The sequence below is a fragment of the Centrocercus urophasianus genome, unplaced genomic scaffold, assembly GCF_019232065.1.
Source record: "Centrocercus urophasianus isolate 14NV4802_14NV808 unplaced genomic scaffold, USGS_Curo_1.0 seq_29, whole genome shotgun sequence".
In the NCBI taxonomy this organism is placed as follows: Eukaryota; Metazoa; Chordata; class Aves; order Galliformes; family Phasianidae; genus Centrocercus; species Centrocercus urophasianus.
Window position 1 is genome coordinate 6,183,721 of NW_024884855.1, and position 69,791 is coordinate 6,253,511.

At 44.2% G+C, this 69,791-nt stretch overlaps 4 protein-coding genes across 11 annotated transcripts; 1 reads left to right on the forward strand and 3 right to left on the reverse strand.

Moving 5' to 3' along the window:
• Positions 1 to 4,382: 4,382 nt before the first annotated feature.
• IL21R (interleukin 21 receptor) lies at positions 4,383 to 16,556 on the reverse strand. Of its 5 annotated transcripts, none has more exons than XM_042828211.1 (9): positions 16,355 to 16,556; positions 13,443 to 13,517; positions 11,237 to 11,383; positions 10,916 to 11,112; positions 10,226 to 10,335; positions 9,655 to 9,832; positions 9,120 to 9,216; positions 8,605 to 8,686; positions 4,383 to 5,768 (listed from the first exon to the last, which is right to left on the reverse strand). In XM_042828211.1, exons 2-9 carry the CDS (start codon positions 13,481 to 13,483, stop codon positions 4,863 to 4,865), a joined length of 1,758 nt encoding a protein of 585 aa, XP_042684145.1. In that variant the 5' UTR covers positions 13,484 to 13,517; positions 16,355 to 16,556; the 3' UTR covers positions 4,383 to 4,862. The 5 variants fall into 5 exon arrangements, with proteins under 5 accessions (XP_042684145.1, XP_042684144.1, XP_042684143.1 ...); XM_042828210.1 differs by having other exon boundaries at positions 10,226 to 10,377; positions 11,237 to 11,342; positions 16,355 to 16,555; XM_042828209.1 differs by having other exon boundaries at positions 10,226 to 10,377; positions 16,355 to 16,555.
• A 6,309-nt stretch (positions 16,557 to 22,865) lies between these two features.
• Positions 22,866 to 37,369, reverse strand: IL4R (interleukin 4 receptor). 3 transcript variants are annotated; one of them, XM_042828134.1, is made up of 10 exons: positions 37,198 to 37,369; positions 33,310 to 33,417; positions 30,215 to 30,344; positions 28,956 to 29,107; positions 27,803 to 27,957; positions 27,067 to 27,223; positions 26,502 to 26,601; positions 25,836 to 25,905; positions 25,648 to 25,724; positions 22,866 to 25,549 (listed from the first exon to the last, which is right to left on the reverse strand). In XM_042828134.1, exons 2-10 carry the CDS (start codon positions 33,374 to 33,376, stop codon positions 23,557 to 23,559), a joined length of 2,901 nt encoding a protein of 966 aa, XP_042684068.1. In that variant the 5' UTR covers positions 33,377 to 33,417; positions 37,198 to 37,369; the 3' UTR covers positions 22,866 to 23,556. The 3 variants fall into 3 exon arrangements, with proteins under 3 accessions (XP_042684068.1, XP_042684069.1, XP_042684067.1); XM_042828135.1 differs by lacking the exon at positions 37,198 to 37,369 and adding an exon at positions 36,517 to 36,991; XM_042828133.1 differs by lacking the exon at positions 37,198 to 37,369 and adding an exon at positions 32,697 to 32,950 and having other exon boundaries at positions 33,310 to 33,376.
• A 317-nt stretch (positions 37,370 to 37,686) lies between these two features.
• On the forward strand, positions 37,687 to 45,561 carry NSMCE1 (NSE1 homolog, SMC5-SMC6 complex component). Of its 2 annotated transcripts, none has more exons than XM_042827936.1 (8): positions 37,687 to 37,768; positions 38,742 to 38,885; positions 40,173 to 40,294; positions 40,816 to 40,893; positions 41,467 to 41,613; positions 42,559 to 42,675; positions 43,347 to 43,467; positions 43,910 to 45,561. In XM_042827936.1, exons 2-8 carry the CDS (start codon positions 38,768 to 38,770, stop codon positions 43,975 to 43,977), a joined length of 771 nt encoding a protein of 256 aa, XP_042683870.1. In that variant the 5' UTR covers positions 37,687 to 37,768; positions 38,742 to 38,767; the 3' UTR covers positions 43,978 to 45,561. The 2 variants fall into 2 exon arrangements, with proteins under 2 accessions (XP_042683870.1, XP_042683869.1); XM_042827935.1 differs by having other exon boundaries at positions 37,698 to 37,768; positions 38,726 to 38,885.
• On the reverse strand, positions 45,067 to 50,396 carry KDM8 (lysine demethylase 8). The gene is made up of 7 exons (XM_042827934.1): positions 49,941 to 50,396; positions 49,673 to 49,839; positions 48,131 to 48,263; positions 47,304 to 47,345; positions 46,354 to 46,503; positions 45,472 to 45,564; positions 45,067 to 45,383 (listed from the first exon to the last, which is right to left on the reverse strand). Exons 1-7 carry the CDS (start codon positions 50,394 to 50,396, stop codon positions 45,219 to 45,221), a joined length of 1,206 nt encoding a protein of 401 aa, XP_042683868.1. The 3' UTR covers positions 45,067 to 45,218.
• Between the last annotated feature and the right edge of the window lie 19,395 nt (positions 50,397 to 69,791).

The window sequence follows — 69,791 nt, forward strand, 5'->3', positions numbered from 1 at the left end:
GAATTAATACAAGATGGTGATAGCACACTCTCAGCATACAGGCAGCCTAGATGTTCTCTGGTTCGAAGCAACTCAACAGAGCTGTCAGGAGAAACTAAAAAAATGAAGCTGAGGTAGCTCAGAAGAGAATTATAGGCACCAGCGTGTAAGCAACAGCATGGCAGAAATTAGTGTAGGGCTGATTTGATGAACTAATTGGAGCTGGAGGCTAATATCATGGAGTTGACTTCTTGATACGGAAATGAGAGTTTACAAGAGGAAAAGGAGAAGCTGTCAGGGACTGTGAAGATGTAGACAAGAAGGTTATTCCTGATGTGACAGAGACAGGGAGAAAAGTAATAGAGTAAAAGTGACAGAAAAGTCCTGTAAGAAACCCCTTAAGAAAAAATAATGTTATCTACCCACAGAATAGCTAGATCTCTGAACGTGTCCAACAGAAACATGTAAAGCACATGTAGCTCACTCACATGATCAGCCTGTGAGTGTGTGAACTGGTAGAGAATAAGAAAGTAGAAGGATTTCCCTGTCCAACCTCAAATAACCAATCTTTTGCTGCCTTCATCTTTGGAGAGCCATTTTTCCATAACTTGGTGCACAGGAACAGCTATGAACTACTGGCTTTGACAGATTTGCACCCTGTCAGCTGAGAGAAGTTTCTACATAGGAAGGCTACTGTAATAGAGTGGTACTGGTGTGTGTGTATTTTTATGTATGTACACACATATATATGCATACATGAAAAGAATTTATTTTTGCCCGCATAGTTCCAAACACTGAGGGGGGCTATTCTGGCTGAATTTGTTTACATTCATCTTTTTCACTCAGAGAGAAGGGCCTATTTCTTTATTATTTTTTTTTTTTAACCAAGATGATGCCTCTTTTCAGCACAATCTAAGTCTGAATCAATGTGACAGAGTGTGGTTTTGTACTCAGCAATCTAGCAGAACAAAAGTGCAAAGACCCTTCTGGTGGTTTGGTTGTTCCAGCCTCGTAGTGCAAGAAACAATATACAATTCCGCATTAACATGAATCAATTATTTTTTATATCTTATATTTTATCTTAGTAGATGTATCCTATCATTATCTACTGGCTTGCATAACATAGAAGTAAGTTAAACCATCTTACCAGCTCAAAGGAAACTTCACTTTTCACTCTGCCTCTGTCCCTCAATAGTGCAGGGTGTGTGGTTTGATGATCAGGCAGTAGCAGCAGTGGTGTAATAAAGTAGAGCTTACTGTGCCCGATTCTAAAGATATTCTCAAGAACCAATGAAAAACTGCTCAGATTATCAGATTGAGTTGAAGTAGCTGCATCTGCAATTACTCATTAGTGATGGATAATCTGAGGAATTTCTGTTAAGAGGTTAACTTTTAAAAGGCCAAATAATTTGCTGAATATGAAAGTATCTTCTTGGAACACTTCTATAAAAAGTACCAACAAGAGAGCTCTCTGTAGGTGACCTAAATCCAGTTCCTTGCCTCGTGTGAATGTTTAGATGCATCCATTGGCCTCTGTGCAGCAGGGCTATCAGTACTGCCCAGCATCACAAGCACCCTGAGCTGCCCTGTCCTCCACTTCTTCCCCAGTCTTTCCCTGCAATGAGCTCAGAGGGGCAACACTGGAGGCAGCAGAGACTAATGAGAGTTCCCTGTCTGCATCCCTGAAAACACAGGGAACAGATATTTCTAATACTCACTGAAACACTGCAGTGTTACAGTCAAGATCTACCAAGCTGGTCACGTACATGGGTATGGTGCCAAAGAAGGGGAAGAGAAGATGGGTTGAATAACAGTGTCTCATTGTGAGCTTCACGGACCAAGAGACAGGGCAATGTGGAACTGGAGACACATATTTCCAAACTGGTAATGCAGTTAGGGTGATGGTGATTCTCCAAGTAGTTGCTCTCAGGTCTTCCCCACCTGGTATAACTTCTACCAGTCCCATGGTTACCCATCCAAATATGTGTTACACTTCTTATCATTACAACAACCCTAAATGTGAGCAGAAAAAGAAAAAACCTTAAAATGCAAGCAACCTTTTGGAAGAGCAAATAGCACCTGCTGCCTCAGAGCTGTCGGGACAGGCGTAGATTGCCTGCTACAACAGACAACATTTTGTCTCTGATAGAGACACATTGTAACCCTGCATCTTCCAGCCTGTTGCTTTAGGACAGGGTAAGGATGCTCCAGCTGCACAGTTTTGACTTGTTTGCCTTCAGAGCTGGCAGAAAAGTCAGTACAGGAGTTCAGCATGTATTGGAATAGACGGTCAGTGCAATAGCCTGGTACCATTTCTGTACCCTGGTCATTCTGTGGCTCAAGACCACTTTCCTCTGCTCATCCATAGTGAGAGGGCTCAGTTATGTCCCCCAGGCTAAGCACACAAGTCAGCAATATCTTAAGTGCACTTTCATGTCCCTGATCATTTTGAATACTGTCGAGGGTGGAATTGAACCTTTTACAGATGTTTGAATTTGGAAGAAGCCTCCCAGAAAATCAACAAAATGTGGGCTTGCAACCAGTGTGGCCAAAGGAATCCTTGGGAAAAATGTCTTTTTCAAATTAAACACTGTTAGGTCAGGGACATTTGTAAAGTTTGCTGCTAGAAGCCTCACAAAAGCAAACAATCCACACCAACCCATCAAATACCTCCACATCCACAGTGCTGTGTCAACAACTCTTTGGACAACAACTCTTTGGCCAAGCTTCTCTCTTACAGCTTGCTTTAATGGGGACTGTACCTCCTGTTTTCAATCCTTGTGCCACGTGCCATACAATCTCCTCTCTGCCTCTTTGAGTGACCAGAGGCAGCTTCAGTCCAACAGAGCTGTGAAACACCACCTTGTACCAGATGTGTGGCTTCAGATTGTGTAGCAATGATAGAAACCTCTCCTCCAGCAGTTTTGGGGTCAGTGATGTTATCAGAAGCATGGAACATATAGAACTGAGATGAGAAAGGGCCCAGAAAGATGGGTGAAATCCCCCTCCCCCCCTCAGCAGCCTTGGCCAATTGCCACGAGGTCATTTTAGAAGAGCAAACAGCTGTATGATGTGTCTGTAGGAGGCAGTTACAGACAGACCATCAGCGGTGCTTCTGCCCAGTGCGCATTTGCACAGACACAGCAGAGCTTGCAGGACACTGCGAGGAACGCATCTCCCCAACGAGGAAGCAGAGCTGACTCGCTCCTCTGCTGCCTCGTTGAGGACATGAAGGGTACTTGCAGCACAGCCGCAGAAGACGGCAAAAACAGAAAAAAAAAAGGAGAGAAGGAACCTAACTCACTGATATCAATCACTCTGTACGCAGGAAGGCCAGAGCTATGGGATATCTCGAGGCAGTAAAAACAGTACAGGCAAACAAGCAAACCCATGTAGGCTCAACATGAGCACGACTGGCAGCACAGCTGCTGTAAGTAATCAAATAAGGGCTGTGGATGCGTAGAAGAATCTCCCACAGCACCCACCTGTAAAAGAAACAGCTTCTCTTCATTGCAAAGCTCCCTCTTGTTAAGGGAGTGTGCTGTCTGTGACAGCAATTGGAGAGCGATTTCTCTGTCCTTATTTCATCCTGTTTTCTACTCCTGATCCTTTGAGGAGGGGGAGTGAGAGAGAAGCGTGGAGCTCAGCTGGCCATCAGAGTGAAACCACTACAGGGAGCTGTGGGGTTGCTGAAAGTCTGGAGTAAAAGCTTGGGGAGAAGGAAGGGTGTTTATTGGTATTACAGGAACACACTGCTAATGACACAGGTTCTCTCACTGTACAATCAGCAGCCAAGTGCTTCTTGGGTTAGTAGCACTGTGCCTAGATAAGATGTGAGGTGTTCACATTCAGTATCAGTATCACATTAACTTTTTAAGACAGTTATCCTAAACAAAACAGGCAGAGATATGTGGAGAAAACAATCACAGATGCAGTGTAAATGCCACTTTCGTTGTAGGCTGTATGAGCTAGCAGAGATTGGTGAAGCTCTGTGCTGCTGATCTGTGAGCTGCAGCAAAGCCCAAGACAGGAGACAGAGCTGCAGGCACATCCAGGTGGTACAACATTCCTGAAACTTCTGCATAATTCTAATAGCTACTCAGCACTATAGTTAATATGCTTGGAAAACGTGTGGAGAGGTGCAGGATCAGTAGGAAGCCCAAGCAGAAGGAGTTTCTCTGGAATTACGTTTTGAAGATTTTTAATTTATAGACTCTATCTGCAAAGGCAAGCCTCATCCAAAACCTGAGGTATGATTTGTCTCTTGGATACGCCATTCCCTGATGATGAGGAATGTTTTTGATTATACCCCATGGACGGGGATGGATGTAATTAATACTTAATACAAACTTTACAGGTGTGTGTACAGAGGGGAGTGGTTGGAAAAGTAACAACACCTGTTGTTAGAATAGGGTAAGGGAACTTTAATGTAACAAACATACTTGCCATTAGATACGCTTATAAGATTCCATGTACATCCAACTCGAGTCATAAGAGAATGCCAGGGAAAAACCCTTTAAAGTTCTCTACTATTTACAAGCTTACTTTAAAAAAAAAGAAAAAAAAAAATCTATGTAAGCTAAAGAGCAATTTTAAAGGTACAGTTGCTTTTTCTTGTTGTGAAAAATTAAAGTCTGTAGTCATTATATAAGGATTTGACAAAGAATGCTGAAAGAAAATTAATCATGCCGGGTTTGATACAATGTGGACAGAATGAGTGGCAGTAGAAATAGACCTGTATCTCTCTGGATGTAACTGTTCTCCATTGTATGTAGTACAGCTTACACAGAGTAAACTCTGCTTTTTCTTCTGAATTTGGCCAACACTTTGCTTCTGGCACAGGATGGGAAAGGCTCTCTACTCTGCAGAACAAAATCAACTGCTCAGTTTGTCTGAGTCCCGCTGGCAGGGCTGTCAGCATGGCAGGAGATCCACTGCTTGACATAGCTCCGCGGAAAGTCCTCTCCCTCCTGCTCAAGAGAAACGGACCCACAGTTGGTCTGGCTATTTTGCTCAAAGTCACAGTCAACTGGACTCCCGCAGTCCGAGTCCACAAAGCCGCTGTCAATAGTGTCCAAATCTAGGCAGATCATGGGGTAACTGTCACCAGGCCTTGCACTGCGCGGGAAAAAGTCACAGGATCCTTCACTGTAGGACACACTTTCACCATCAGGAGAAGGTAGAGAAGCTGGATTTTCCAAATCCCACTGATTAGGATGCAAGCAGAGGGCTTCTAGGATGCTCCCCATCCCTCCTTCCACAGCCTCTTCAACTTTCTGGTGGCCTGGGGCACCTGCAGTCCTCAGGTGACCTGTGGACATAGTGCCTGAGGCCAGAATTTTGTCCTGTGAGCTCACGTCAGACAGATGCAAGGCACTGGATGGCATTCTGTCTTCGTCATCAATGTTAACCTTGGGGTAACCATTTTCTCCAGCACTATCTTCATCACCATTATGCTTTTGTTCCCTGTACATGCGGTTACAGTTGCACTGGCAGTTACAAGGTGTAAATTCATCAGCCACTGTCACAGTGTCAATGGACAAATGTCCATATGAGCGGTCCTGAGTCACACTGCTGCTGTTCACACCTGACAGGAGGCTGTCTTGGACTGGGGCGGTCAGGCAGGACACACAAGGCTTGCAAGGCAGATCATTTTTCAACTCCTTTATCTCCTCCTGTGAGGTGCAGTTGGAAGGACGCATGCTGAAAACTTCTAGGACTTCTGAAGGGACTATTTCCCATTCAAATAAATCAATGGTCATTTTCATATGGGATGTACCAACCCACTTCTGCATGAAAACACAAACAGAGAGAGAGAGGTTAGTATTGTCAAGTGTGAGTTTCTACAGAGGCGACTGAAGATTTTTGGTTTTCAGAGGCACCACTGATCCGTAATATCACCGACTCCCCTAAAGTGGTAGGGTATGAGATGCAGTTATTACAAGGAACAGGCAGTGCAGAAAAAATAGCTCACATAAACAAAATTAATCACCTCTAAGAGATTTGCATGGCTTTGCAGTTTTCCTCATGCTGAAACAGACAAAAAACAACATAAACCAACCAAAGAAGCTGCCACTGCCCATAGCAGCATTCCCAGTTCATCAGCCAGAGGTATCCCCCCTAAGCCACCATGTCTGCCCTGCACCCTTCTCTGGGACACAGTTTCTCTCTGGAAGCAAAGTCAGCTTCTCTACATGCAACATCTGCAGCCAGCACACACATAGCCCTGTTCTGTCACTTCCCTCATCTTAGCTGCTCATGGCAAGGCTTGACCTGATCTTTTGTGAAGATCATCTTTACCATGCCCAAAACTAGTCCTGTCTCTCACAGCGACAAGAAAGATGGACAGGGCAGGGGCTGCAGGCATCAAAGAGCTGTAGCTATTGCTTGGTGCAGATAACACTGGGATGACTGGGAGGTGTCTCACGTTGGATCTTGTCCTTGCATACCACCACTAGCATTACAGCACACACACTCTGCTGCCATCTGTCACACAGCAACAACGTGTAACAGGATTTTGGTGGGAAGGTTCAACCTCTGCCATCATGGGTCTACATATTAAACAGCAGGCATTTGTTTCAGAGCAGCCCTTGCTTTTGGGAAGAGATCATCTTGTGACACACTGACACCAAGTGTAGAAACTTCACTACTGCAGGAAGTACCTAATTATTCCAAATTATTCTTAACCTAAGCTGCAAAGAGCTTAGTGTTAAAGCTGTGCATGCAACAGGCTATTTGAGGGAACAGCAGGAAACTCCCTCCTCAGAACTGAGCAAGCAGAATATTTCCTATGCCCTCTTGACACGCGTTTGCACGTTCCCACCCAACATAAACATAAGAACCCACATACACTAAGTGGTAAACAATGTTCCTCTGCTTTCCCTTCTCCTTTTCTGTCTTAACAGTTCTCTGATGTTTTCACTGCTTCCTGTCCAACCCAGGTCTGCTCTGTGCAAGCATTGCTACTGTCATTATTTACAGACGTTTCCTGAGCACTTGCTTTGGTGCAGGCAAGATGCAGTTGAACAAGCCTTAATTGATTGTTTTTCTGCCTGCTGATAATGATGATGATAAAGATGACTGTTCACATATTAGTGAGGTCACCACATCCTCTTGACGCTGTCAGTTTCTGAATCTCGTGTGCTGCTTTATTCTGCAAATTCATTAACTTTCTCAGAACTGAGCTTTAGCAACACTGTAACTGACACTCATTCCTTCCCAGAAGCACTGACCAAGCAGATTAGAAACCAGCAGTAGCATCAGTCCCATCGAGCAGGGTGAAGCCACAAGATTCTCTGACAAGAGCACGGCTCTGCGCATGACAGGCTGGTTTCACTTCCACTATGAGTGCCATCCCTTAACTTTTAGGAATTCCCACACTGGGCTCACCTAGTCCTGGCTCCTTTCCTGAGAACAACCATGTGCACCAAAAGGAGATGCGAGTACCCCTGGCATGCAGATAAGGGAAGCTGTGATAGGACTGAAAGGGGAAGGCAGGAAAGAAAAGAAACAACTGCTGTAGTCTTTAGCTTAAGTGGTGCCCATGCAAAATTTGCCATTTAACCCAACTGCACACATCATCCACACAGCACCAGGAAAGGACACGATGATCGTCAGGGCCCCGCTGGCAACTCTCTTGCAGAGGGTCTAAGAAAAGCAGAAACAAAAAGCAGACACTGAAGTGCCTATGAGCAGTGCTACCAGCCAGCAGGAACAAAAGGAACTCATTCAGAAAGAGGCAGTGATCTCTGCAGTTCAGTGCCAGCACTTTCGCAGTTTTACAATGGCATTGGGGGTTCTCTTCAGCTTAATGCAAAGTCTATGGATACTCAATGTTCTTTACTTTTTAATCTTGACAAATCCTGAAAACCCTGTGAGTTTTGCAAGACACTTTGTCAGGTGAGCAAGTCTGACTGATGTTAAAAGAGAAGGTAATTAATGAGGGCTAGGCAAAGTTGCTCACTTTACAAAGATACTTCCTCATGGAGGAGGCAGCTGCACATACAGTGCTGTGACACAGCAGCTATTTCTCCCCAGAATTCTAGCCATCTTTCCAGGGTGATATATCTATATGTTGTCTGCACAAGTGACTCTCCAGCGAGAACTGCAAAGATTAATGTTGAGCCTGTGTTACTGCAGAGGCTGGACTGGGAGATGTGGCCTACAGCAAAACCTACAGTCCAAATCCTTGATGGCAGCATGAGATTGCAGCATGAGATTGCAGTCCTGATATTGCTTTGTCCATTCCCTTCACAACTAGAAACTTCACAGTTCAAATATGAGCTCAGCTCATCACTAAGACAGCATTTACAAGACATGAGCAGCACAGGCATAAAGACCATCACAGTACAGAAAACATACTGGAGGGCTCTGATCCCATGCAGCATTCCCTTGAGATGTTCTTTCACTTACTGTACTAATGAGAATCCCTTGCCCAGGAAATAATGTGGGGCCTTTTAGTTTACTTTTGTCAGGCTGCAGGTGATTCTGGGCAGCCTGGTCTAGTGGTTGGTGACCCTGCACATAGCAGGGGGTTGGAATGAGATCATCGTTGTGGTCCTTTTCAATCCAGGTTATTTTATGAATCTGTCATAAGCTTCACTTGCTTATGTAGTTCATTTATACCTTGAAATCTCCATTATACATCAGGTAAAGTGGTTTGAAAAAGGCAGATGGATCTGGGATGCAAGCGATCTTCTTCCACAAGCTGGAAAAGAAAAAAAGAAAGGTCTTGGGTTAAGCACACTGTCTCTCTGCAAGAGGGGAGAGGCCCCAGGCTTGCACTGAGTGACTTGCACCACCTTGAAAAGGGGCAGCAAGCCATGCCTGCTCCCATTTGGGCATCTCCAGACCATGGACAGGACCAGGAAAAACAGTTCAGGAGCCTGGAGGCCTCTGCTCAGTCCCTGTGCACAGTGTTCTCTTCCACCCAGCCTATTGAGAGGCATCAGAGCTGACAAAGAAAAGCAAGGCACTCTTGACATTACACCAGCTGGAGACTATACTTTGCTGGCCCTCACAAGGCCACAGCTGTATCTATGCCTGAAGGCACAATATGCAAAGAAGGCTGCATGTGAACACCCTATTTTTAGCAGAACAAATAAGGGGCATTTAAGTCCAGCTTCCCTATGGGCTCTTACCTCTGCTGCTTGGCCAGAAAGGTTGTGATTGAGGCAGTGATCACCATGGCAACAATAAAGAACAGCATCCACTCCATGCCTGCTCTCTGTGTCACGGCTGGAGAAAGAGACAAGGTCATTCAGACTCACCTTGCACTTTGACCGTGGTCAATAAGCAGCAGAAAGAAGACCCTGAGATTTTACCCCAGACTTTCTCTTAGAGACTCTGAGGCTGTTATGTGGGGACCAGCCCCTGTCCATGAGGTCAGGTATGGGTGAAGTTGGTCAGAGAGGATTCAGCAATGAAAGGAGCTGTGCATCACTGCTGCAGCAATGCCACAGGGCAGCTGGCAGCCGATGTGCTTGAGGCAGGTCAGCTCCCTGCGCCTGGGCTCAGTTCTCCTGCCTAGAGTTCATGGACCCATAAGCAAGCCAAATGCCTGCCTTTACCAGACTATCTAGCTTTTGTTCTAATTAATTAGATTTCAGTAGATTTCTGGTAGCATTCTCTGACACTGAGCAAACTGGAAGGACAGGGAGAGCTAACAGAACGTACCAGCAGGGCTGGTTTTCAGTGTCAGCCGGGAGCTCCACTCACTCCAAAATCCATAGTAGCCAGTGTCTTCTCGGGGTCTGGCTCTCACTTGGAATTCATACTCAGTGTTCCCCTGGAGTTCCCATGGCAGGATCACCAGTGTCCGTTTGTCTTCATGGACAGACTTAATCTTCTGAGTCTGTAAATAATTACACATCAAGTAGTCAGTGAGGAGAGAGTGCTCTCACCTTACCCTCACTTGGAGCCCTGCAAAGGAATCCCCTCATGCTGTCATGTTGTTTCTGTGGGCTATACTCTGGCTGCTCAGCAGCTGCCTGAGGCCCTGGGGGATTCTTCAAAGCAGAACAGGAGAAGCAAATGATCTACCTCTCTTCCCCACAGAACCTTGTACTTTTCTAACAGCTTCTGCTTCTCAATTCTTTTTATAGTTTTGCTTGTTCTTAGTCCAGGCAAGCAAAATAGAATCTTTTTCAAAACCTCAAGAACCCTTCTTCCACACCAGTGCTCCTGTTCTGCTAGGGCTGGTCCCCTCTTTGCTGGTACTTTGATGGTAAGCCAATATCTCACTTACCTCCCAGGTGTCAGCCCCTCTCTTATAACGCAGCTGATATTCCAGCTCCTCATTCAGAAAGTAGAAAAGAGGGTTCTGGTAGATGGTTTCCCAAGAAATATTGTAACCTTCTGTGAACACAGCAGTCAGATTGAATGGAGGCTGTGGTCTGACTGGGGGTGAAGACACAACAGTGTTACTCTTCACAACATCAGTGCAGATGCAAGAGAGCGCAGTATGAGGAAGGCAGAACACAGAGGGGCCAGAAGTGCCCTGGGGGGTGCAGCACTGCACAGCACAAACTCCTGCGCAGGCAGCACTGTGACATCTGGTGCTCTGAATGCCTTCTGTCCCTGACTCTGTTGCCCATCTCTGCAATTCCTTATCATCTCAGGAACCAGGGAAAATAGCACGAGGGCAGCTAGCTCCTGGGAGATGAGGAAAGCGGAGTTCTTTGTTCTGTTCATCACACAGGTCTCCTTTAGTCATAGTCACTTGCACAGTTGGGTGACTTTCAGCTCAGGCACAGTCATGAGGTGTTCTGCAGTTTATAATGGCAACAATAGGATCCCACTGTCCTGCCCAGAGGAGTGCACACTGAACACAGCTCCCCACCCTTGGTTGTCTTGCTCATTCCCTGCCCAGACTCCATCCTGGCAAATCGAGACAAGCTTAAACAACATACATCGAGCCCATCATTTTTGTACTTACTGTTTTCTCTCATATAAAAACTTCTGGAAATCACATGCTGCCTGTCAGCTATCTCTGTGACATCCACCTGGACTTTGATGTCTGCCAGCAGCTCAGTCATGTCCACAGTACAAATGTATTCTGTGTGGTTGGTGCTCCTGGACAATTCCAGGAGACTGCAGGCTGCCACAGTGTTTTCTGGATCGTCCTCATCAACCCTGAAACCATTAAAAAAAAAAACACCAAAGAAAGTAGTCCACTTCTATCACATAAACTAGTTGGACTGATCTGTCACTGCAGCAAAGCAGATTGCAATAAAAACTGTGTTCTATTAAGACGTACCATGTAGCAGTGATATTGTATGAACTGGCACCCAGGTCATTCCTCAGGAGGCAGGACAGGGTCTGCACATAGTCCACAAAACAAGTGAGGTTTTCACGACATGTGGCTGCAGGTTTGGAGAGAGAAAACACAATACCAGCTTCCATGCTGCAACAAGCAGAACTTGGTATCAACACACAGCCCTTGGGAGTCCTGATACATCCAAAGAGAACAGACTGCCCTGCACCAGGCTCAGAAAGCCTCCAGTCCTAGAGCACAGGAATGTTCCACCTCCAAAGGGAGGTGAACCCCTGGCAGCCATCAGTGATAAAGAAATACCTACTGGGAATGCTGCAGCAGCAGATGATGTACAGAAATACCAGAATGTGCCCAAACCGGGGCTGAATTTTCAAACGTCTCTCTGCCCTCTCTCACACGATCACAACCTAAGATTCGTGGCTCTTGGCACATTAAAAATTGGTAATTTAGTAATTCTTTCTTTACCATTCTCTCAGCTTAAAATTTTCTACAGTTTGGTATCTGCAGCATCAATGATTTTCATATCCAGCTCCAGAGACTTGGAATAGACTTCATCAAATGTTGGCAAAAAGGTATTGCAATTTTCCCACTATTATTTCCATAAGTAATTCTGATGCTGAAGTGACTGGCAGAATTTATTGATCACTTAAACTGAAACAGACTTCTGATGAGAACCTGAGAGGCAATTATGGAGATCATAGTGTTGTCATTGGGAAAATGAGCACACTTACAAGTGGCCACAAAACAGCATTTACTCTTTTAACAGTTCTCAGAGGCTGAGAAGTAAAAAGAGCTTCTGCAGATGTGCCATACAACACCCTATCACTCTGAGCATGGCACTGTCTATTTCAGCACTCAGATCCCTGTGCAAGACCTCCAGTGAAGCAGGAAGGTGGCAGAAAAAGAAGTGTGGGGATTCTTGCAGCAGCCTCTGTCTCCAAATTGTGTCCATGTGCTTTACTACACATTGCATTATTCAAATTACGTGGCTGTTATTTTGTTTCATTTTGACTTTTTCCTCTCACTCTGACTTCAGAATTCTGTTCTGAAATTTTCATTAATTTCATTTTGTTTCATTTCAATCTTAGCTCTTCATTCTGTGTCCTCAGCAGGCTGCCCTGAGCCCCCAGGGCATGCATTTCTTGCTTTGGTCCCAAACAAGATACTTTTTCTTCATTAGAATAACTTTGTTCTTCTAGAAGAAAGACAGCTGTTACCCCTGCTTTCTTTTAGAAAGGGCAGCAACTATTTATAAATTAATAAGCACTGCTAATTATCATTCTTCTATGCTATTATGATATTGGTCAAAAAGTCTACTACTCCTTGGCTGTCTGCACAATTATCTCTGCAAGAATTTGTTAACGAATTGAAGAAGAGGTCAAATTTTTACTGGTAAGGGAGTAATAAAAGGTTAGATGAACCCAATCGACTTCAGGATGAATTCCATCCCTGGCAGCTTCAGAAAAAAAGATCAAAGGATTTTACTTCTAACAGTAAGATCCAGCCTGGTCGACCTGCTAAACTAACTATTAAAGAAGTTAGTACAGTTAATTCCTCATGTTACTCAAAATTCGCAATACTGACATCACAGTATGGCAGAAGATACAACTCTGAATTCACCTCTTTCACTAATTCCAGGGCTCTGCCTAGATCAGCGTGTGAAATGCTGAGCTCACGCCCGTTCTGTGCAGATGCTCTTGTTGCCACCTTTTTCTGTCCAGCAGCAGCAGATAAGAACCAGCAAGGGAAGTGGCAGTGGTCATCTGCACAGTGCAGACCTGAGCAAAGGGGTTCAGACTGGGAGAGATCACTCCAGCGTCCGGTTGGCTTCCAACTGCGATGTATGCTGTATATCCAGCTATCAGCCACCAGAACGTTCCCGATAGCAAAAGTTTTGGGGAGGAATCCTACCCCTATGTCACCAGGAGCCATTTCAGTGCAAGGCAATAACTGTCTCTGCAGCATCCCATCCCTGTTGATGCCACTCTGCAATTTGGTTGAGATCTGCCCAGCTCTGCTCCCTCTCTTGCCTGTTCTTCACCTCCCCTCCCCGTGGAACCCTCTCCACTACCATCTGTCTTGTGCTTATTGCCCTGTGGCACTCTTGTGTACAGCCCTGCAGAGCCTGTGCCCATGACCAGGAAGGCAAGCCTTGTGTACAGCCAGGAATATGTGTCTGTGAACTTACTGTACTGGAATAAAAGGAAGAAGGAAATACTCTGGAGCCATAGTTTGTTCCTCATTTTGGTTCTGACTGGATGCCCTGAAAAAAAGCAAAAATCTGTACAATGAGGGGTTCAGCTCAGCCATCTGCTCATGTGCGTTGGAGGTTAAAGTGGAATTAATCAAGCCTTCATTTACATGTCTAAAAGTGAACTGCTTAATTTGGGCAAGGCATCTCAGCTTTCCTTCATACATCCCTCCCATGAGCTAAGGGTTTGGGGTGGGGGGCCTATGGCCATTATACAGATGAGTGACATTTCTGCTCTTTGCCAGCAGCATTTGCTCAGAGCAAGCGGAAAAGTGCCTGCAGCCTCAGCCTATCCATGCAACAGGAAGACACTTGGTTAAATGCTAACTCATTTTTTCCTTCATCAACTTCCTGCAATTAGAAATGTCTTGCAAATAGAAGTGACACTGTTGTGGCTTAAACCTCTCTAGAGTGCATTAGTCCAATAAACAAGTCTGAATGTCAGTGTGGGTCTGTATGGGTAGTACCTGTGAGAACTCACTGATTTGGACTCTGTATGTTTAAATAAGCAAGGGACATCCAGCTAAGGGACTCCACAGAGCCAGGAAGAGTAAAACAAAGAACAGTCTCCCATCTGTCACAAGAATAATAATGCATAGCACTCTTCTGGAGAAGACTGTCCTGATACACTTTGGTGAAAAGAACCTACAGGAAAGGAAGGTCTTCAGAGAAGGGTACAGCAAGATGTGTGTAACAAAATGAGGAAACAACACCAAATACAGATGACTGCTACACTTTCAGTGACTGACCCCGCAGGAGCCCCTCTGCTGACTGCAAGCCATGCTTGCAAGCAACAAGTGCCAGAACACTGCAAAACTTGGCCCTGGTTTGCAGCAAGGCACCTGTGAAAATGATGTGGAAGAAGCAAACACCCAGGTGCCCATCAGAGAGAACGCCAGCAACGCCTCTCCCACTTGGGGAATACTCAAGATGTTTAAAAATTTCCAAGTTTACTCAAATAATGAAAGCAAAATAAATTTAGCAGCCACCAAAAAGCCCCTGCAAACCACGTGAGATCTGAGACTCGCTCTCAAGGCTCTGCAGTGTCCAGATGAGATCAGCAGGGCTCACTCCGGCAGCAGCACCTCAGCTCTGCAGCAGGAGCAGTTGTGCTGCTGCTGCCCTCACTCCCTTGCAGACACAGAAAAGCAGCTGCTCCAGCTCACCAAGGAGCCCAGGCACCCTGCTTGTCTCCCTTGCCTGCTGTGAGCAGCAGGACAGAGGCTCTTTCTCCAGTTCTCCAAATATTCTCTGTGACTGTTGTCATTACCACCAGTCCCTGATAACTACGGCACAGCCCACTACTGAGCAACACCTGGGCTCTCGTTTACCCTTCCCCAACTCTTCTCTAAACTCCTCCTTCTCTGAGTAAGGCACCCCTCATCACACCATCCAAACCACACTCACCTAACTGCCCCATGGGAACAGTCCCCTGCAGATGGGAAGCCTCCTCACATTGCAGCATCTGCTTGCAATATCTTATCACAAGCTCTGTTCCTTGCAGCACATTCAATAGAAGAGCTGTACCAAATGAGTTGTACGTCAAAGCCTAGATATCACTAGGCCCAGAACAAAGCTGTGCCACCTCAGGCCTTCGTGTCCTCTCCCTGAGTGCAGCCCAGTGCTGGCTCAGGGGCTGCACTGATCCCTCAGAGCTGTGCCCTGCTGCACAAGCCCAACCTCAATGTCACTGCTTTGCCACACACCACAGCCTTGGTCTCTCTGCAAGCAGAAGCAGGCTGCTTGCTGCTTCTTCTTCAGCCAAGGCAGGAAGGGTTGGACTCCCATAGAGCTCTGCAGACTCGCTGCTTGTTTCAGAATTCAACTGGCAGTGCCCTGAGTGTTTTGCAGCCACAACACTGCTGTCGTTCTGCTTTCCTTCATGCTGCCAACAGAGGCAAAGCAATAAGAGGGAAGCCTTTGTTGCTTACTGGTCTGTTATTTCTTCTTTATTTCTTTTCTACTCAGAGAACAGGAAAGATTGAACAAGATAAAGTCAAAGCAACAAAGCCCAAGTAGTTTTATAGCAACATTAGCCGGTGTTATTACACACTGGAGAAAGGTTATTGTAAAACAAAGCAATTCAGATGGAAGATTTCTGGATAAGAGCAAAGGAGCAGAATAGGGACAGTTCCCTGCTTGTGAGATTGTTCACTTCTGAGCAGAGGGCAAAATGGCAGTAGGCAATGAGCAGAGGCAGAAACTTATTCCCTATTTTGTATTAGAGAAGCCCCTTCCACCCCTTTGTGATAATCATGGCATCATGTTAAACACAGAACAGCTTAGGTTGGAGGGGATCTCACAGATCAGACTGTTCCAACCCTCTGCCATGGGCAGGGTTGCTACCCATTAGATTAGGCAGCCCAGCGCCCCATCCAACCTGGCTGTTCTTAATAAAAGGTGATTATCCATTCATCTATATGCATACCCATAAATGACTCTGCAATGTTTTAAAATACATCATTGAAGAGGAGATGAGACCAGTACACAGACTTTCAAGATTATTTTTGCTTATTATTCCTGATATTTCCAAGCATGAGAAAACAAACGCCCCAGTTACATCCAAGTAAAAAGAGCGGAAGGTCTGCAGAAGTCTCTCAGGCCACCAGCTAGATGCAAAAGAAAGTTTTCTTCTCGAAATCTTCATTAGCAACATACACAGCTACCTAATCACAATGCCCAAAGAAACAGAGAGGCATCAGGCTACTCCGGCTGCCCAGTATGAGGCAACATGAATGACATGGGGCACAAGGGCCACATCAGCAAAGGGAAAGATTTACAGTGAGGGCACAGGTATCAAGCAGGAGCAAACTGGCAGCAGGGAAAATTGATGGGAACACGGACATTACCTTGCCCCGTCCTTTCAGCTGTCCATGTCAGCCCTCCAACTCTCCCCCAGCCGGACTGGCCTGGCTAAACGGTTACTGGAACCGCAGACACTGCATGTGGGAGATGGAGAGCAGGTGGCTCTCATCAGCACTGAGTGAGAAAAATGCCCGGTGTGCGCACCAGGAGCCGTGCTGTATTGGAATACACAGCGATAGGCGGTGGTTGACGTCATCACTGTATCAGTATTACTGACAGAAGGATGTGGTGAACACAGAGGAGGCAATGAATTCAGGTCCAGGCTCCCACACATCATTTATTACTGTATTGCTCTTTTATCTTACTTTTATGTGAGAACAAGGTGGGAGAGCAGATAAAGCAAACTTCTAGGGCTTAGATCTAAAAGGTCATGCAAGTCACTTAGTGGGGTTGGTAGAATGAGTGGATGAGGCACTGGTGGCAAGTCGTTAAGTGGTTAAACCTAACTAAATAGTACACTATGGACCACATCCGACAGCTCAATACTGCTTTATTCTGCTAACACCTGTCTCCAAACAGACTCTGGGACCAAGAGGCAGCAGCAACCATCAGAGCGCAGGCAGGGAGGTGGTCTGGCTCCCGGCTCCCCCCTCCTTGGTTGGCTCCAAGACACAGACCAGGCATAACGATTCTAAAAACAATTCTGGTGACATTTAAGAGGGAGACAATCACGTATTACCATAAGGAATGAGTCAACCACGACAGGAGAACAGCTGAGAACTGAGTGACTGCGTTCTACTGGAGGGAAAAGCAATAGAAGAAACCACCTCAAAGCTCAGGAAATGGGTTAAAATATGAATGAGCCTGGCAGAAAGCGGAGGTGTTAGTCAGCAAAGCGGCAGGCTGAAAAACAACAGAGCCCCACAGCTGGAGCCTGCGAGCTCACACAGGATGCTGCACAGAGGAGGGAGTGCATTGCTTTCATTGTGGGGAATGCTGAGTGCCACCCACACAGACCCCCACAACACTGCCCTCCACACTCCCTCTTCCCTTATTATCTCTTTATAGCCACAAGGAGTGGGCTCAGCCTCTTATTCTCCCCAGTACGCATCTCAGCCTGACCCCGTTCTGCATGAAGGCTGTAGCAGATGTTGCTTTGGCTCCTACCTAAGGAAAAGGGCTTACCTTCACAGCGCTGTGACTGTGTGTCTTGCTCACATGGAGGGGAGAACTCACAGCCTTGTGTCTTCTCTTAGGAAATCACCAGATACACAGTGGTAAGCAGAAACAGGAATGACTGCGCCTGTCAACTCACCATGACCATCTGGAACAGAAACCTACAGCTCTGCTCAGATCCATCACCCTCATCTAAACCATGCAGAACGTACCCAGAGCTCTCTCCTTGGTTGCTTTGCTGTGCTGGAACCTGCTGGCAGACATTCAGCCTGCAGGAAATAGTGATTTCTCTGATGGAGCCTCCACACCACCCTCCTCAGAGTGCTCAGGCTCCTTTGGAAGCCCATACACAGGTCTCTCCCTCCAGAAGTACCTATCACACCCAGTTAGGGCCAACATCTATCAGCGCATCCCTTCTGCCTTCTCGGTGCACCAAGATCAGAGCAGTGCTGTTGGCATATGGCTTTTTGCGGCAAAAGCTTCACCTCACCCACTCTGCCACTCTGCTTGGCCACAAGTTTTTACAGCAGGCCTTCCACTTCCTGGGCTGGGTGTAGCAACTGAGTGTACCTTGCACAGCTTTTGGCACCTCAAATAGATTTGCAAACATACCAGCTGCTTTCAACCTGTTTTTGTGGAAGCACTTTCAAAGCAAAAGCTGATGGCTCACCCTTTATGCTGCCTCGGTGTGCAAGCAAGGAGCTGCAGATGGCTGCACGGCAGTGCACAGCCTCCAAAAGCACTGCTAGCTCACCCCTAAATCCATAGCACACACCGTCCTGGTGCAGCTGGCAGTGATATACCATACACTGGGGAGAAAAGATGGGGATGGAGGATGGACAGTTTATGACCAGTAATATATTATAATCTATTAACAACATTGGAAACAAACATGGCCTGTTCTGGAGTAACCAATGTTTCCAAAAAATTAAAACTACATTTCTGAACAGAAAAGCTATAGGGCTTACTGGAGCCTTCCTGCAATCATTCTCATTGCTTGAAGCTGTGGCTTGCTATGAAGCTGTAAGGTGACAGAAGGACCACACATTTTACTTGAGACTGAAAAGGCTGAAACGCGGAGTTATAGGCTCCACTGAAGCACAGGGACTAGTACAACAAAATAATTTCACATCAGTACTTCTGCATCCACCCAAACACTGGTAGATTTTTTTACACTGCTCAGCAAGAAGAGGAGTTTGAACACTGTTCTTACAAAGAGTGGAGACTGGGGGATTTTGTGCTCGATAGCAGCTTTTGCTGTGGTATGGTTGTTGATCAAACAAGGATGCTGCTTGCATCCCTTGGCTGCTGTTCTGGAGTCAAGGAAGAGTAACTGTGCACAGCCCAGTTTCCACATTGCTTATCCTGCCACTGTGCATTTGCAGAAGTTGGAACAGAATGTGCTATGAGTGGCAAATTGAAGCAATGGCAGATAACATGCAAAACAGAAACGAAAAGGACAGCAGGTGACTGCAATGGCCCTTCTCACTGGGGAACTCAGCTGGAGGCTTTAAGACAAGTTATAAGAACAGCGGGGGCTGTCTGACCAGAAGCAGGAAGAACTGCTGTTGTTTCAGAACAGCAGCATCTGTTACAAAGGCCCAGCACAGTTCAGAATAGGGCTCTAATGCTGAACTACGGATCCCAGTTCCTGCCCCTGGGGCAGAAACAAGTCACTGGACAGCTCTGTTAATTCCCTTGCGATGCTGAAGGGCAACCTCTGCTCCCTGAGCCCCTCTACCAGGCAGCTGAGGAGCAGAGCCCCACATAACCTCCAAGCCCAGAGCCTGTCAGGTACACGTACTGGTTAGTGAATGCAGCACACCTCAAACCTGTCAGATCCATTTCCCTGGCACCTCTGTGGGCTGCTCACAGTGCCAGGAGTGCTCATTTCAGGGCAAACCACAGCCAGCGCAGAGCTGGCTTTCACAGCAGCTGTCCATAGCACTAAAACAAGAACAAGGGCTGATTAAGACTCTGAGCCAGGTGTGGAAATTCCCCCCCCCCCCCCAGAAGGCAGTCCAATGCTTCCTCACCCTGGTAACATTTTTGCTGCTGTGTGGGTGGTTTACTGCAAGTGAAACCAGTAGTGGCTGAGCTGGGGAGAAGCAGCCAACCCCAATCTTCTGCTTGTGTCAAATTCCCCTACGTCTAAGAGCTGGGGAAACAGCAGCAAGTAGGAAAGTCCCAGCAATATGTTAGTCACTACCTCAGTTACCTCCGACCACACTGCTCCAAGTGCACTGCTCTTACACAGCAGGGGACAAACACAGGTAGGAGCACGGGAGCAGCTGATCCATCACTGAACCGGGCAAAGAGCTCCTTAGGAGATCTGTCACAGCCCTTGGACTGGGGGAAGTCTAATACGTCATCACCGTGCAGCTAAACGTGCCACAGCAATCAGTTCTCTGCACTGCTCGTTACAAAGCTGCAGTCAATTTTCTTTCACCTTAAAGTTTTGCTGATGAGGTAAAATAAGGGTGTACGGAAATTCTGTGCTGTAGAAAGCCATAGAAGGGACCAGACAGAAGTAGGACAGCATAAGGGAGAAACAGGGGAAAGATTTTAGCTAGATAACAACAGAGACATAAGTTTCCTCTCACCATTGCATCCTCAGCTCATCCAATAAAGAACTTTGAGAGACCAGTAAGGACAACAGCACTGCAGCTGAGAACTCCACCAGCGCATTAGCCCCATTCCTCTGCCAGTGAGGGCTGAGCTGGGGCTTTGCTCCTGACCCTGCCACCACAGCTTGGATGGGGCCTTGAAGGCTGTGTGCTGTGGCTGCAAATAATGAAAATCTGACAGCATGGGATGGCTGCCTCAGTCATAACAGGGGAAAAGAAAGATAAAATGCCAGATTATGTGATCACAATACATCACCATGTGGCAGAGCTTGTACTCAGTCTACAAAGGTGGGGAAGTGATGTGTGCATACATACATAAATGCATGCATTGCATGGACACAGCACCCCGAGAATTAGCCCAAACCACCTACTATATGTGAAAGCACCTGCACATAAATTTACAAACACTGGAAAAAAGCACCTCTGTCAGAGCACAAACTGCCAGAAGTCATGCTAAGGAGTTTCCTAAAGAAAAGGCATAGTCAGGAGAAAGCAAACCATCCTCTCAGTCTCTTTCCACTAAGGGGTTATGTTATACAATAATTACACAGCCAGAGATGAGGTTAGAAAGGAGGGTAGGGCAAGTCACAAACCCCTTATTTGCTTCTCTCACCTTCTGGCCACGTTGCTGCCAGAAAGTGACACCTAACAGCACTTGTTTTTCTTTGATAAAGTTTATAGCTCATGATGGATAAACATTTATATGTTCTTACACCCTGCTTGATCAACACAGGTTCCATAGCAGGATGATGCCACAAGCTCTTACAGAAGCTCACAACATGCCTCTGCCCTGGGTACATGTCACAGGTCTGTTTAACCCCACAACCCACACTTCTCTCACCCCCCTCTCGGGGTTATTGTGTTTTCCAGTGACCAAACTCTTGACCAATAGGAATTTGAATGCAACTGCTCAGTTCAGCTGCTTATTTCTAAGATGCTAAAAGATGCTTAGAAGGAAGGAAAAAAAAACCCACATAGCATTCACTGCAGAGGAAAAACAGTTTATCAGAATGAGTTCCTCCTGAACTGTGAATACAGCTGTTTTTCTCAGGAACCTGCTTCACCCACTCAGGATGGTGAGTCAGGCTGCCAACTCTGGGTATGCAAACAGGTAAGGATGACACGGAGGTGGAACAATTGTGAGTTAGTAATGAATGGCTGAAAGTCAGCACAAGTCTCCGTTTGCACTCCAGTCTCACAAAACAAACTGAGAAAGACTGCAAACACACTTAACTGCAAGAGGCAGCTCTCCGTCCTGATAGGAGCAATCTGCTAGCTAAAAAGGTTGGAGGATCCCAACCTTTTCCCAAACACAGATCAGCCCCCAGGAGGTGTGGCTCAGGTGCATACACATTCTGGAAGTCCTAAAAGTCAGAACTCTCACACCCTCTCAGCAGATCTTAATCTTAAACCTCAAACTTATCATTTGAAATGTAGCTATGGCCCAGCAGCCTATAGCAATAGCTCTAGATTGCAGAAGTGGAGGAAGTGGGAGCTGGAATGCTGAAATCACATTTGAGTCACACACATACTGTGCCTCCCTTAGCACAGCGGGTAGGCAGGCCGGCTGCACACAGTCCTGATGTTTAAACACCAGTCCTGGGTTCTGCTGAGGCAGGAGAACAGGGCTCCTCCTTCCCAAAGGGATGCAGTTTGATTTCACCAGAGGGCTGGAGTACTCAAGAACACAACATCTCCCAATGGAAATGAGCAGACAGGAAGGTGCAGCTATGTTGGGAAAACATAAATAAGTTTGGGGAAAAAAAAAAAGTGAAAACAAAGCTGGGGCTCAGCAGAGGAACTGCTGCAGCAAACAGCCTCCAAGCTGGCATGAGCAGAGCTCTCTTGGCTGTTCCAGCCACATGCAGGCCATTCCTACATCCCCAAGAGCACATGGATGAGAGCACAGGCAGAAGGGGAAGAAAACAACACTGACAGCACCATGCCTCCCTTCACACCCTGCAGCACTGCCACAAACAGTGAGTAATCCATTCTGGGTAGCTGCAATAACTGGGGGCTTTTGCTTAAATATTCGTTAGGATTTAGGGAAGTGAGTCATCTTAATCAGGAGGCAGATTGTGGCCTTTGTGCACGCTCTCATCCCACCATTTTAGTGACTTTGCTTAGAGTCCTGCAAAGCCTCTTCACTTTCATGCCCCGCAACCTCACAGTACAATTCATCCCCATAGTTTTAATTAAAAAAAGAATGATTACCATGTTCATCAGCACTTCATTTGGCTCCACCACACATGTTAATCGTCACAGGCAAATACAGACACTTCACTCTGAGTCTCCTTTCTGGGCTTATATACCACTTTTTACTGCTCCGAGAGTGATGTATGAACACCTCTGCTGCTGAGCCAACCTGGAATTTGAAGTGTAGCTGGACACAAATCTTACAAAATGTGTCAAATGAGTTCCTGTGTAGCAGCCACCTGTTATCTTTCCCTCTTCATGATTGGCAACAGGGTTTTCTAAATAGGTACATATGTATTTCTATGCATATAAAATAACAGTCCTTAATTATTTTGTGCTGCTGCCAACATACTGAGGTGGAATTTACAGTACCAAAATACATAATAATGCCTTAGCAAAATTCAGAATCATGAGTATGACTTCTGGAATAGCTGCCCAACCAGAGCTTAAAAGCAGCAGGCATGGTTTCCATTGTGACTGGACAAAAAGCAGCAGCGAAGGAACAATCCATGAGCTTACACAGTCTAACCACAAACCAGAAAACTTGCAGAGAAACTAATTTAGAAACATGCGATTTTATTTACAACAGTGTAAATATAAAATATCTGTTTACTTCCAAAATAATAAACTGAGCATCAATAAAATAATTTCTTTAGACCAAATGATGGTAATATTTATTTCATATCTCAATTGAGCAAATACAGAAACATACCACATTCTGGTGCCATGGACACAGGACATCCCAGCAAATAAGTATTTGAACGTGCAACGCAATCTGTGCAAATCAGCCACTTCCTCTTCAAGGTCCCTTCCAACCCAAACCATTCTATGATTCTATCTCACCTCCAGGTGCATCAGCACTGTTCAATCACCTCGCTTGCTTCCCAAGCAACATACAGAACCACAGCAACAAGCACAGGAGACGTGCTGAATAAGAATGCCAACTTGATGCATCTCCTGCTCACTTGCAGAGAACAACCACCACCAGAGAAGCCTTAACACTGGCTTTGCCTCCTTGAGAGTGCAGTAGCTCTGTGTGTTAGCTGCTAGCCCCTTCTGTACCCAGGGGTCTGCCTCATATACCAGCTGCCAGTCCAGCAGCAAGCATGAGCATTACAACCCAGCAAATCCATGTCTGAATTGTAGTAACCATCACTGTAGGCAAGATTGGAATAACAAAGCACTTTATCAGTTTGCCTTACAGTTTTTTTTTCCAAAGGTTGGTTTGGCTGTCCTGGTAAACACGGCTAGGCAACCTTCATGTAACAGCTGTCCTCCTGGGCAAGAGCTTGTAGAAATTCAACTTTTTTCTCATTCTTCCTGTTGTTTTCCATTAATAGTTCTGATGATCTTTTTCTAACTGCAGGTGCCAGTCCAGAACTCTCATTGTGAGTGGTGCGAGAATCAGAAAGATGAGGGTTATCTGCACAAACAGCAGCTGACTTGTCTGAGACCAAGAGCTCCAGAGGCTCTTCTGCAGTTTTTAGAGTTAGCCCCATGCCATCCAGCAATTCATCAGGTAAATTTGCTGCTGAGCAACTACACCTTCTGTTTGACACCTTTTTATTTTCCTCTGAGTTTCCAAACATCCTCAAATGGTTGCGTGGGGCACACTGGAAGTCAGTACTTATTCTGTCACTGCTGCCCCCTGGCACTCCTTCACCACAACAGTTCAAGTCATTATGTTTTGTTCCCCTTATAGCTCTCCCTCCATTACAGTCTTGACAGTTCAGCTCCAAGAAATGCAACAGCTGTTTGTCTCTGCTGGTGTTTTCATCTTTGTTATCACTCAACAGCTCATGAGAGCTGACAATCGAAAGGCTGTCATCACTACTGCATGCAACTTTCTCACTAGAGCCTGCATCCGGGGCAATGCCAGAATCAAAGTCCTGTACAGTCAAACACTCACGGCCATCAGGCTCATGGGTTATGCTATCTGGAGGTGTTTCTTCCAGGCTGTTGTACAAAAGATGAACTAAGGGTTCGTACAGTGACTTTGAGATAAACTCACTGCTACTGTCAAAGTGTGCACCACTACATTTAACTGCAGCATCAAAAGACTTATAACCAGATGGCTGAGGTCCAGCAGGGCAAGAAAGCACGCTGCCTTCCTTTTGAAGATTTTGATACACTGCCTGCTCATGAATTTCTTCCTCTGGTAGGAAAGCTGGAACTCCATCATTCACATGTGCCTCTGAAGATTGGGTTAAAGATGGCAACAAGCACATATTTTCAAAGTGCATATTCAAACTACTGCTAGCTAAAGACTGAGACATTAAGGCATCAAAGCTCTTGTACGCAGAGCTACAGGGCTCCACAGATGGAGACGCAAGGGTGTCCAAGCTCTTGTATGCAGAGCCACAGGACTCCACACATGGAGACATTACAGCATGAAAGCTTTTGTATGCAGAGCCACAGGGCTCCACAGATGGAGACATTACAGCATGAAAGCTCTTGTATGCAGAGCCACAGGGCTCCATAGAAGGAGATATGAGGGTGTCAAAGCCCTTGTATGCTGAGCTGCTTATTCTGTCAAAGGCTGGTTTATTTAGAGATTCCCAAATAAGCACAGATGAGTCACGCTGACTTTCAGATCTGCACGTCAAAAGGCTTTGTTGAAGCTTACAGGGACTCTCTCTTGCATCCAGAGAAGCAGAATTTGTGCTGGAGCTCCGATAGCCAGATTCAAAGGATTCTTCTGATTGTGCAGACTTCCTGCTGGTTGTACTGCAATTATACTCATCCTGAGAGGCTCCAGTAAAAGGAGAGTCTCTATGAGAACCAGCTGACTGCTGACTCCGGACAGCACTTTCTACTAGATTTTTTTGAGAAAGATTTTCTGACTCAAGTTTCTGAAAGATTTCACTTGTAATGATGTCTGGATCTTTATCATCTTGCATGCTTTTTTCATCTGCCAAGAGCTCCATGAACATGTTAGCTAGTGCATCATTGTGTTCAGCGTGCTCCCTCAGCATGCTGACACTGCTCTCACAAGGCTCAAATACGGTGATCTGGTCGCTGGTCTTTTCCTGGTTCTCAGCCTCAATGTCTGTTAAACGTTCACAGATTTCCACAGACTCTTCAACAAGAACAGTCTCAGGGGTTAAAACTGCATTAATGCCTTTTGGAAACCACACTCCAGGCTTGCAGCAACTGCAAGATTTCTCAATGTTTCTGATGTTATCTTTTTCCTTGAAGTTCTGGCTTGACAAACTTTGAGCCTGACAGTTTTTGCAACTTCTGTTTTTGGAAATAAGAAAGACAGAAATGTTTATGTAATAGAAAAATGTCATGCTGTGAAGCTGAGGTTCTCCCCTCACCCTATTTATCTTACTTACATTTGCTTTTCCACATGACTTGGCTTTGAATCATAGAAAGGGAACTTCATTTCATCAATATAGTTCAAGACTGAAAACTGATAAAACAGAAGTGTTAGGACACACAAAATATGTTTAGTATTTCCCACATTCCATATTCTATTCCTGGTGATCAGGAAAAGGTATATTTTGCAAAGCCCTTACATTACCTTGACATTTTTTACAACCAAATGGCTCTTCGCAGGGTTTGGGATTTGATCCCACCATTCTTTCTTCATTCTGTAAGGCAAGAATAAAAACTGTTTGCTTTAACTGAATTTTGGCTTGATCAGCATGCTTCCTGCTGCTGCAGTACAGATTGCTAAGAAGGAGAGAAGAGCATAGAAGAAAGTGCTTGTTCTGCACATCTCCAAAAGCTGCTTTTCATAAACATATCTGCACTAACTTTGATTCATATGACTGCTCTACACAACCACAGTCATAAGTTCTTCCAATTGCCTTTAAAGTGATGTGTGAAACAGATAGGCTCCCACTTTCATATTGCCACTAAAAATGTAAAAAGAAATGCACATATTTAACCATCATTACTGGAACTCCAGCAAAGATTGGGATTCAAAGCTAACAGACCCATAAATGCAGCCTATTTTAGTGCTGTAATAAGATCATTCTAGTGAGATTAGTAAAAAATACTCAATTACCTTTTCAGAAAATGACAGAGTGCAGCAGATTGATGTTTAAAAGATGTTTGCTCACAGAGTTTGAGTTAAAGTTACAAAGGAAAATCCCATACTACTAAATGTTCAGTTAAACAACGGCAATACTGGCATCTGTGCAAAGTGCTAGTCTCTAAAACCCATGAGCAGTATGATACCTACTTGGTAAAACAGAAATAGCAAGTTACAGCTACTCCCATGATCAGGATGCAAGATATAGGAACAGCCATGTGCAGAATGTCTTCAGATGTCACTTGATAATCTGTAAAATAGATATATTTACATACATACATATACACATACTGACAATACCAAATCCGTCACCAAAAAATGCTACTTCAGAGGATGTAAAATAAAGCCTTTGCAGATCAACAGCAGAACCAGTGGCGATGGCATGTGTCACATCTAAAGGCCAGTGCAGATCCTTCAGTTACCTACTGTCAGTGAGGTAGGAACTGGGATAGCCACGTGTACTGTGAAGCCATTTGTCCACCCTCAGAAACAAACCCATCTCAGTCCCTGGAACGGAACTGTAGTGCAGCTGTGCTCTCACCCTCTGTGCTGCTCTTAAGAAATATTATTTTTAGAGCCTCACCCCTCTAATGGAAAATTGAGAGCTACTTCCACTTCATTCTCTCTTACTCATTTATATCCACTTGCTTTTATTATTATTTTTAAGTTTAAATGTCTCTGCTTCTACCAGGCTGTGATTAGTTATAATACTTACCACAGTGAAACTCAACTCCATCACTCCAGTCACTCCAGTAGACTGGGTAGTCTGTATAGTTACACCGTATACTTGCAATGTAATCATAGCCTCTCTGCAAGGAGCTTGCAGTAATTTCAAAGCTTTTGGCCTGGTAGTTAATTGATGTCACAGTAACCTGAAAAGAAGGTAAGACAGTAAGAGTTCACTGATTTTCTTATGGGGATTAGGGCTTGTGGCACTAATTAGATGCCAACTGTGTTGTACATTGCTGTGACTTCTCATAAATGAGCAAGTAAATGACTGTACAAATTATCTGCTACATGCTGTTGTATTGTGCTGTCACAAAAGGGTCATATCTGTGACATGCCATCACACATGTTCTTCCTGGGGCAGAATAAGCCCTGCTCTAAAATGCTGCAGAGATCAGGAGGGCGCTTGAAATGCCTCAAATGCTCCACAGTGTCTCAAACTGCCTCCAGCTTCAGATGTAACAGAAGCACTGTATTTTCAGTCTCCGTCCTGCCTACTGTGAGCAGCTGATCCCTTTGGGGTGCTAGTCAGGAAAGTTTCACTCCTTTAAAGCCTTGTTTGAACCGACTTGGGACTGACACCAACAGAAAGTGCGTGCTTAGGAACACCATGGGCTTGCCCTCACTGGCCCTTACACCATTGTTCATGAAACAATTTCAAAGTCCTTCAGGACATTTAGACCTTGAAGCTCCAGAGATAGAAAATGAGGCCAGCTGTCTCTTACCTCTCCTGGGCGCTGCTTGCTCCAGTATTTTACTTCATAGATGACTGGCTGTCCAAAAAGCATGGATGAAGCAGCATAGCTCTCCTCCCAGCTCAAATTGAAATTACCATTTTCAGCTTTCTCAACAGCAAGATTTTTGGGAGGCCTGGGCTTAACTGTACATTAAAAAAAAAATACAATTAAGGAGAACGTGAAAATGTAGAAGTGTTGAAGTAAAGAAGCAGAGAAAAAAACATTCATCAGAAGCCAAAATGTCAGAGTCAATGCATTTCAGCCCTTTTCACTAAGCTCTGCAAGGAGGCCAAAACAGCACAACTGCGAGGTATTCATCAACAACCACTGAAAACCCAGGCTGGCTGAGCAAACTTCAAACTCTACTTTTGGTGCACTGAGTGCAGCTTTCAACCTGAAGAAGTGGTAACAATCCATGCCCTCACAATTACATGCTGTGCCATATGCTGGGCATACAGCTTCTGACCACCCTGCATTCAGACTGTCCTGCCTACCTGTGTCTTAGAAATTGATGCAGCCTCCTGCGTATTCTGCTGCTGAGTCTCAGTGACATCGGGTAGGAAATAAATCAGATCATCACTGTAGATGAATGTCTGCCCAAGGCACATGGATGATTTCTGAGCCTTTGAGGCGAGACAGTGTTACAAACTCTTATTAGTTTAAACAAACTAGGTGCTGACAGAGAAATAGGAACCGTATCTACGCTTTGTCCTGTGAAAGAGCAGGGTCATTAACTTTTTATCAGAGGATAACAGAGACAGGAATGAAAGAATTTCAGTAGGGAGAGCTTACTGTTCTAAGAACTGGAAGTAGCGTCTTCCTCTTCATCCTTGAATTCTACAGCAACAAGTGAAGTTCTCTAAATACACACTTAAGCCCCCAAATTGTAGATGGCTGGAAGCTGAGATGGTAAAGCTAGAGGAAAAACCATTCTGCTTGCCCCATTTCTTGTATTCTTTCCTTAAGAATCTACTCCAGAATCAGGTTTCTAAGCCAAACATGCTTCTCATTTAAGCCAGCATTACAAATGTCATGTTCTCACATCTACTAAGAAAAAAACTCTTCTGGTAGCATTAATGGGGCATTCTGGTAGCATTAATTAGAACTAAATGTTCTAGTGACAAAATAAACAGTTTCTTACCAACTTGGGCTGGTGTAACACTGGAATTCCACATATTGGTGCCATTGAACTGCAGAGCTAGGATATAGGTGAGACCAGATACAAAATAATCAGGATATATTGTGCAAGTGCACATAAAACTCTCTTCTGCGTTCTCAGGGACACACACATTTCTGAAAAACAGGCAGAAAATTATGACTGTTCACATAGCATAGCATGCTATTTCTTGAAAGTGTGGAACCAAGCTTACCAGTGCGTGGAGCCAGTCAAATCTGATACAGGCAAGTTCAGTTTGTAGAAAAATGTAGTCCAAACAAATCCAAAACAAACCCAAATCCCTCTCAACTCCCAAACCCCTTAATGCTGCACTAATGAAAAGCTAAGAAATGATCTACAAAGTTAACCCTGAAAGCAGCCTTCATCACACTCCGCTTCTGAAGGAGCAGACTGATGCCCTACTAGTCCAGGCACAGTTTTGCTGCAGTGTACAAAGCAAGATTACTCAGAAGTCTCTCTGGAGAAATCACATGGAGAGGAAGAGGAAAGCTCAGATTTGTCTTCCTCTGTCGGAGATGGCAGGAACATTGCCTCTGCTGCAGAAGGCAGCAAACAGCTGTGAACAATGAGGCACACTGTATGCTACAGCCTGGTAAATCATGTGTGGTTTCTCACAAAATGAAGGCTCAGTGCACTGATGAGAACACTCCTGTTTCTGCAAGCACTACTTGACAAATGCTACGTACCAAGAATGCAGAGAAGTTTGTAAAGGAGTCTACTGAGCAGATGTGTCACCAATGAGTATACAGATGTTATAATTAAGAAATATACAGAAAAATTAGGCTAAACAGGTTATCATGCTAAAGAAGAATGGATGGAAAGCTTACCCTTGTCCTGGGCTAGCTGAGAAGACTCCAAGAGAAGTGATCTCCAAAAGGGATCTTTCCCCACTGGCAGTCAGCTCTTAAATGGGGTCTAGCAGAGGTGCAGCCAGGCTCCACCCCTTCCAATAGCACAGGAGAATTGTCTTCACCTGTGCTCCCAGGGCTGACTCATGGCTCACCTCAGGTGGTCGATCTGAGATTCAGGCTGTGATTCAGCAGTTCCCATACACTAGAGCATAATGTTAACTGCAGGACACATCTTCCTCCTGGCAATGAGGACAGCCCTGACTACGCCTTGTCCCAGGCACCCATGACAAAGGGATGGAATCAAAGCTGGTAATGGCTATAGAATATATAAAGTTCCAATGACAACAAAGGAAAGTCTCATTAATCACTCACTCGGGAGGAAAAAATTCCTTCCTGTAGTAGAGCAGGAACTCTTGGGAGCAGTTCAGCTGTGCAGGCACCTTCCAGTGACAAATCAGCTTTTCGGCATAGTCAGTAAAGCATGCAAATTCCTGTATGTGTTCTGTAGCCATAAATGGGGAGAAGCAGCACGTAATGAGATGCATGAAAATCAGAAGAATAAATTGAACTAACCAGTAACATTTTATAAAAATTAAATTCAAAAGGCAAAACGCAGACAACAGTCTGACCAAGCTCACTGCCTACACGCCTGAACTTGTGTTTTATCTACAACTGCTTTAAGCTCCTTAAGCTCATACCTTCTGCCTCCCCTGAGCAGCTCCTCACTGCAAATCTCTCTCTTCTCTCCCTCAATTCCCCCATTAAAACTTAGAGTAGCTTTGGTTGGTTTTCAAAATCCTTTTAGTTAGGATTTTTCTTGGAATTTCTTTACTTACCCTGCCAGAAGCTTTCTGTTGGCAATTATACAAGGGCCATATTGATAAATAATTTGGTTTCTCTGCAGTAAGTAAACATTTCTGCTCACACGGCCTAGCACATTACTAACTCTCCATTCTCATCATTTACATTGCAAATTTAAGACTAGTTGTCAATAATTCACATCCTGTAAGGCCCTTCAGCTACTGCAGGGCTTACTTCAGTGGTGCCTGTTTCAGATCATTCCTCCAAAGCAAAATCTTTTCGTAAGTACCTTACTTTGGTTCTATTCCTCCCATGTTTCTCCTTTTCTGTGGTTCCTTTATATCACGTTTTCTGATACAACTCATGCACTTTGATACAGTACACTATCTGCAAATGCAAAACCTGTGATGGCCAGTTCCCCTTTGGGGTGCACCAATACAACATACAGCAGGATTTACCACTGCATCCTGTGGCACTTCAATAAAAACCCAACTCAAATAAACAATCATTTACCACTGCCAGCATGTGGTCTCTCACACTCATTTCAAACGTGCATCACTTTCGTTTGCCTTTCTACACAGCCTCCCATAAAACTTCATTAACAAGGAGTCCTGGATCACTTGAGAACTCAAATGTTAATGAAGCTCACTTACACAAATGAGGATATACAACACTGCCAAAGAACCATTCATATTGTTAATGAAAATCATGGTAGAAGTTGTCTGATACATCCACTGGTATAAGCCTACAGCTGCTGGTTGCAGCTTGTGGTTTCATTGTTGTTCAGTATTTAGAAAGTGTTTTTCACAAGATAAATATCTTGCCCTGGTAACTAATCTGTGAGAGCTATCACTCAGATCCTCTCTGTGTGGCAGCACCACATTTGCTCCCTCTTGTTCTGAATGGCCCACAGTTCTTCAAAGACAAACAAAACCAAAGGAAAACAAACAACAAAAAACACCAAACTGTGCACCAGTGAGACAAAAGCAAAAATAATTCCAACAGCAGCAAGTTGAAGACTCAGCATCTGCACTACTACAATAGTAACACTGCTCATTTCTTTCAAACAAGAACCACTATTTACTCTGCTCCTGTTTATGGTTTGTTGCCCTATATACTTTTACTATTTCTGTCTTACTTTCTCTTTCAGAAATCTTAAAGTAATACTAACATTCTAATCCCTTTAAAGATGAATTTTACCATTAACATGTGGAAACATTACATTTCACTTTCAAGAACACCTGAATTAAATGAAGCTCTTCCTGCTGCATTAAGCTGATCAGCAGCTTCATCTTGCCTTCCAGGGTCCTCGTGGATTCCCAGCACTATGGATTATTTTCTGTACTCTCTTCCTGTGACCTTTCCCCCTTTCCTCATCTCTGGTACAAAGTTCCTTTTTTTTTTTTTTTTTTTTTTTTTTTTTTTTAAAGTTTTTTTTAAAGATTCATCTCTGAGAATTTCCTTTAGCAACCACATACCGTAAAGAATTCGTTTTCAGTTCACAGACTTAGAAAAGGGAACCGAAACACTGGATTTCTTTTTTAATCCTCAACTGGAATATCATGATGAAAGAACTTAAAATATCCATTAATCAGGGAGGTGGACACCTGTGAAATTAAACCTCGATAACTTAGGGCAAATCTACCCAGATGAGACGGCATAGAAGATGTACTCTCACAAACCTTCATTCTTCTCATTAATTCAAACTGAAAGATTTCCCCCCCAGCACTAGGGGCATGTCTGAACTCATTGCATATAAGAAAATTGCTAAGAAATCTTGTTTTTTGGACAGGCTATTTTTTATCTTAACTATTTTGGTTGGCTTTTTAAAACCAGCGCACGCGCTAACACCAAAAAACCCTGTAGATTTTCGTGACACAACTTAAAAGCTACAGAAAGTAAAATGTAAGACTCATTTTCCAAAGTATCAAGGTGCACCATCAGAAAAACAGGGCTTCCTAAGTTACCTTCATCATGAACTTCCCTCTATGATGAACTTCAGAAAGTAGCCATTAACTAACAAGCAGCATTAAGGCTTCATGCAGCCACACACCTTGCCAGAGCAATAGAGGTGTAGTGAAGAACGCACACGACACCACATGCTGTCCCTGCACAGGCACAAGGCAGGGCACACCACGTCTGACAGTGTCCTCAAAGCTGTTCAAATTCAGCCAACTCAGTCTTCCAACTTTGGAGAACACAGACTGACAGATGCCCATTGGTGGCAGATCTAGACACTACTGCTTTTGTCCCCCATAGGTCTCTGCAGGTCTGCTGCTGGTGAGTGCACAAGGCAAGCAGTGGCAGCTACAAAAACAAACAAGAGATTCCTATGAGATTTCTACAGATGTTGGTGGGTCACTGCCAAGCATCCTGTTTGCAACACAGTGCTCAGAATAGATCAGACAACGGGGAAGCAGAGAACTGACTTTCCTAACCTCAGTTTCTCCTTACTGCAAATTCCTATATTTTTTTCTTGCCTACATGGAAATGGTCAAAAAAGCAAAGAGGTCTAAGACTTTACTACATGGATATTTCTAGCTCTTGAGGTTGCAGATTTTATACTATTTAACATTAATAGTGCTGCCTGCTAGCTATTCCTAGTTGTGAGAAAATACTGTTAGGAAAGCTTAAGTATAATAATTTAAGAACATCGATAGATGTACCTTCCATTGTTGCATATGAAAAGAGAAGGATCCACAGGGTATGCAGCACGGGGAATCTTGCCATCATTTTCACTCTCTGGGCTCAGAACAGTGAGCTGTGCTGAGATTCTGCAACAAGATGACAATAATATAAGCTTACATCAGTCCCAATCAAAGTAAGGGCACAGTTCTTCTCTGCTGCTTTGCTACATGTTAGGATTCGTATCCCTGCAAAGCCCAATCCCCCCAGAAATCTGCTCTGTGAGAAGTGCAGGGGAATAAAGCTAATACAAATGAGCTAGAAGTGCAGAAAGCGCAAGGAAACCCTGCTGTGGCATAACCTTTTAAAGTAATTAGCTGAGACACTACTTAATGACCTTTTGGAAGCATGCATGTGAATGCCATATACATCTAAGAACGCAGAGCCCAAGGCGTGCTACCAAAGCCACATTCCCTCAAATAACTCATCTCAAAAACTGGGAGGATTCTGAAGTGCAGCTGCTTTCTGCTTGCTGTCAGCCAGAATAAACGCAGGGAGGCAATGCCAACAAAACACCGATTTCTTCAACATAACAGTACGAGTACTTTACAGTGAATCACCGCTTTGGTACGCAAGTCAGCCCTGCGATAACCAGCTCATAACCCAACTGGCAGTGCTGATCAGAAGAGGTACTGTGCTTCTATTCCCACATGTGTAATTGATCACTCTTTAAAACAAGCTTCAGAAGCTTTCATTCTTACAGGTTCAGAGATAAGAACACTGAGTGAAAACAGAACATCAGAATGGAAACTGTTTTGAGATCTTATCGGCAGCAACTACTGCTCATCCAGTAAAACACGACCAGCTTCAAAAGTAAGTTTCCCATAAATACTCAAGGAAGCTATTACTCAAGAGCAGATCTTTTCACATTTGGGAACAGAAAACGTGGCTGAGTACAGCAATAACATTTTGGAAAAGAATACAGATGGTTTTGCAGCTGCTTGGAAGAAGAAATAAAGAGCAGACAAATGCAGCACAAGACATTGCTCTGCTCTTCCTCCCATCCTTTTCAGGAGAAGACGTTTGCCTTCCAATCCATTGTCAAGTAATAGGAAACCCTTAAAACTCTGGCAAAGAATCCTGTATCACATAAGCATACATGAATCCACAGATGGCAGCAGAAAAAGTCCTTCCCTTGTAGGAAAAACGCTCTGTGTATGTTGATAAAAATGGAACCCTCAGCTTTGATGAAACAGTAACAAAACAGACTATAAAGTCAACACAAAGGGAGAAAATTCAGAAGTGACCTTTCAACACCTGCAAGCTCTTAAGATTTTATGTCAGATAATGACATAAAAAGGTCAACCTTCATAACATATGTAACACATACAGAGAATACCAAGTACACAGCAAACCTATTGATCTCAGTATATATGAGGAAATAAGGTGTAAGAAGTTTAATTGACTTTCCTAAAAACTATAAAAGATTTGCAGTGGGGCTGGAAGCAGCTTCATCTGTTGGCTTCTGTGCTGGAATCAGCAGATCAAATCATCCCTGTCTACAGAGGGAGAAGGAAAAGAAAAAAAAGAAGGAGAAAAAGATGTGATTGAAAAGATTTCATTTAAAATCTAGAAAAGCAGTAATTTCAGCTGTAGGCCTTTAAGTAAATTAGGATCATCTTTAATCTACAGGTGTAATTTGCAAAGCTTGTGCACAAAGGGTGTGCACCCCAAATGACCATTGATGGTCATTTCGACCTAGGGCTGCTCAATTTACTTTTGCTGCTATTGGACAGAGCCACCCTTCAGTTTTAAATTTATTAAAGCAAAGCCTGTCTTATTCCTCTTGGTTTAATACGCAGGCCATCATTGCTGCCAGAATGAGATCAACAATACAAAGCAACGTTCATCACCTGGTTTTGTATAAAAATGTGAAACAAAAAGAAAATTCAGAACCAAATGATATTTTCTACATGCCAATACAAAGCAGCAGAGCCACAGAAATATAACTCCAAACATCAGCTCTTGGACATGCAATGTGACATCAAATGCAACATGTGGTGAGAAGCGCGTGCCTCAGATGTTTGACTTAAGCTGGGGGTTCTGCGTTCCAATATATTTTCTTATCATAGAACCACAGAATTGCTCAGATTGGAGAAGACCTTCAAGATCATCAAGTCCAACTGCAACCAATGGGAAAGACAAAACATTGCAACCCAACTTGCAACCCAGAGCAGGAAGCTGAATGCAGTGGGTCAAACCCCTGCTCAGAGGGAAAGCCCACAGTGGCTGGGCTTAACTCCATAGCTAAGTAACTCAGGAGCTGAGATGGATCTAGGGGAAAGGTGTAATGGAGACAATAGAAGAAAACAAAGAGCAAAACAGTGCATCTTTTATCACCTAAAATGAACACAGTGCTTGATCATAATTTGAAAAACTGCAAAATAAAGCACTAAGACAGTTTTAGGGATCTTCCAGCTCAGAGCAGCAGAAGCTGTGGAGAGTGCTGAGTATGGACACCTGACTGGAACGCCGAGGAGAGTCACAGAGTTGTGGGGTTGGAAGGGACCTCTGGAGACCATCAAGCCCAACCCCAGCTAAAGCAGTTCCTACAGCAGGTCACACACAGACATCCAGGTGGGTCTTGAACATCTCCAGATCAGAATCCACCACCTCTCTGGGCAACGTGCTCCAGCGCTCCGTCACTCTGACAGATGAGAAGTTCTTCCTTGTGTTAGTATGCAAATTCTTGTGTTCCAGTTTGTGCCCAATGCCCTGTGTTCTATCGCTGCACACCACTGAAAGGAGACCACTCCCACTGACTTGATTCCTGGACTTCAGGTGTTCATAAACACTGATGAGATCCCTCGTCAGCCTTTTCTTCCCCAAGCTGAACAGCCCCAGGTCTCCCAGCCCTCCCTCAGTACTGGAGATACTCCAGGCCCTCATCAACCCCCTGGTCCTCTGCCAGCTTGTCTGCAGGAGATCCCTGCCTTTCTTCAAGTGGGAAGCCCAGAACAACTTGGAGCAGAATGCAGTGCTACCCTATAACTTACAGTACAGTAAATCCGATTTTAAGCTCTAGGAAAGGAACTGAGAGAGGCTGTGAAGTTTCTGTCTTTTGGAGATCTCCAAAAGGGACATAGGGCTGGGCACTCTGCTCTGGGCAGCCCTGATGAAGTGGGGTATACCAGATGAACCCAGAGGTCCTGGCCAACCTCAACCTTCATTCTGTGAGTGAAACCCACCTTTTCCAGCCAGCTTCCTGAGCAGCAGCATTGAAAACATCACTTGGCCACTGCGTGGGGGGAGATAACCAACCCGTGCCCCTCCTTGACAAACAGGGAATCCACGCAGGCTGTCGGTGGGAGCTCAGCTCTCGCACGTATTTAGTTCCGTGCTGTCCTTTACACACGCGTCACTCAAACTCGCCCACGAAACCGAGCATGGCGGAAACTCATCACGGAACACAGCCAGGGAAACTCCAGCAGGAAAGGAACTGGGGCTCAGCTCCTGGAGCTGCTCACGCTGGTCCATCAATTCTGCTAGCCGGTTTTATGACTATCATAAATTGGCCCTAAGCTCTCTGAATACGCACGCACCAGGAATAGCTGTTAAAGAACGAAATCTGCGTTTCAGGAAAAGCTCACTCATCGTTTCCGAGCAGTTTCACGGCGGCAAATTCCCCGAACGCGACACACGTGTCCGGAGAACGCCGCTCAGTGAGCGCTCTGCCGGAACGCCCCGCGGGACAGAACTCCGCGAGCGATTAAGGAACGCCAACAGTGACGCACGACGCGGACCCACAGGGCTCCGAGCGGCTCAAACTCCGCCGCCACGGGCAGAGCCGAGAGCAGAAACGCAGAACCGCCGCCCCGGGACGGGTACCGACGGGTACCGGCACGCACCGAACGCCCGCACGGACTCACCACCCGCCGCAGCGAGGGGACGGGACGGGACGGGACCCGACCCGCCGCCCTACCCGCTCCGCTCGGATCCGCATCCACCTCCCGCGAAGCCACTCCTCCCTCCGTGCTCCGTGCTCCGCCTCCGCAACTCCCGCACCGGGCGCCGAGCGGCAGCCCCGCACGAACAGCGGGCAGGCGGAGCCGGGCCAAGTTTCACGGGAGGACACCGCGGCGCCGGACCCGAAGCGAACCTCGACACCCCGCCCTTCTTCCGCTGCCGGGTGTGGCCGGACCCCTCCTCTCCGTTCCGCCGGGCTCGCCCACTGCCCCCGCCCCCGCCCAAGCCCCCGCCCCTCGCGCCCGGCACAGCAGCGTCTGCCGCGGCCGCAAGGGGGCGCCATCACAGAGCTCGGCTGCAGGGCGCTGCCGAGCCGAGCCGAGCCGAGCCAATCGATGGCAGGAGGCCGCGGCGATCGCTGAGCTGATCGCTGGAGCCCGTGCGCTCTTTCAAAAGAGAACGGCCGGAGCTTCCGGCGGGCCTTCACGTCCGCCCTGGAGCCGCATGGAGCGCGGAGCAGCAGCGCGCAGTGCTGTAAGCGCTGGAAGTGAGGGGTGCGGGGGGCAGCGGGCGGCGGCTCTGACCTCGCTTGGCCTCAGAGCCCCGTGCGGGCGGGGCTTCCCGGTTCGGTCCGTTCGTGGTCCCGCGGTGCGGGGATTTCTGCTGCTTTGTTCGTCTCCTTGGTCAGAGAATGCCTTGAGACGGCGTTACTTCGGTCTGATGTTTTTCCCAGCAGACACTGGGGAACTCTCAGCTACAAAACAGTTTTTCAGTGTAGTCGTCACCATTAGCAGTGCGTTTTTTGGCAGCGATGAACGAGAGCTGCGTGCTGTGCCTGTAAATCCACACCGTCCCCACTGTTGCCATCGCCTCTGCTGAAACACCCCAGCAGTGCCTCTGTGCCACAGCCTCTGTTTGGTCTCCATCGATGGTCACCAAGTGGCCATGAATGGCGGTGGGCACCGTTTTTTTCTGCACGGAGAAATTCAGCTCCACTTGTTTTGCTTCATCCACCCTTCCACGTCAGATGCCGTTGTGTCAGAGTGCCCCTCTGCTGCTGTCTGTCACACGGCAACAGCATGTCATGGGATGTTGGTGGGAAGGTCAACCTCTGCTGCCATCCTGAGCCACCTCTGCAGTTGTGGGCTGACATGATAAAATAGGAGGCATGACTTTTGGAGCAGCCCTCATACGAAGGATTTTCTGTCCTAAGTGAGATACGCTGTAATTAGACAATGTCTTTGGATATGTGGCAGGAGGCAGCTGATGCAGAGCTATGCAAAGTGTTCTACAGATTAAAAGTGGTAAGGAAAATTAGTTGGACTTCTTTTGCATCCTTCCCTTAGAGCACTGCTCACCATCTGTGTTTGGAGAACAAGCGGGGAGATCTGCTTTTTAGCCCTAGTACTTGGGGAGTTTAATTGAAATACATGTGCTCATAATGTGCACATTATCGGATAATCTGTTAATCTGCATGTGCATTAATTGCAGTTGATGTGTTCTGCAGCACTTGAAGCCTGGAGGAACATCGCCATGGCAGCTCAGATGTCTGATGCTCATCGACGGTTCTTGCAGATCCTGATGTCACATGGGATCATGGAGGGAGCAGAGGCCAGGAAATTACACAGGCGCTGCTGTGAAATCAGTAAAGGTGGGTCTTTCTTCTGGAAAGAAATGTGGGGAGATGGGGGAACTCTTCTTTTTTTCATCGTGCAACTTGTAAATCCTTGCGTTTCTGAAAAGTGTATGCTGGCTAAAAAAAGCTTCAAAACAATCCAAAAAACTTCAGTGGTGTGAGTTTTCTCTTTTTCCTAAGAGTTAACAAACAGAGCAAAACAAAACCTAACGACAACACTTTTTTTCTCTGGTTATGTATTTACAAGAAATTGACAGTGATACTCAGTTAATGGAGAGCACAGTACTCTGTGCAAAATAAGCAAGCTTAGTAGCTGGGTTTCAATAAAGCACATTTGAATAAATGGTTTCTGATCCAGTCAGTTGGTACAGCTTCCTGAACAAGAACTGTTTTGTAGGTGAAAGCTGTGCATTCTTGCAAATATTGAAAGGCATTCTGAGTCTGGGATTGTAAATAGATTTTCAACAGATCATTTTTGATCTACTGGAACAGCCATTCATCTCAAAATGTTACAAAAGAGTATTGGTCTGTTATCTTTTGCCTTACCCTTTTCTAGAGCTGTCATTAATTCTCACTGATCTTGATTAATGCAGTGTTTCTTGCTGGGAGGTGCCAGGCAAGACAATTTGTCACAATTTTATGTATTTCAATATTAATCTATTATTGCTGTTTAATTGTCCATTTATGGAGTCTTATTATAAATAAGACTAAAGAGCTTGCTGGGCAGGAATGTCCTGAGTGATGTTTTTGCATTGTAACATACCATACAGCACAGCGGGGTTTTGTGTTTGGGGCCTTCAGTCTGATGCTGTTACACTGGCAATTGACTTTTATAGTTGCAAACAGTATAACTGGTAGCAGTTTTGAGATGTCAGTCTTTCTGAAGTTATGAGCTGTTATTGAATGCTCAAAGTCAACAGGAATTTTGGCACTGTCATTTTTGTTTTGGATGGAAACTTTGGAGAATGTGTGCTATTGCTGTGCAAGCATAAGCCACAGCACATGCTTCTGCACAGTGCATCTGAATTATGTGTTTGATAAAACAACTCATACTGTTTCATTTGCTTATGGAGTAGGACACAAGATATTAACAGTGTAACTACAAAGCTACAGTGTTATCAAAGAAACAAGGAATTTGTTGTTGGTAAGTTAAAGAAATTAATTGTATTGTGTAATTGCACTTAATGGCCTGTTTGAATTCTGCCTCAGAAATTGCTAGCAATTTCACCTAGTTTAAGCAGATTAAACATAAAAAGGTGTTGTTTTTTTTCCTTCCCTCAGTGTTTTTTTTCTTATTTTCAGTCTACTGTGCACAAGATAAACTGGATGATTTCGTCAGTACCATCAACAACCAGCTACAGCCTTTGTTCATGCAGATCCGGAAAGGAATGTCTGAAGTTGATGGGAGAACGCATTATGCCTTGGTAAGTACGAGGTGCTGCCATCTCGTGGTTGCAGCTTCTCGTAACGAGTGCACGCATGGGCACACCGCAGAGATTCTGCCACGTGTCTGATGTAACAGCAGCCATTCAGTCATGTGTTGATAAAAGCGCAATAAAAGGTGAGTAAACCGGGCAAAGAACTGGAGCTACGTGTTATCTTTGGGCGTTAGTAAAGCTGATTTATCTAGGATCCTTCCTTACAGTGTAATGCAACTGCTACATGACAGCATGCCAGCATGAGCTGTGCCCTCAGCATGTCTGGACTTTTTGTGGGGCTCTTCCACTGCCGTGCTGACAATTGCTGTGGAAACTACTTGTAGAGCAGGGAACTGGGAAGATAAACTGCCAAAAGTGTGGGAAGGGAACATGGCAGCAAAGCCCATAACAGCACCTGATTTATTTAGCAGGAACAGCCTCTGTCATGGCGCTTAAAGAAATGACATTTCTTTTAATTTTAAGATGATGTATTCCTAACCCCGGAGAATCTTTTTTTTCTTTGGTAGGTGAACATGGCAGAAACTGAAATTACTAAGATGGCATCTGACTATGCAGAAAATGAACTAGAATTGTTCAGAAAAACAGTGAGTATGGCTGATATTGGTTAGTAAATAACGTCGTTTGTGAAGGTACTCCCTTAAAATGAATGGAATTCTGAGATGTGTTTCAAGAATTAGTTGCCATCTTGCATAACTTCACTGAATTTTATCCTAAATGAAATGGGGCGGGGAGGGAAATGGGAATATAACAAGTAATGGTTCTCCTCTTGAAGGGAATTAGCTTTTTTAAATTTTGCATTCTAATTTTTTTTTTTTTAATAAACGAGAAAGAGAGGTTATTTACTGTGCTGGGACAGCTGCTGAAGTGTCATCCAAACTGATACTATTCAGAATCCACTCTGCCAGTATTGATGTAGCACCTATACAGCTATGTTTGTGCTGCAGAGATGGTGTTGTCATGGCACACATTACTACTAGCACATCAGCTCTGCTTTCTGCTCTGTGATGATGTGCAGCAGGAACGTTCCCAAGGAGAGAATCTCTGAAAATTGGCAATGTATGCTTATGTTCAGATGCTGAAAAAGCTGTACATTACTATAAGGTGCATCTATCTAATTGCACAGTCTTTGTAGTAACTGAAAGTATTTCTTTCTATAGATGGACCTAATCATTTTATCAGAAAATGGCTTTGCCTCTTCTACGGATATTTTAAACTGCGCTGACCAACTGAAGACAAAGAAAATGAAGAAAAAGGAAGCAGAACAAGTGCTGAAAATTTTTGTGGATGATAAGTGGCTCTCTGAGGTAACTGCTTTATCTTTGCAAGTGTCTGTGCTTTAACAGGTCCAGATGTTGTTTTCTTATGGATGTGGTGGCAGAAGCCGGAGATGTTCATAAATGGGTGAGGGTAGAAATGGTTCTGTGGGGGCTATGGTTATTGTTCCAGTCAGTGATTCTTACAGAAGAGCTGGTCCATTTACAAGCAAAAAGTCCTTGGGTAGATGCATGCATGACAACGTGGTTTCTGTTTCTTCTATCTAAGCTAATGTGTGCATCTCTATTACAACACAAAAGGCATTCTTTGTACAAAACAGCATGGCACATTTAAAGCTTGCAGCAAAAGCTGGGGAAGGCTCTTCAAGGGTGATCTGTGCCCTCAGTTACATTTCAAATTGCCTCAAAAGCAGTAAAAAATAAAGTGTTAAAAACTCCTGAAGTGGAAACACACCGGCTGCTCTGCGTGTTATGGAAAAAATGGAGAAATTGAGATTAGTTTTTACCATGTGGAATACAGCAATTGTTTGCCAAGACAACTGTGACCTGAGTCTCTTTTCTCCCGGCTGTCATCACATCATAGATTTCCATCCTGCTGCCACCCATTTCCTTACATTAGAGAGATTTAGCAGGGATTTTCAAAGATACCTGCTGCTCAGATTTTGCAGAAAACTGGAAGTTCCACTGATGTGCAAATGAAGAGTCTGCTAACGATATGCCTCTAAGGAGAGCATACTTGCTCATCTGTACCTTTCAGGGACTGTATTTGTTAGAAGTGTGACTATTGTTATGATCCTCCTCTGCCTCTTCAAAAGCATTTTGGCTGTGTTTTATCAGTGTAAGAATGCTTGTTTCATGATGGCAGAAAAAAAAACTCTTTAATGTCAAGTACTTGCTAGTACAAGGTGGTGAGAGAGGTCCAAAATGAAGAAAGGAACTAAGGGATATTGCTAATCTCAGTTGTTGTTTCCATAGAGAGATGGGGAATATACTCTGCATACTCGCTGCATAATCGAGATGGAACAATACATTCTCAGCACCTATCCAGATATAGCAAAGAAGTGTAATATCTGTCACAGCCTTGCCATCCAGGTAATGCATCTGATTACCTCAGTATCTGCAAGTGGATTCTTGTCACAGTGGAAGTTTGAGACACTTTCACTTGAGTATTAGGCAGGCAGTGAAAATTCCAGTGTTGCAATCTGGTAATATTACTCACATTTATAATATAATACAATGCAGATTAACTGTAATCTTCCATATGACACATATTCATCTTTGGTTGTGGGATTTTGGTTCAGGAATTGACCGCCATGGACTTCAGAATGAACTTATTGATACACACTTTACTAAAGCACTGTGTGTTGATAGCTGGCAAGTTTCTAATTTGGTTTTGCACAAGAGATTACAACCTGAACTCCTGTTCTAGAACTTTTACATTCTCTTGCTCCTTGCCCTTGAATTTTCTCTTCATCTTCCCACCTAACTTCCTTCCCTAACATTACTTTTTCCTAATTGCTCTCCTTTACTGCAGCCAAGCAGCTCAGTATTCGTCTTTCAAACTAAATTATGTCCACATAGGTAAATGGCATTTCCTAGCTTCCAGGAGAATAATTCCTATTATGTTTTACCAGCCTTGATTTCTGAGTGTCCTTCAACTGTATCTTTTGAACTACTGTTAGGTATAAACTATCGTTTATTTGTAGCCTTTTGTGACAGAGGGGCAAATCAGAAAGCTTTTCTAGTAACACTTCTGATTTCAGAGCCAAGCGTGTGAAACCTGTGGAACTGGGATGCATTTACCTTGCATTGGAAAGTACTTCAAAACTCAGTCTAAACCACGGTGTCCTCAGTGTAATGATTTCTGGCCTTATGAGATCCCAGGTACCAAGTAACATCTTTTTTAAAAGTGTAATATTTAAGGATGGACTGTGATATTCAATGGCACTGCCTGAAATGACATAATTGTAGCTGAATATTGGGTATTTCTGACTTCAGTTGTGTGTTTCTAAGTGAACCATACTCAGGCAACACTGAGCCCTGAAACTGCACAGGCTGTCCTGTGGTCATTAGCAGATCCTGTGCGTACTGTTCATAACAGCACTAATGTTTTGGGGGATGAGCAGGAGCACTAAAACTTTAGGAAATACTGAGTTTCAAAGAAAAGCGCAAACTCGTTCAAGAATTCCTCAGTTTAACCAGATAAATTGGACATTCTGAGCAGGAACACAGGAACATGTAAAGAACTGTAAAAATCTGGAAGTCATACCATATCATCCTTTCTTTTTTGTGTGTCATTAACTTTGCTTTTTTCCTTTCTCTGTAGACAGGAGTCGGATAGATTCCCAGTCATCATCAAAAAGAGGGAGCAGAAGAGAGCTTCAGTCTTTGTAGCTTCAGCTGAAGTTAGCAAAACTTGCTTTTAGTGATTTTTGTTTTCCCATTCTTTGGCAGAATAGCCAGACTGCACTGTATTCAGTAGTAACAATGCACTGTTAAATGTATTTATTTTTTCTAGAGTTTTAAGAAACTTACAATAAAACTGTCTTTGACCTTCCTGTTTTTCTACACAGTTATGCCCAGACAACTTCCTAGGAGGTGGGTTTGTGTATGCAGTTCTCTGTATTTTGGGCTGGCAGTCTCAGTGCACGTTTGTGAACAAAAGATAAATGTTTTTGCTCAGTCCTGAATGCTGATTTATGCAAATGAATTATTATACAAAGCCTTTCTCAGCCGCTGTACTCCATATTTGTATGGTTTCAGTTGCAAAACTGAGAATGAAACCTGTTATTAGAACCACAGGGCTTGTAAATATTCCTCAACCAGTTCACCTATATAACATTTTACATGGTTTTCAAGTAGCTGATCACACAGCACTTCAAGGTCTCTGCTGAATCCCTGATCAAGGCCTGGCTGGAGCCTGAACTTCAGGCTTGTACCATTGCTCGTTTTTTGTCTCATGTCATATGGTGAGGCCACAGGCAGATATGTTCAAGAAAAGATGGAACTTTTCCACTATCAAAACCAGTTACAAATTTCAGCTTAATCTACAAAGCATTAAAAAAAAATCTAAAGATGATTTTTTTTCCCACTGGTTTTTAGAACTAGTACTTCACACTGTTGTTTTCTGTAAAGATGCCTTATCCTTTTAAAAGTGACTTGAAAATGAAACAAGGACTAAATGTTGCTAGATACTAGCGTGGAGTGGCATTGTATCTTTTCCTTGGCAGACAGCAGAGTCTGCAGTTCAGCTGACTCTTGATCAAAACATAATTAAGCTTTCGATTATTTAATTGCAGTTAACTATTAATTAACTTAGTTTCATAGTCCTTACACTCAACTTTTTCCACATAGGAGACTGGTTTTTTTGTTGTTTATTTTTCCCTCCAGACTATTGAACCTTATGGCGACCCAACAGATGTTCTTTAGAAGGTTATATTAGAAACATCCACAAAAATAAAGTGGTAGCATTTATCCACATTCTTTAACCAAGCTGAAACAAGGAATTTTTATTTATAGGGAGAAAAAACAGTCTCATGTTTAAATAGAATTGACTTCTGAAGCATACCAGATGCTACTTTTCAGGATCTTTAATTGCTATTACAATACTAATAAACGTTATTCTTGCTTCAGTGCTATGACCACCAGAAACTGACAGAGAAGCTAATATCAAGAGATCGTACATAGTGCCAGTATTTAACTGGGATAAACAGAACCTGTCCAGGCATCAGAATACAGGACTGAAATGCAGCCTTTCTGAAGTTGGGAAATTTTGTTAAGTCAGGATCTTCTACATCGACCTGTTTAAAAACAGAAACAAACAGTGTTTACTTAAATACAATTAGATGAACTAACATTACTGAACTAACATTCCAGATGATTATTTACCTGACTGGTGTTGTGAAGAAGTTGGCTCTCATGTGGGTACAGATTTTCTGAATCTTGTGGTGAATAAAGACGGATATATTTTCTTCCTAATACCTGTATATATTGCAATATAAATACTGTATACTTTTAATTTATATTTATATAAAGTATATAAATACTATCAATTTATATTCCAATAACCTCTATATTATTGAAAAATGACAAGTTCAGTTAATTAGCAACCAGTCTTATTATACCATACTGTGGGCCACAGTTAGAATTTCAGCAGTAAAATAGACCTGCTTACTTACAGGTGGCTGCAGTACTGCAGGTGTGGCCTCATGAAGGCAGAGCAGATGGGGACAGTCACCTCCTTTGTCTTGCTGGTCACCCCTTTTCTGATGCAGCCCAGCTTACAGTTGACCTTCCAGGCTGCAAGTGCACACTGCTGGCTCATGTTGAGCTTTGCATCCACCTGGATGCATACTTGAGGTGCATGTAGTCCACCTCCCCTGCTAGAGCACATTCCCTAGAATAGGTTGCAAAGTGTCCAGATGGGTTCTGGGTTTGGGCAGTTTGTTCCAGGGCCCTGTCACCCTCGCAGTACTGAAGATTTCTGTTGTGTTCATCTAGAACTTCCTGCGTCCTGGTTTGCCTGTTGTACCTTGTCCTGTTGTGGGGTACCACCAAAACCTGGCCCCATCCTCCTGACACCCTTTAGATATTTCTAAGTGTTGATAAGATTCCCTCCCAGTCTTCTCTAGGCTGAAGTGTCCAAGGTCACATTCTCCATCCCTCAGTTATATCTCAGTTTGCCTACCATCCTTGTCTGTCATACACATTATAAGCATTTTTTTCTAGCTATAGCATTAAAGGCTTGTGTAGAGTAAGTAGAATACAGACCTGGGCTAAAAAATTTTGCTGGGGATCTTGATGAAGAGGTGAGATAGTGCCTGCTGGCCCAAACCATGCGTTAATGGTGATGTCATCTTCTTCCCCTTCCCCCAGGCAGCAGTAGTCAGGAATACTGATATCCTCTTTTAATTCTGGGATCTACTCCATAAAGACATGAACGTTAGAAAGGGTACCTACTGACTTGCAAAAAGTGTAGTTTGTAGAAGAGAGTAACAGGGCCTGACACAAAAAACAAATGGCCTTGTCCAGCTCTGGCAGCTGAAAAGTAGCTGGGTTGCTGGGAATCTGTAGGAAATATCCTCACACTTTCTGTTCTAGTGGATTCTGTTGGAAGGAGGTGGGAGAAATAAAGGAAATTCAGAGACTCTTTGCCCTAGAAGAAACCAGGGAAACTCAGGGAATAAGAAAACTACAAGAATATGTAGTTTGCTGTTCAAGGAGAAGGTAGCAGTTATCTTCTATACACTCAGCTTGCTTTTTATGTGATTCTTTTCCACATTTCCCTCCAATCATAGAATCATTAAGGTTGTAAAAGACCACTAATATCTCCTTGTGCTACTGTCAACCCATCAGCACCATGCCCACTAAACTATGTCCCTAAGACCTGATTTCCTCTGGTTACCTGAAACGACATTGCAGAACATGGAGAACATATCAACACTGAAGTTTGTTTCCTATTCAAACCTCTTCCCTGACTAATGTATAATTTGGAGAAATGCTGCTTTCCAGGCGGTATCCCTGTAAGCAAATGCTACATTGTACCAAAACAGCCCTAAAACTGAACATCCTCACCCCCCAAAGGCTTTGTTTCCCACTCCTTTCAGCCAAGCAGAAAAACAGAATCACCCTACACCCTTCCATCACGTAGAAATGACATTCTCAGAGATTTGTCATACAAAGGCACTTGACTACAGAAAGAAATACTCATGCAGTTTTACCTGATCAAAAAGCTGGTGCTGGGCAAGGTATCCTACGCTGTTCTGACATTAAAACATAGGAGGAAAAAAAAAAAGCAGTGACATATGGGGTAAGACTTGGTCATTTACATACAGTTAAGTAGAATTTACTTGTAGGCAAGATCCATTTACAGTCTACAATTGCTAGTAGTTGACTAGTATAAAGAGTCTTGTGAAAAATATTTATTTCTATACCGAAATTCTGAAAGTGTGGACAGATCCCCACAGTTAACAAATCATCTAACTTAAGATACTGGTAGAAACATAGCAATAACGATACGGAGTCGCACCAGTTCTTCAGTTGTCAGTTCTACGACAATACTCTGCAGAGCTGCAGCTGCGCCCTGCTGGGACGCAGACTTGTTCACCTCTGCTCCCCACAGTCACCTTGATATTCCATTCCAGGCTATACCATAGACAAATTTGTAATGGCACACGGTCCCTCCTGCTAGAAGACTTAAACAGAAATAAAGTTCCAGATCCTCAGCTGTGAAAATAAACAGCTATTTGACAGCCAGTCACCTTCTTAATTTTTTGCTGGTACACATGAATTTGGGTCCTGCCAATAGATCTCACTGAGCAGTTTAATAACTGTGAGGAACAATGCTGCTGATTGAGGAGGAAAATTAATTCCCTTATCTTTGAACTTCACCATTCAGGCTTTTGGTGCAGAAATTCCTCTATTCCTCAAATTTCAGCTGTTGTCCATTTGATTGTACATGAAAATACAATCTAGCTAATCTAGCTGTTGCTAGATTCTGTACCAGTAGATGCTGTTTTTGGAAATGAAAAAAAAGAAAGTAACAGACCTCATTCACAATATACTGGCTGATGAAATCATTGACGGTCATGAGCTTCTGAGACCATTCCTCATCTGTGTACCGGGAACCCAATTCTACAGGGACTGTGCGGCACCCAGCGACCTGACAAACATAGTCCACGCTGAAACAAAAGGAGTTCCATCACACTTCTGTTAATTCTTGTCTTAGTGATTTTGAATGAGAGTAGGACAACCAAGACCAATCTCTGAAAGTAATAAAACTCTATTAAAGTGAGTTCCTTTCTCTAAAACCAACCAAGCAGTGGCAAAAGTCTGCAGAAACTGACCTAACCAGCAAGAAAACAAGTGGTCAGTTTTGTATGTAAATCATGCTACATCTGCCTTGCTTTGCTTTAAAACCTTGTTTTTCTCTATTAATTATCATTTCCTTACCAGTGAAGATGATTTAGGCTGTTAGCCTCTCCTGACTACTGACAGCCAAACTTTTTTCTGCTTGCTACCAAGTTTGCTAAACAACATGCTGTAACTTTTTCTTTTTTTTTTTTTTACCATTAATGCTAGGTTAGCTGTGAGTGCCAAATTTTAGGTGCTAATAACATCCACTCTGGCAAAAATCAGAAGAGTTCCTCTGAAGAGTAATCCATATCCCTTCATTTACTGTGATTAGTAGCTATGTTAAAAAGTTCTTCATTGTAAGTGTCTGAAGAATGGAGTGCCTTGGCTGCAAAAAAAGACTAAGACATTTCTGAAATAATAAGGCTATATAATGCACATATAAATATACAACTAAAGTTATATTTTATTACATATTTTCTATGTACCATCTATGTACCATCATATAACAAAAATCAACTAATGTAGACTTTATCATTGACTGTGGAATGCAAAAATGTAAGCAATTTCTCAAACTATACCTGAGTGTTTTGTACCCTTTGGAGAGGGATCATAAGCTTTATCATAAATATTTCATTCTCAGGACTGGAAATGCTGGCACCATTGCCTACATCAAACCAGCACCACAATATTGTTATTGCTCCTGGATGTGGTTGTTTGAAACTCAATGTTCAAAAATTGCTACTCGGCAAAGATCATACCTGTGAATCAAAAAGCCAGTTATGCTTATTCATACTCACTCTGAAATTGAAGAGCAAGCTCTGAGATGTAAAAATCACTGAGAAGTGAGTGTCTGATGGAGGCCAACCCACTCGAAATGTGAGTAAGTCTGCTGGTACAGCTGGCAATTCATACTTGCCTTTGGCTTCCAGTAAAACAAAGGCAGTACATGAGCACTGCATCATCCCCTGTACGGACGGGCTGGACACAACAGTCAGGATCTGACTGCCCTGGCACACGGCAGCCCCTCTAGCATGAAGTTCTTAAGAGGTTTGTGCCATCTGATTTCCAGCATCGACGAGGAAACGTTCAAAGAGCCGAGAAAGAGGCTCTCAATGCACATCGCTCCAGACAGCACCCATCTATGGAGGTGAGCGCTGCATTATGAACACTGCAGTACCCGACACAAAACCGATCCTGGCCCTCATCAGGACGCGGAACAAGCACTTATTCTCACCTCCACTTCTTCATGCACGGCCAGTGGTCAATAATCCCCTCTAAGACGACGGGCTTCTGCGGAATCAGATACTGGTCTCGGAAGCGCTCCAGCGAGGGGCAGCGCTCGTGCGGCACCGCATCCTCGGGCCGTACAGCCGGCGCCGGAGGGGGCTCAGTCCGCGCCCTCTGTAACAGAACGCCGCCGTGGAAACGCCGTCAGCCCCTCACGGCCACCGAGGAGCCCCGCGGGACACCGGGCCGAGAGGAAGGCGGAGCACGGGCGGTACCTTGGCGCCGCCCGGGGCCGCGCTGCGCCGCTCGGCGCGAGGCAGGTGCGCCTGCAGGAGGCGGACGAGGCGGGCGAGGACGTCGTCCTGCACGGAGGCGCCCATCAGCAGCCCCATGTCGCACAGCCGGACGGCGGGCGCCAGCGGGCGGCGGGCGGCGACTTCGGCCAGTGCCCCGAAGAGGCAGCCGTAGGCGTAGACCTGCCGCCAGGCCTTGCCGACGTCCCGCCACGGCCCCGCGTTCAGCTTCTCCCACGCGTAGTCGCGGACGACGTCGCCCAGCCGCCGCAACGCCGCCTCGCACGGTGGAGCCGCCCCGTAAAGCAGCGCGCGGGCGCGGAGCAGCAGCGGCGGGACGCAGTCGTCCACCTCTCCGCTCAGCGCCAGGCTCAGCCCCTCCTCGGAGTCGGGCAGCAGCGCCCGCACCTCCTCCCACAGCCCCGCAGAGCCCGCCATGGCACCGCAGCGCTGCTGGGCATGCGCGGGAGAGGCGGGGCGGGGCGGGGGGGGGCGGAGCTCAGCTCCTCCGGGCTCTGAGGGCGGGAAGGAGCTGGCCTGCGGCGGGGTGCTGGGAGCGACTGTGCGTTGTGGGCAGTCTGCCTCCAGAGGAGGAACAGGGCGTTAGAGCGCCATGGGCTTTGCCAGCTTTCCTGCTGCAATTGAGGGTAGACCAGTTTTAACGGAGTGCTTTTATGGAGTGTTTTCGTAAAGAAGATGATGTTCCAAGGTAAAACTATGGAAGTTGCATTTAAGCATATGGCATTTTGTGATACTTTTATGACCGTCTCGTTATTATATAAATCCTGTATCTTAAGTGGTATTAAATCTGTGTACTTCTCATTAAGGTCACGGCATAGCTTGCTATGAGGCTGGTATGATTGACACATCCAATTTTTGGTTTGCCTGGGCCTCACTGAGTGAAGAGGATTTGTCACAGGCCGTGTGTGCAGAGGCCATACAGAAAGTAGTGCCTCCTATCTGCCTCCATGGAAATGACAACAAACACAGAGCCCAGTGACACTGATAGTGCAGATTCTCAGCTACAAAACACTTCAACACAGTCACCACCACCAGCTGTGCATTTTTTGCCAGTGATGAGCTAGAGCTGCATGCCATGCTTGTAAATCCATACCAGCAGAGATGCCCCACTGTTGCCATCACCTCTGCTGAGGAGGGTGCAAGGGTGGAATTAATCTTTAAAAAGTATGGATGGAGGTCATCTATTAAAATAAACATTATATGATAGGCCTAGAATTTCTGCTACAAAAGCTAGTAGATTTTCATCTGGAATTTAAAGTTGATTTTATTAGTTTGTCCACTAGTTAGTCCATTGGTCCATCAGTTTGTGTGTTTTAAGGTAAATAGATCATTTCTGCTTCCAGGACTGTTGGCTGGTACCTCCCATGAGAATTACTTTCATTTAACATCTGCATGGCAACAAACAAACAAGTAAATAAAGAGAGAAAAGAAAATGAGAGTGTAATGTGCCCTGTGGTCCTCTGGTGAGAGTGTAAACTGATGATTGCCATGACAGCATTACTGTGGCTGACTCTGATTTTCCACTACAGACAACGAATGGTTGTCTGTCCGTCTGAAGAACGAAGGGATAAGCACATAAGTCTTTTAAGATTTTGAAAGTCTTCCCAGCTGTCTCTGCCTGCTCCCGTGGACAGGAGATGATTAATATTGACTAATAATACATCCAGAATTAATCATTACAGGAGAATTGTTTTGCTCAGATAAGCAAACTCTTCCTACTCGAGAGTGACAGACCCATGCGTTTTGATTGTATCTTTGAGTTGAGCGCTGCTGTAAAGCAAAAGTGTAATGATGGATATGTCTTTATCAACCTGTTCCCTGCACTGTGTTTTTATCGCTGCCATCTGCTCTGCTGAGAGTGGCAGCTGCCAGGTCTCACAAATAGCACTGCCATGTACTTTCGTGTAGAACAACATATTGTTGTAATTTCTGTGATATTATGAGATGGAATAACTTTCCATGAGTTAAGGTGACATTTTGCTTGGCTCTTCGGGATGCAGATTGCTGCAGTGCGTGTAGGACACACAGTGTTCTTTCTGGAGCAGGCTATAAAAGCACACCCAGTTCCACTTTCAGAAATCATTGGAAAACGCTTTTTTTTTTTCAAAAATGTTATGAAACACCCATCTGGGACATAGGTGTCGATGCTAAGATGCAAATGAGACATATTCACTATTAGTATAGCTTACTGTATGTAGCCTTAGTTACCTTTGCAGGATGGAACTTTTGTAAATCACACTGTTTTAAAAATACAGTTATTTCCCTCCTTGCTTATATTGGTTTGAATCTCCTTTACATTTGCAAGCACGTTCCAACAGCTTCTTCAACATTAAAAGGAACAAAAAATCTTTATGGCAGTAAGTACTCCTTCTGCTGTTACAGCTGAACCCGAGGTGGGGATTTAATTCGATTTCATGAGGTGTCCAGTGCCAGCTGCTCCTCTGGGCTCTTGAGAGATTGGAAAGAGATGTCTTCAGCATGGGCTTTTTCATAAGCTGAAAGGTATATCATATCCTGAGATAGGATAGTTATGGTGGACAAGCAAGTGGAATACATCATTCTCTGTCGGTGTCTGTTTCTCTCCTCAGGCTATGGGAGGAAGTTAAAAGACTAACTTAGATGACCTCCTTGCTTTTCAGGCAGACAAATGTAGGTGAGGTGAATCACATACTGAATACATGCCAAGGCATCCTCTGTGCATCTGTTTGTGCATTAAGAGTCGCAAAATATTTGGTATAGTCCATCTGCACGGAGATGCATCTGCTACCTTTTCTTAAAAGTAAAGGGATACGTCCTCTTTTACATACTTAACTCATTTTTTTTGGACAAAGATGACCAGAAAACCAGGCCAGAGAAAAGCCTCGTGGCATTTAAGTGAGGCTGTATACTCTAGAAATACTGGAAAGGTTGTATTTTGCTCCAGTAGAGCATTCCAACAGCTGGTAAGGGCTCCTGGCATCATCCTGATTTTGAGCTTATATTGGACCACCTTTTTATTCCAAGAGTAAGAAAGTCCTCTTTATAAACTACTCTTTATATTATGCATGTGTACCTTGAGAAGAAGAATATATAAGTAAACAGTTTTTCCTTCCTCACAAGATTTACAGCACCCATTGGAAACTTCTGTTTGATTTATCCCTCAGACTGGGGCTATAAATGCTGCATGAATTTGTTTTTGTACTTGTTTTAAGTATATTTAGAAGTGTACACAGTTATTTGAGCTCATACATCATATTCTTATTAATGAGCACAGTATAATTATCGGTCGTATTGACTTTTGTTTCCGTGGATGTTTTAAAAAGATATTTAAAAGGCTATGCTGGAGTTTGCATCTGCTTCAGAAATTAAATTTAGCCTGTGATTTTATTACCCTTTTTATTTAATTTATCTTAACTGTTGCTTTCAAGCTGTGAACCAGCTGTTGACTTTGAAAAAAAAAAACATTGTTCAATTTGAAAGGAACATTTTAAAGCTTAATGTAATGGCTGTAAGTAATCACTACAGCAATTATATTCTATGGTGTTGTGCGTCACTATAATAATACTGGAGGTTGTAAGAAAATGCAGGAGAGAAACACATCAAGCTCAGACTTTTCAGTGTTGCCTGTGATGCCTGCTGCCTCTCTGCTTTGTGTATAGGTTTGGTGCCACTTGGATTGAATCACAGCAGAAAAACTGAAGCTCCACTCTGTCATGGTGCTATGTGTGCCCAGCAGGAAACAGGAGGCTTTTTCTTAGCCTTGTTCTCTGTCACTGTTTTCCAACTGGAAGTATTTTTTTCTTTCCCCATACTGGCAGACTGTAGATAGATGCTTGCTGCAATGGCAGGAATGTCTGCTGCTCTGCTGCCTCCTCCTGAAAAGATCCAAGATGTTGTATGTGACGCTGAGAGGAATTTGGGTTTCGTCTCTTCCGGAGCGATGCTGTACCCACCTTGCATGGTGCGAGTGGTAGCAGAGCTCCTCGTGAAGCATACAGGTCTGACCAGAGCTGGAGTACTTGGCATCTTGCAAAGTCAGATCACACTGCTATTTGCTCTGAAAATGAGCAGCTACTTGCCAAGGTGAGGAGAAATAATAGAAAAAGTTACAGTTGTGTTTTCACCCATGCAATGGAAATAGATATCCTCCATTTGCGAGCTCTCTGGTTTAAGCCAGCTGGGCCTGTTGGGAAACTTTCTGGTCCACTGCAGAGAAGATAACAGAAGCAGCATGCAGTCAGTATCCCTTTGTGTTGTAACAAACCATGAAAGTGCTGTGCAAATTCCTCTGCCCTGGAAATTCTCCCCGCGGTGATTTAAAAGGAAATGTAATATGCATCATTGTTGGAGTGGGCTGCATTTCTCAGCGAGTGACCTCACTTTGTTTTCCACACAGCTTGTGTTTGGAAACTGCAGGCTGTGGTGATGCTCTAAAAAAGTGGTCTCCCAGATTGCACAATGGAGCAGTGCCTTGCCCTTCCTCTGCTTTTGGCACTGTGTTTGACACGCAAATTCGAATCACCTGCTGGGCTAAACCATCAGTTCCAGATAACAGCTTTGTGAAGTAATAGTGCAGCAGGGGAAGGCCCAGTAGGAAGGCTTTGGCTGAGCAATGCACTAAACCTTGCTGAATTCACTTTGTAGCGAGATCCTTAGGCAGAGGGATCTTTTGACAGCAAGATCTGAGTCAGTGCAATAACAGTAACAACAAGTGTGCAGGGAGCTGCAGGCTTTGGAACCTGGGACAAAATGGGAGACCAGGCACACTACTGAGGCATGATCACTGGTGCTAACAGTGGTTGCTGAGGAAGGACAGATGACACATTTGGCAGTTGGTTTTGTGATGGTACTTGCAATGGATGGTAGTCATGGTGATGCGACTGGGACGATCCTCCAAGAGCTAGTCCTGATTTGGTATTGGTAACACTTGGATAGAACGACCTGTGCTTTACCTTAGAAAAAAGCAAGATTCCCACATGAGTGTAAGCATAGGCATAAGCATACCCACGTGTATTTGCATGTGTGTAGAACACATCTGCATGACATCAGCAGCAAAACGAACTGTGAAGTAGTTTCCCATTCCTCTGCCTATGTGTGGCGCATAAGAAAATGAAAGCACTGATAGAGACCCAAGGACTCTTCAGAGATGAGTGCTTTCCAAGCAAGTGATGATCATGGATTTGGCTAAAAAAGAAAGGGACAGAATTCTGATTGTTGTGACAAGGCCAATATGCCTCATGATTCACATCGTATTATTTAATATTAAAACATATTTATATATTAATTAATTATAATTAATTAGTAATTATCTGTATTATATTATATATTATATATAATATATTATAATATATATATTATATATAGTATATAGTATAATATATACTATATTATACTATATTAAATATTACAAATGTATAAACTAAACATTCAATGAAGTGCACTGCTAGGAGCTTCACACAACGGCATGCCTTGGAAAGTTAAAAGCATATCCAGCATCCCAAGGTATTTTTTAATGTAGCAGAATGAAATTCTTTGGGTGCAGCAAATGAAGCCCATAAAGTGTAATGCGCTGTGAAATCACAAAGCTCTACTTTCAACAGATGGAAAAAAACAACTTTAATACAAAAGCAAAAATTGATAGACTCCGTCATATTCCAAATATCAAATTACACTTTAACAGTGGCCATTACTGTCTGCAGAGTGTATTTCAGTTATTACATGCACTTGCTGCTATGTCACTGTACAGAATTTAAGGTGATGAATACTATATTCTTCTGTCTTCTTCACTCTAAGAAGTCAGACAAAGTCGGTGACAAATGGCTCCCAGGTTACACATGCTGCTTCTGACTGCCGTCTGCTGCACCTGTTCAGCTATTCTAAGCATGGAACCAAACCCCTTTAGCTTTAATGCTGCTTTTAGGAGTCCCTGTGCTGGGGGATGTTGGGAGCTGCACAAATGGACAGAGATGATCTGCCTGTTGCCAGTGGCAGAACTGCGGATTGGAAAGCTACTGCCAGGAAGCTTCCCTGTGCCCTTAGCGAAAGGAACATTACCATGAACACAATAAAGAGCTCACCTTTTCCTCACTGTGCTGCATCTGACTTTTCTGATATGCAGGGAGGAGCAGAGGTACCTATTCCAGCTGTCTCAGGGTGGCTTCAGGCAGCATTTCTTGGGAACAATTTGCTGTATACCCAGGAGATGTAAATGCTAGTTTATGGGAAAGGTCCTTGTTAATTAGTCATTGTAACCTCACTAGGGAAAACCTGGATACAGGATGGATCTTGTTCTTTTTGGAATGCACAAAGTCAGAAGCACGTGATGCACCAAAGACATAAGACTTCTGCAGAGAAAGGTGACATCTCATAAATCTCTTGGAGATTTCTGAAGGAGGCAGCAAACCTAGGATAGAAAAATGGATTTATGTATCTTGCTTGGATTTCCAGAAAAGAATTCAAGAAGGTCCCTGCTCAAAGTCTTCTAAATAAAGCAAGCAGCTCTGGGTACAAGAGGACAGGCTCCCAGGTGGACACGTAACTCAAAAGGCATGGGAGTAAATGGCCAGTTTTCACAGCAGGGAGAGGTCACCAGCTGAATCCTGTGGGGATCTGTGCTTCAGCTGTTTGACATACTCAGGTGCAGTCTGGAGAAAAGGCTGCACGATGTCTGCTTGTTTGCTGACAGCACTCAGCTATTCAAGACAGTAGAAATAAGAGTTGAATGCAAAGAGCTGTGGAAATCCATCTGCATAACGAGTGGCTGATCTGATGTGATTCAGTGTAGATAAACATAAAGCGATGAACAGAAGGAAAAACAGTGCTAATTTTATGTGTACAGTAATGAGTACAGCAGAGATTGTTAAGTAACGAAGGAGACTTGGGGTTCTAAAATATGCTTCTGTTGCAGCACTGGCCTAGCACTGAGCAGGAATCCAAAATGTAAATGATGCATCAGGTCTAAGAAAAGAAGTAGAACAGGTAACATGGTTATCCTAGCATACATTGCAGGTGTTGCACACCTTGAACACTCTATGCTGTGCTGATCCTCCTTTCCAGAAAGTAAAGAGCAGAACTAGAAAGCATTAGACAAGTGACAAAGATGATCGCACATCTGGAAATTCTTTTGGGGAAAGCTTTGCTTGGAAAAGGGACAGCTAAGATAAATATATGTGTATAATGTCATGTGGGGTAGGAAGGAATGATTGTTCACTGAACAATCTGTTTATGAAGGAGCTTGGGTGAAAGGAAGGACACAATAACACGTCGAATTCAGAGCGGAAAGGAAAGGGAGGTATTTTTCCACACTGTACACAGTGCAGCTATGGAACTCCTTGCTATGAGGTTGTGGTAAGAGCTAAAATAGTGGGAGCGTACACCTCTTTGGGGTATGATCTAAGCCTATGTGATTTTGGAGAGTACTCCTAATACTTGTGCAAGGGAGTAAAAATCACAGAATCACAGAGTGGGATGGGATGGGCTGGGCTGGATTGGGAAGGACCTTACTGTCCTCCCAGCCCGACTCCCTGCTGTGCCCTGGCTGTCCCCCCCAAATCAGCCAGCTCACGGCCCATCTGTGGCCTTGGGCACCTCCAGGAATGGGGCACCCACTGCTCTGGTCAGCAGTACCACTGCCTTACCATCTCTGAGTAAAGGCTTTCCTCCTCACATCTGATCTAAATCACCCCTCTTTCAGTTTAAAGCCATTCTTCCTTGTCCTATCATTATCAGACCATGTACAAAGTAGGTCCCCCTCCTGTTAATAAGCTCTCCTTGAATACTGGAGGGCCACAATGAGGTCTCCCTGGAGCCTGGCTAGCACTGAAGAACTCAGAAGGTCAGGAGGTTGTGACCCTTCTAGATGGAAATGTTCAATGGGCTCATGGGGCACTGACTCCAGCCCCCACCATTCCCATTCCTTTGCATGCTTTGTTGCTCTCTGAAGTGCAAGAATCATGGGGGTAAGTTCAGGGCTTCCTCCTGCTTCACAGCCCTGTTGCTGTCAGGATGGAGCCAGCTTTCCAGCTTTTCCTCAGCAGGAATCTTCCCATTTACATGCCTCAGAAATAATTCCTGTGAATTTAATTAATCACAGTTTACATGGTAATAACCATTGAAATATTTTTTATGGGTAAATAATGTACATCTCCTGCTGTGGAGGGATCTGCTGGTTCCAACACTCAATTATTGCATAATCTACTTCCCATTAAGTGATCATAGAATGAGACTAAAAATAAACAACAGTAGAGGGAATAATTAGCAGCTACTTTGTGTCCGGGGCACAGGACAGGTCTTAATGCTCCTTAGGAGCCCAAGCAGTTCAGGACAGTGTGGTTTGTTGATACTACAGAGGGAGTGTCCAGCTGCAGCACACTGCCGTGCATAGAGACCTGAGCTCATCAGTACAGGAGGGCTTCAACATAAATGAGTGAGGCTGCTCAGCCTTTGCTACCTGATCGAGTCTTCCGTGTATGTCGGACTGTAAGCTATACTGTGAGAGGGCTGGGAATGCCAGGCTGAAAGGTTTTGTATGTCTGCAATAGAGCAGGGCTGGGAACGGACAGGATCTCATTTACCTAGTGCTGGGAATTATCTGCTGATGCTGCAGCAAGACAATTATTTTGCTGAAATGGTCCAGGAACCATCTGCTTAGGGCAGGCCTGGTATTTAGCCTTTGGAAAGGTGCAATGCCAGCCCATTTAGAAGCCACAGACAGTGTCACAACATGCACAGGGAGAACTGATCCAAAATGAGGTGATGTCTGGCTGAGTCCTGGCCCCTCACTGTGATTGTTCTGAATGACAGTGTACTTTTTCCAATTTGTTTCCTTTTCCTCCCTTGTCTTTGCTGGTTTTACTTTTATTTAGTGTTGTATTCTACGTTGTAATTATTTCAATCTATAATGTTGCTGCTTGCCTGACTCCCCCAGCTCCTGGCTGCCTTGAGGACCAGCACTATAAACAAGTCATGGTGTCTCTCAATAGCAAGGCTCTGGCTGTAATAACTCCCTAAATAAATGAAAGGCAAATTAGATATTGGAAAATAACTTTAAATAACATCTGAATTCCTGGGGAGCTACATCTTACATCTCTGTTAGGGACAAATGGGTTCAACATAAGTAATACTTCCCTGGAATGAAAAATAAAGAAATGCAGCTCACCAGCCTCTACAGGCTGGAACGAGAATAGACTTTGGTGATAAATAAAAGCAAAATGCAAAGATGTCCCTGGGTGGCAGATGGGAGCAAAAGATTTAAACATCATTGGACTATAAGCACTATCTCTGAAATGTGCCTTAGCTTGCCTCCAGATATCAGCTTTGGATATGACAGGTCTAGCTTTTTCTCTTGTGTAATGGGAAGAAGCTTAAAGCCCTTCACTGAGGCAGCATTACTGGGAGCTCTTTGCAGTACGTGGTAGACTCTGACCTTCCCAGATAGAGCTGTGCCTTTCAAACACATACTTGTGCTGAATTCTAAACTGATTAATGAAACATAACTAGTTGAAATTCTCTGAATGGCTTTCTTTCTGGTCTTTCCTCATACTGATGTAATGCTAAAATCTTCCCTTGTTCCCACTTCACATGACCTTTCTTGCCTTTTGATTGTTACCCTCTGTTGTGTGCATTGTTTGATACTCACCCCTTCCCTATAACTACTTCAAGAGTTTATGAATGGACAAGGCCCAGGTGTGTGCCTTTGCTCTTGGTGTCCTTCCTCTCCTCTGCATGAGTTTCCCGTCCTTTTGGTTCTGACACAACATACTCCTGTCGTTGGGTGGGCAAACTGGCTTGCTTTGTTACTTCCTGAGTCTCTGTCAAAGCAGGACCCTCCAGTGCCAAGTCTGTGACTGTGGTCAAGCAGCTGAGCTCACGACAGCCCGTGCCATCAGGGAATGTGCTGATATGTGCCGTGTGTGCTGCATCAGAGCTTGAAGCATGGACTAATGCTTTTGCTGTTCTGCTCTCCTTTGTTCTGCACTTCCCAGTTACTACTGATAAAGAGCACAGCTACTGCCATCGCTGCCCCACTCTTCAACTTCCTTTGCTTCTCCTAGGTGTGTGTCCTTCCTGAAGAAAAGCTGATTCTGTTTCCTATGAACCGGGGTCAAATATCAGAGCACTTGGTGGAGTAGGGAAAGCTCTTCTTTTACAGGGCACTGTCTTTACCTTCTGCTACTCAGGCCAGTGACCTGAAAACCTCTGCAGGGCTCAGAGACATGAATGGTTTTGCTCCTTCTCTGCCAAAAGCACTCCTTAGCCCCCATATCAATGTGCTGCACTGTGCACATGGAGTGACACAGGGGAAGTGATTTCAGGAGCTTGCTAAGGAGTAAGTTGGGTAGCTGCTCTTAATGCCCTGTCTCGTTTATTTTCAGATAGAGATGACATTTTTCTTCTTTGTTAAAATGAAGTTCTTGATGGGCCTGTTAATGAAAATCAGCCTAAATTCTCTACCCATCCGGGTTGTGCTGCAGCCTGGTAATGAATTAATAGCAGCTCCTGAAGAGGGCAGCATGGGTTAGCTGATGCTCCTGTGGAATTGTACTTCGTATTCTAGCCATGTCTAAGGCAGGGCTGGTGAAATGTAGAAGAGCATTGAAGGAATTGGTACTAAAACTCTTGGCTCTGTGATAAGATGCCTGGACTGTGCAGACAGTGTTATCCCCATTCCTGTTACCGTAGGAGAATATGCCGCTCACCACTAGCTGTGCTTTCTTGCCATGGGCTGTCTGACATGAAAATGAGTGGTGCTGGTGTGACCTGCCTGCAGAACGGTTCCTCTCTGTTGTCCAGCAGAGTGCACAGGCACAGAAGGGAGCATGTAAGAAAGCCCAGCTCTTCGCTTCTGGTGGATTTGATGATTCTAGAGTTCATTGTTGAGCACTGATGTAGTAATCAGCTTCTGTGGAATGCGTACAAAATAACAAAATGAAAACACAAAGCCCTTAAATCAAGGAGCTTGCACAGTGATGTGGTATGAGGCGCTTTTCACTAAAAGGAAGACACTGGGAGACCCCAGGGAAAGGATCAGCTTAGTTAACGAGTGCTGGGACTTCCATGCCCGTCTGTTTTCAAGTAATGAATGAAAACCTTTTTTTCTTCAAAGCAGAAGCCAGGATGGTGAAAGCATACACAAGGTCTGGAAGATCATGTGGAAGTATCTGTGACATTTACATTAATACCAGATGAATAATGAGGATTAATGTTCATGGGAGCAATACGAGTGAATATCACAATGATTAGGCTATTATTATAATGAGTTTTCAGGGGAGGATGGTGACAAATGATTTATACACTATACAGTGATTTCTTCTGTGTATTGAGAAGATAAGCAACTCTGGCACTTTTCTGCAAGAATTTGGGATGTTTTCTTATTCCTGAAGTTGGCCAGTTAGCTAGTCAATTTAGAGGACAGGAAGGGGGAGAGCGTGGGGTAAAGGAAAAGGATGCTGTTTTTCCTTTCCTTAACTGGTGGGAGAAAGCTGTTATGAACCTGGCAGCCTCACTGAGAAAAGTGAGGAGAGCTCTGTCTGGAGATGTGATATAGGAACAGTTTTACGAGCACCAAAATTCTCTCAGGCAGTAAGGTGTGACTGCTGCTTCATCACCAAGCTTTGCCTTTCTGCTGTTCAGGCACCAGCAGCTGTTTTCTATTCTGGTTCTTGGAACACAAACTTCCATTGGTAAGCACAGTTTCCCACACAGTATATTGTACAGTATGTAGCTGCAGGAGGCCATAACTGAGTGTGCAAGGAGTCACTGTTGTGTGTGACAGAGATTGTGCAGAAACAAAGGAGGAGCAGGTTAGAAAAAGCAGTTGCCATTCTGCATGCATAGCATTTTACCCTTTGCCACCTTTTCTTGTCCTTCTAAGCACTGAATGTAATTGTTGCTATCTATTATGCTTGATCACTTCTCCATAGATTTTCTCCCACGTCTGTAGGCTGACGAGTGCTGAGGCGTTGTGGTGTTCTTGTGCAAAGCCTGTTCCTCCAGGTGACATCAACTCTTCAGAACTTACAGCAGAGAACAGGGAAGCTACCCAGTATCTCACTGAGAATGCAAAATGATGCAGCATTCGAAGCTCTCTCTGTAGATAATGAAGTTCTTTTATTGGCTTATTGATAGAGTGACCAGGCCAACAGCTATAGAAATTCTTTTTTTTCTCCTTTCTCCTCTCCTATGGAATGACATTTGGATCCTTTTCAGATATTTTATGCTTTAGAAGCTATGTGGGTACCTGGTTCCTGTCTGCAGCCTCGTTAGTTAACTGAACAACTTTCTACCTTTGATGCCTTCCTTGGGAAAGGCGACACGACATCACTTTTCAAAAATGAAATCAAATGTTTGGTAATACCAGTAATTTTCATTATGAGCCAAAAAATGAAAATAAGTTCAGAGTGCTTCCATTATGGATATTTCAGCTCCTTCCCTCTCAGCCAGGACTGTCTGCTTGTCCCATCTGCTGTGTGCTTTGCATGCTTACACCTGGGCAGCTAGTAAATGGGAGAGTGCTGCATAGCCTGAGCAAGCTAAGGCCGAATGATGAGTTAAAAAGCCAACTCTGGCACTGCTGCTTCATGTGTGTTTCAACCGTACCCGTTCTGGAGTACAATGAAATCCAAGGCGTCATCTTTCAGGTGACAAAGTCCTGTGTGTCCTTCTGTTTTCAGACTGAGAAATGAGTTTGGAACAAGTTTCCAGGTAACAGTTGCCAAAAAACATTCCTTGGATTTCTGCATAGTTTTTGCAATCCATGAGCAGAAGCAGTATTTTGTCACAGCAAATAGCTCTGTGCTTTGCATCAGGTTAGCAGGCTCTTTTTTTTCCTGTGGAAATACTGCCATTACTTTCCTATCATCATAATCCTCAATCCTCAGATGACAATGTTGGTTTACCAGAACTCTGTCCAGGAAAGATGCTGTGTTCAGACTGCAGTCTGGCAGAGAGGTACTGTTCTCAGCCAATGCTGATGGTGTCCCTGGGCACACCTCCACCCAGGAACTGATGACAGATACAGAGCATGAACAGAGCATGAGCGGATGGGACAGGAGTGACCTCGTGCTGGCTGTGCTTGTTTCTGTGAATTCAGAGCAATCCAGACGAAGAGTTGGTCTGGAAATACGAAACTGGAAATGTATGTAACCCTGGGCAGAAATACCTAGGGTTAATATGCTATCAGTCTTACACCAGAGAGCTTTATTACATGCCATTCAGACACACACATTTTTGTGAGAAATGTCCCCCATCAGCACTTCTGTTTTATTTAAATAACCCGAATCATGAAGGGCAGCTGGTAATCCACATTAAAGCAAGACTCTACACTGCTACATTGCCACTTGAATGCTTAAATACCCCAGAGGTTTCTGTGTGGTTTTGTTCAGGTGACTGATCTGTATGTGCAGCTCTGAGGGTCTCTTGGCCTGGTCTAGAATGCAAGCCAGACTTGATTAACAATTATTTGTGTTCCGATCTTACTCTGTTTGATGCTCAAATCAGTCTCTTTTTAAAACTTTGATGATAGTTTTCAAATAGCTTCATGGTAGGCAAGTGCTGGATTGGGAAGTAACTCCTGGTACAAGGAGAGCTTCTGTGTGAGGCGCTTGTTTTGAGTGGGAGCACATCTGCTACGACCACTGAGTTTGTGGGCAGGCAACAGTTGGTCTTCTCAGGTTTGTGATTTGATAATGTCCTGTCAGAGAGATTGTCTTGTCTCTTTCCTAGTGCTTCCTGATCTACAACTGTATTGCAGAACTGCCTGATTCAGTTCTGGATTAACTTGCCCTTTCCTTCATACTGCAATACATGTTAACCATAGATCTCTGCTGGGGAAATCCAGTGGAGCGCCCTAGTGGCAGATAACTGGGCACCTTTAGTGTCATCCTGCTGAAGCAACTTGACACCAGCAGAAGAACAATATGCTGCATTCACATCACACTGTTTGTTTTGCAGACAGAATGAGGAGAGACCCTGCAGCGAGCACAGCAGGTCAGGAGCCTTTGGGCTGGGCAACCACATGCATCTCCTAAGAGACAGGGGTAGTAAAGGCCATGGTTCTGATTGTAATGGCTGAGTAAGGCAGGGAGGCAAAGTGAGACTGTCCCGACAGTGAACAGAGAATGTCCTTGCTATGTGTAATTGTCTTGTAGCTCCGAAGAGCCTCTTCTGTTCCCTGCTCTCATCTGTCCTTGACTCCTGATCCTTGTGTCTGCCCTTGCTGGCCTTCTGCTTTTGTTCTGTTTCTCAGTTAATCATTCTTTGTCTTCTGTCTCTTGATCCTGCCATGTAAAACATTGGCTGTATATAATAAAATCAATGAAATTTCTACTTAGACATTACATGTCTGACCAAACAGTGGAGTCTGAGTAAGGCAAAGGCAGCCCATAATTAACCTCTTACAGACGTTCAGAAGGGTTGTCTCACTGCACAAGGACTTGCTCTATCCAGACGGGCTGGCTCCCTCGCTCTTGCCTTGCAGGAGCCACTGAATTTTGTTGCTTGGAAGTCTTTCTTTGTATCTTTGTAATGAGGTGCACAGCAACAACTTTCATCTCATGTCAGCTGGCACTTTTAAGCCAGAAGACTGTGCAAGTTTTTCCAGGTGCCCTCAGGAAGAGGCTGAGTTGAGCAGCTTAAGCCATGCACTTTTCAGAATCAAACTGATTTTCTCCTGCATGCTCTATGCCTCCCAGTGGAGTCCCCACACTGCCTATAGACCCATGTGACTTCGTAGGCTGAAGTTCTTAATCTGCTTTCTGTCTTTTGTTATCTTCTAGCAAGTTTGAATGGATGTTCGAATTTATTAAGTTTGACTTTCCAGAAGTGGTTGCCAGTAGCATAATGAAACAGTTAACTAAATATATGAATGCAGCTTGCTTCAGTGTAATTAGAGACCTACAAAGTACATTTTACTAAATTGAAAATGTTAACTAAGGCCCACATGCTTGTACATTTTTAGTTTTGTAACATTACCTGTGGTATTGGAGTGCCGAGACAAGGGCTGGACATCAATGTGCTCTTGGAGCAAACCAAGCCATCTCACCTGTTTTGCTGGCATTGGTGGGCCAAGCTGTGCTTTAACATAGCTAATAAAGTATGAGTGGGAAGATGAATCCACATGGTTGGTGCAAGCACCAGAAGCTCCTGGTGCAGAATGGGCTGCAGTAGTGACTGGCTGGGCAGTGATGAGCGGCTGGTGGCACAGTGGCTTGGGTGCTTTCCTGCAACTTGAAAAATTCAGCTGTGTTGCACCAGGCCTTGTGCTCAGGTGAGACTGAGAACATTGGTTAATAACCAATAATAAAAATGGAGAGGAAAAGGAGCGAGGGGGGCAATGAGATCATGGTCATCAGGTGTCCCTGCCCTGCAAGACAGATGAGTGTGTGTGTCATTCTGTCCTTCCAGCATGTGGCTAATGCAGTTCAGGAAAACAGAGGTAATGAAATGATGATGAGAGAAAAAGGAAGGAAACGTGGAAACTTTTTTATTCTAGTCTCTAGGAATTAATTCTAGCAAGTGAAAAACACTGAATCTTTCTGGTTTTGACTGTAGTAGTGCTTCTTTTTCAGCATTTGGCTTTTTGCCAGTTGAATCAGCCCTGTTTTTGTGCCAACTTTGGTGAGCAGGTTTTGAGGGGAAGCACTCATGTTTAAGGCACGTGAGCGCACTGAAAGACTCAGAACAGAGAAGCTCAGGCAAAACAAATCCAGAAGAAACCAATAGGAAGATGTTATTATAGTTGCAGTGGCTATCCCTGAGACAAGAGATGGAGGAATGTGATGCAGCTCAGCAGTCAGTGTCTGTACAGTAGGGCTGTTGGTCTTTCCAGAAGGTGCTTCAGCAGACCAATGGGCTCTAGGCTGTATGCAGGATTCTGGCTTGCAGAGGCAGAATCTATTATTTCTTCTGTAGGCAAAATAAGTACTTCCTAAAATACAGATTTAATGTGGTCTCCGTGAAAAATATCCACTCCTGTTACAGTGTGCATGGAAGAGTAAACTGTCCCTACTTGTGTCAGGTCAGCTGCACAGTGGGTATCCAGGCTGCTGGTGTACCCTGCCCGTGCCCTTTGGAGTAGCAGTGCACATCTCTCTGTAGGCCATAATTCTGCACACTGTAAACAAGGTACATGAGAAAGTGTTCACTGATGCATCTACTTTTCATTGTCTTCTACAATCAGAATCTGTCAGTCTACTCTTTACATAGAGATGTTCATGCTTGGAAATGCAGTGTTCTGCACTGCGTTGGCCTGGCAGACTGTTATGAACTCCTCTCTGCTCCAAGTGGGTCACATCCATTCAGGACTCCAACTTGTCTCCTCTTCCACTGGAAAGAATATCTGTCTGTTTATTCTGCCATAAAAAAATAATAATAATTAAAAATAATAATAATAAAAAAAAAAAAGCAGCTTTTTTTCTCTTCACCAGTCCCCAGTTTATCACAAGCTACTGCTGTTGACCATTTGGGTTTTCTTGTTTCATAGATATTCCCCCAAAAACTGAGGAAACAGCCAAGGAGTAAGGACATTTCCTAGGATAATGGAAATCAGCTTTTTGATGAAGTTCATGTGAAACCTTGGCTCCACTGCAGCTTCACAGAGCTGTGTCAAGGCATCTTTTCAACTTTAAAAGTATGACATTTATTCTCTCAGAGCTAACCTGACTCCCAGAACGTATGCACAAGTAGGAAACTTATCAAGGCACATTCATTTTCTCCCAGTGGTCATGTTCTTGTGCAGTTTTGATTAAATGTGACTGTCTGAATGCAGCTAGACCAAGAGAGACACTGACTCACAATGCCTTGTGGCCCTCAAAAGAAACCCTCATCACATTGCCCCAAGTAGCAACCTATCCAGACTCAGGTTTCATGATAGAGCAGTGAAGAATCGTGGGGAGTTTCTGGGTGTTTTGCTGAGCCAGATCAGAAAACCAAGGCTTAAGTGAACACCAGACACCTGAATGTCAGTGACACACTGCACAGGTAAAACTATTCACAGTCCTAGATTCAGGATTAGGTGAAACATACTACATGGCAGACTTCAGGGTCAAGCATCCTGAGCAGACTGTCAGAATGCAGCAACTGGAGACCCCAAGGCTCAGTTTCCTGGAGAGGTTCTCTGTGCACCGAGACCAAAGCAGACATTACATCACCGTCTGTTCTTTGAGCCTTTGCAGTCATCATTGCTATTGCCTCAATGAAGGTTATGGAATGCCACCTTACACTGCTTCTGAGGCTTTCTCCTAATGAACAGGAAATCTCCAGCCTTGGGGTGAACTGGTTGTGTGCCTTTACTGTAAGTAGAAGACTTATAAAAGAGGCTCATATTTTAAATATGGTGCAATGACATCAATAGTAATAATTATTGCATGCATCAAAGCTTTGGAGATTAGCCACAGATCATGCATCTAAATAGCAAATGGTTATAATAGCTGTAGATGTGGAACATCAAAGTCTGAGGAAACATTGCTCTGTTATAAAAAATACATCAGAAAGATCATCCCACTCCAAGCAAAGTGCAGAACTGTAGATGTGCATGGAACAAATGCAACATATTTCATACTCATTTGGGTGTTTCAACTAGGGGAAAAATTGATTCCACAGCTCCAATTACCAATCCACAGTAAGTAAAGATTATATTGAAATTATAAGATTTTGCACAGTGTTAGGCTTACGTTGACTCCTCCTGGTGGAAATGTATTTATAATTAGGGCCCAGAAAAGCAAGGAGTGGTATTTGGGGTTTTAATTTTTTATATGTGCCCTGGTAGAGAGGAGAGTGGCTGAGACTGCACAAAATTCTTAAAACGGTGATGTTTCAAATATCCTTCTGCTGAAATGGAATGGTTTTCTTGTAGATTAAAGGAACTGCACTGCTGTTTTCTTTGTTAGGAGAAAATCATTCCAAAGCAAGAAAAACCCAGACGTTCACCACTGAGCCTCAGAACGGCTGCTGGAATAAGAAAATGCAAAACAGTCATTTGAACAACAGAACCTCTGAACTCAGCAACTGGAATTCCCAATTACAGACATACTGCTGTTTCTCCTCCCTCAACACAGATGTTTAGCTTGATCACTCCCCCAGCCCCAGTGAGACAAACGCTGTGAAGGATGCAGAGCTGTGCATGCTCCGACAGCTACTTCAAAGGCCCAGACCAGCCTATGCCTCAGCCACCAGACTGGAGGAAATCAGAGACCCTCATTAAAGTTTCAGAAAAACCTAACTGGTATGAGGATGGCACTCAAAAATGTATTCAGGGGAAAACAAATATTGTTTTAATGCTATTAATAATTGATGAGTTGCCAGCAGAGATCCTCATAGCATTAGGGGAATTGAAAATTAAAGGCACAAAGGCACTACTTTAAGAAAACATCGTGGTAAATAATTAATACGGAACAGGCCTATTGGAATCTGAAGAGTGTAGCTTTTAGTTTATCTTGTCAAACCTGTGCTTTCTAATACCACAGTTTCTTCCAGAATGAGAGTGTGGTCATTTTCATTTCATACGGACAAAAGCTCTCATTGTTTCTGCTGTTCAGCTGATATCATTAACAGGCTTCTGCATTGGTTGTGTTGAGCCCCTTAGCATCATCCTGGGTAGCATAGCTAAGCACCCAAAGATTATGGCTTTTTGAGATCAAGAGGGGAAAAAAGATGCGTAATTATTTATAAAAACAGAATAGAACATGTTCCTGTGTCTGTCTCAGGGAAACAACTGTTTGTCAGGATCAGACTGGATCAGAGGAAGAAACCCTGCCAATGTGTGCTTAGCAAAATGAGGTATAAATAGCTGTGAGAAGCATCTTGGGATGTGTAACACTCAGGAGCAGTGACTGCTTCAGTTTTTGTGTCTCTGGAGAGATGTGTTTGCAATGGTGAGGCCAGTTGTGGAGGCTGCACCAAATAAATAATTCAGTGGCTGGCACCTTCCCTGTGCATTCTTTCTGATAGGGATCTTGAGGACAACAAACAGAGCAGCCCAGCACTCCACAAAGCATAAGCCCATTAGAATGACTAAAGAAAGGCTGATCATAAAATGTATTAAAGGAAATAAATACTGAATTTTTGCATCTCCTTCCAATGCAGTTCCCTACCACCACAGTGTGCAGAGTTGTGAGAGCACAGTTCAGAGACATGGCTGAAGAGTTCAACTGATGCACATTTCCTGGCATGGAGAGATAACGTAGATTCAAAACAGAACAGTGAGCACTGTGTTAGCTAGCAGAGCTTCTGCTGTCTCTGAAAACCTGTGCTGCTGAAGGGCGTATGAGCTCTTAAAGCCCCAGTTTATTCCAGTCTATTTCTATCCTTTAGGCTGTTGTAACGAAGCAGCTAGTAAGTCAGGCATAATTGCTGGCAGGCATTCTAATTTAGGGAACTGCACAAGAGCATCCACAGAACTATATTTATCATTTCATTCCTTTAAATAAAGCAAAAGTGAATGTGGTTTCTTCATTACAAATGTCTGGGAGTGTCTTGCATGCGAAGGGCCTGTTGAGATTGATGGAATTCATAAAGACCCTTTATTTACTAGAACAAAGTTAATAATTAAGCAGAAGAGAGAACAGTCACAAATGCTGTTATAAAATAATTCTTGCCCTGGTTCCAAGCAAAAATTTAAATGTAAATTAGTGATTGAGAACGCAAAGATGATCTGCTGTAACTATAAACAGAAGTTCATGTTCTCTATTCTGGATGAAGTAAATACAATGGTCTGACATTGCCTCAACACACTGCTGAGCGCACAACCACCCAGATGCCAGCTCTCAGTCTCACACAGCTGCTCCTTTTACCATCTCCTGTGCAGGAACAACATTATGGCAGCTGCCCCACGCTCTG

Excerpts from the sequence above, each read along its gene's own strand:
- IL21R (XM_042828209.1), bottom strand. The coding sequence starts at position 13,483 with ATGGCTCCAGAGTATTTCCTTCTTCCTTTTATTCCAGTACA. Across the intron at positions 11,113-11,236 it reads TACAATATCACTGCTACATG|GGTTGATGAGGACGATCCAG; the intron begins GTACGTCTTAAT and ends TAATGGTTTCAG. Across the intron at positions 9,833-10,225 it reads GAGGGGCTGACACCTGGGAG|ACTCAGAAGATTAAGTCTGT; the intron begins GTAAGTGAGATA and ends AATTATTTACAG.
- NSMCE1 (XM_042827935.1), top strand. The coding sequence starts at position 37,739 with ATGGAGCGCGGAGCAGCAGCGCGCAGTGCT. Across the intron at positions 37,769-38,725 it reads GAGCAGCAGCGCGCAGTGCT|TTGATGTGTTCTGCAGCACT; the intron begins GTAAGCGCTGGA and ends CATTAATTGCAG. Across the intron at positions 41,614-42,558 it reads ATGATAAGTGGCTCTCTGAG|AGAGATGGGGAATATACTCT; the intron begins GTAACTGCTTTA and ends TTGTTTCCATAG.
- IL4R (XM_042828133.1), bottom strand. The coding sequence starts at position 32,862 with ATGGGCATCTGTCAGTCTGTGTTCTCCAAAGTTGGAAGACTGAGTTGG. Across the intron at positions 26,602-27,066 it reads TGGAGTTGAGTTTCACTGTG|ATTATCAAGTGACATCTGAA; the intron begins GTAAGTATTATA and ends TCTATTTTACAG. Across the intron at positions 25,550-25,647 it reads AGTCATGTGGAAAAGCAAAT|AAGTTGCAAAAACTGTCAGG; the intron begins GTAAGTAAGATA and ends TTCCAAAAACAG.
- KDM8 (XM_042827934.1), bottom strand. The coding sequence starts at position 50,396 with ATGGCGGGCTCTGCGGGGCTGTGGGAGGAGGTGCGGGCGCTGCTGCCC. Across the intron at positions 47,346-48,130 it reads GCCAGTATATTGTGAATGAG|AACAGCGTAGGATACCTTGC; the intron begins GTCTGTTACTTT and ends TTTTAATGTCAG. Across the intron at positions 45,384-45,471 it reads TTCTTCACAACACCAGTCAG|GTCGATGTAGAAGATCCTGA; the intron begins GTAAATAATCAT and ends GTTTTTAAACAG.